Source organism: Lactuca sativa, chromosome 7 (assembly GCF_002870075.4).
Source record: "Lactuca sativa cultivar Salinas chromosome 7, Lsat_Salinas_v11, whole genome shotgun sequence".
In the NCBI taxonomy this organism is placed as follows: Eukaryota; Viridiplantae; Streptophyta; class Magnoliopsida; order Asterales; family Asteraceae; genus Lactuca; species Lactuca sativa.
The window spans coordinates 94,677,184-94,749,272 of record NC_056629.2 but is presented as its reverse complement, the minus strand read 5'-3'; the positions used below and the strand labels follow the sequence as shown (position 1 = coordinate 94,749,272).

Sequence of the window (72,089 nt, the reverse complement as noted above, 5' to 3'; positions counted from 1 at the left end):
CGGCTAATCACATGTATTCTAACCCGAGGATCCTTCGCGTCCGAACTAGCACACATATTCGAGGTGAGTTCATACCCCCATATTATTCAAACTTTTTCAATGTTTTTTTTTTTGGGAGGGGGGGGGGGGGTAAAAGTAAAGCACAAGAAATATTGTGTTTAAAAATATAATTTACTGATTATGTTTTCTTACCATTAATATGTATTTAAACGTCAAATTTATTAAATACGCCAGACCTCCTTAATGTTAAATTTACAAACAATTACAAAACATGTTAAGACACAACGGTTTTTACATCAATGGAAACAAACTTATAAACTATAATAGGTATACTCGATGGAACAAAAAAAACTATTTTTACAAAGTTACATGTTATTGACTAAAAGGTTTTTCACTTTATTTCTAGTCAATTCGTTGAAGCATTTTGTGACACGTCTCCACGTACTTATCTAAGTACCAACCAAGTCCTGACTTATAACCAGAGTCTCTTGTAGGGAGAGCGAGATATCTATGTATAGATATATACGGGACTGGCAATCTCGCACCTTAATTGTTAGCTACAATTAGGCCGGCGGGCTTGGTGTGACAAATGGTGTTAACATTCCGACACCCGAAGAACGTCGCGATCAGGCCATCTTAGGTTACAGTATAGTTATATGAACTCACATGGAAAAAACAATGACACATTTACGTAGTAATATACTTTTTAAACAGTCTCAAGGGGTTTAACTATGTGATTACTTAGCATATACATCAGGGTTATATACAATTAATATCCGATAGGCATGGAATGTGTGATTTCCGCCTTATTTCTTGTTCCTTGTTTGGTGTTGGGCTTAGGGCGGAATCACCCATTCGACTGTCTGTTCGATCTTGATTATATACAACTTGTATGTACTAAGTGATCATAGGAGGGTATTAACATCACATCTAGTTTACAGGGAAAACACATCTTTAGCTAGTTTTACTTATGAATAAAACTATGTATCATCAAATTAAGTATGGCAATTATACTTGTGCTTTTCGTTCTTGGAATGTTTAATACTACAATTCGGTTTTATGGAAAATATAGGATTTTCCACGATAAACATCGTTATTTTACAAGGAAATAGTTTACAATTCAACCTTCTCGAAACAAATACGATTACATATTGAAAACAATATTTTATAGTAGAGCGGGTGGAACTAGGAACATATTTACAAAAAGTTCAACACTTATTTACAAACTATATAACATAAAGGACCCTTGATTGTTAATTTTATGTTTCCTTAGCTTGTACATCAGAATTATATATAAATAATATCTGATATGTAGTGGAATGTGTGATTTCTGCCTTACTTTTTGTTCCTTTTTTGGTTGTGGGCTTAGGGTAGATCCATGCATTGAACTCTCCGTTCGATATTAGTTTATATATAGCTAGTATAAACTAATTGATCATAGAAGGAACTAGTGTGGTCACATTTCTTACTAAGAAAATATAGGATTTTCTGGAGGAACATATGGACATTTTCAAAGAACAAAGAATATACTTTCTATAACAAAAATGCTTACAAACTCACCAAGACATTTTCAGGAAAATTAGTAGACAGGTACCCTCTCAGGCATTACGAAGATAGAGCATAGTAGTATTACGTCTTATCTTTTGTTATAGTTTTAATGTTAAACAGACAATGTTTTGAACACAATGTAAATTATATATTATCAATACAATGGTTGTTGTTGCTTTGATTACTATTATACAATTGTTGTGATACTGTACATGACGTCCTCCACCCCTAACGTTTCTGTCGTTCCTGTTTGGGGTGTGACAAATGCTACGATTGGAAAGAGAACTTGGAACACCTCAAAATTACTATCCAAGTCCTTAGAATAAAATCTTTGTTCGTAAAATTTTCCAAATATACGTTCGGTATCAACCAATTAGATTACCTTGCTAGGCATGTGATCAGTAGAGAAAGAGCTATGGTAGACCCTAAAAAAAATTGGAGATATGGTTAAGCGTTTTCGACAAAAAACCCAAAAGGGCATTCGATGATTCTTAGGTATCACGGGCTATTAACAGAGGTTCATCAGGGATAATGGGAAAATTTTCGAACCTTTAACCGACTTACTCAAGAAAAGAGGCTTACATTGGAAATATGAAGCTGATGTCTTTTTTGAAAAGCTAAAGGTGGCCATTAAAAAAAAACCCCAGCTCTAGGGCTGATTGTTTTCAGAAAACCTTCATTATTGAAATCCGTACATCAGGGGTAGGTGCTAGAGCTATCCAGATTCAAGAAAAACACCTACACCTTTTTTAGCAGGTCATTAGGCCTAAACATTTGGAATAAGCTACTTATGAGAGAGAGTTATTATACATTGTAGCAACCGTTCAATGATGGAAATGGTACTTATTAGGAAGGCCTTAGATAATTAAAAATGGCAATCAAGCTCTTAATCATGTCCAGCAGCAGAAGTAGTGCAATCTCACTCTTAAAAACTATTTAAGTAAGTTGTTCGGGCTGCAGTATACATTTGCTTATAATAAGGGAAGTGAAAGCCAAGTGGTAAATGCATGTTATAGAAGGTGAAATGATACTACTACCTCATCATGATTTAAAATTTGTAGCATACTTTCCGTATAGAAACACTGAATAGCACTTAAAGGGTGTACATGATAGCTTATAAAGGTATCAACAAGAAGTTTCTAAAAAACGTTTTTCGCAAACTTTTGATATGTTATAGAGGATTGACTTATAAAAAATGACTTTTCTCTGGTTTAGAACCGCTATACGCTATTTTTCTAAAAAAAACCTCTATCCAAACCTTAGTTTTGGCTTATATCGGTGTGGAACCGATAATAAGTTAAAAATATCCTTAAATAACCTTAGCCAAACACCCTCGTAGTGTCATTAACATAGGAACCTTCAAGCTCTTGTAGATTTTATAAAAGAAAATTTGACTATTTCTGAATAGAACCACCTAAAAGATGGAATTTTGTTGAGAAATAGAAGGATGACTATGGGAAATGATTATGAACTTAAGCTTGATCTCATCAAACGCTTCAATGAAAGTGAAATCGGGAGCTACTCGGATATACATGCTACAAATCAGAGGTTGTCCATAGTAGTTTATTGGAAGGGAATGCAAAGCTCAATTCATAGATTTTTGCGAAGTTTACATGTATGTTGTGACAACCCGAAGTTATTCCGTCGCCGTAACCCGTTCCGCCCATAAAATCCGTCTTTAGCAATCCGTTCAGATTTCGTTTTTGGGCTAAGTTATTTAAATTTATATGTTTATTACAATCTCATGAGTGTCCAAACTCCTTAGAGGTTGTCCATACTAGTTTATTGGAAGGGAATGCAAAGCTCAATTCATAGATTTTTGCGAAGTTTACATGTATGCTGTGACAACCCGAAGTTATTCCGTCGCTGTAACCTGTTCCGCCCGTAAAACCCGTCTTTAGCAATCTGTTCTGATTTCTTTTTTGGGGTAAGTTATTTAAATTTATATGTTTATTATAATCTCATGAGTGTCCAAACTCCTTAGAAACTCATGTAAACGGACCAAATTATTAATTTGAAATTTTTTAGAATCGGTCCCGCCGGGTTACGACAACTTAATCGGGTGCAACCAAAAGCCCCTTTTAACGTCGGTATCGGGTAGAATTCCACCGTGTCCCAAACCCGAACCATATATAAAGTTGATTAAGCCTCATTTGAAGCTTTTTCACTCTCTCTATAAGCTCTCTCCTCAAATCCAAACTCTAACTCTAAAATCATCAAATTAAGGTTCCAAATCATCAAGGTAACTACCCTAACTCTTAGATTAGCATCTTTAACCTTCAATCTCATGTTCAAATCATGATTTAGGACCATAAACATGTGGTTACAGCCCTGGAACATTCTTGGGCCGTGAACACATATAAGTGGGGTTTTTGAGCCTTAAAACCCTTCCAAACCACCTTTGGAGCTTAGATATGGCTTATGGACTTATGGGATTGGACTTAGAACACTTTAAAATCATCATTAGAGGAGTAAACATGATTTTACTTCCCAAGAACATGCTTGGGCCTTAAACACCCATTCATGGGTAGTAAACTCCTTCTAAGGTATTAAGTTGCCACTTACACACCTCCTAAGCCTTGAACTAAAATCTAGAAGCAACCACAAACGATTTAGAAGCCTTAAACTTAATGAAAACCCTTCCCTTAGGAGTTCACAACTGTAAACCCCCCAAGAATGGGTTCCTGGGCCGTAAACTCCTATAAATGGGTTAAATGGTGCCCTAAATTCACCCCTTGGCTTGTAAAATGACTTGAAATCATATGTGATTGACTTAGGACCACCAAAACACATTGTGAATGGGTACATAAGAGCTTATGGCTTTAAACTCATAGTTTACTTTCGTAAACTCCTCAAATGGTCCTGAAAATGCCCAAACTACTTTCCAATGGCTTAAAACCAAACCTAGAATTAACCCTCAAATGATATAAGGCCATTTAGCACCCTAGAACACCCCACCATGAGTTTACAGCCGTAAAATCTTGAAGAGTAAACTCCATATCCAAGCTATATGTGTCCATAGATGTCACCCGGGTCCCTCCAAACACTTGTAATGAAGTGTTTTCGCATCTAGAAGTGTATGTCCTTAACTAATTATTAGTTCAAGTCCTAATTAGATACAAATGTGTATCTTTTCATATTACATAGGAATCTTGTGCGTTTGCAAACCCCGAATTGACGTTTAGGATCCAAACCGACGTGTTCCTCAACCGGTGAGTTCATACCCCTACCCTTTTTCCGTGTTTTTCAGATGTTTTCAGGGGGGGAATACAAGCAAAAGTACAAGGAAATCTTGTACTTAAACTTATTATTTTTCAGTTCAAATGTTTCATAAATTGTATGCTTTATTTTCGAAAATCGTATTAACCAATGGTTCGAATTGCAGAGTAAACTTTCACACTAAATGTAGATTCCTTTATAAAGTGTTATAATCTATATTACATATTATAATTTGCAAAGGAATCATACTAATCATAAACTAGGATTAATACTAATAAGATACGCCCTCAGATAGTAACAGAACGAATACGAAAGTATAGTTAGAACAGAACAAATACGAAAGTACAGTTAGGACCGAACGAATACGAAAGTACAGTTAGGATAGAACGAATACGAAAGTACAGTTAGAACAGAACGAATATGAAAGTACATTTAGGACCGAACGAATACGAAAGTACAGTTAGGATAGAACAAATACGAGAGTACAGTTAGGAATAGAACGAATATGAATACGAAAGACGAATACGAAAGAACGCCTTTGCGTGACGCCAAGACTTCGAAAATACAGTTAGTGTACGCCTTGAGTGTCACCAGAGTTTCGGAAATAATTTTGAAAGTACGCCTCTGGACATGGACTGAGTTTCGAAAACACACGCCTTTGGATGTCAACAGAGTTTCGGAGATACGTCTAATGTACTCTTTTGGAAGACACCAGAACATCGAATATACAGTTAATAAACGTTTCTGAGTGTATCCAAATATTCAAAACTACAACTAAGTATAGTAGATAATCGACATTTGAGTGTCGGATAACTAAGATATCAGAATACCTAACTAATACTATAAGTATGGTAGATACTAGTACATCAAAATCCGAACTAAGAACTAACCGCAACGTTTAGGAAAATATGGGATTTTCTTGGGATAACATAACAACTCGTAATCGAATTAAGTAACGAATGGATAACTAAACTAATAAGAATATATGGGATTTTCCTAGGATAACATAACAACTCGTAAACGAATGGTGTAACGAATGGATAACTAAACTAATAGGAAAATATGGGATTTTCCTGGGATAACATAACAACTCGTAAACGAATGGTGTAACGAATGGATAACTAAACTAATAGGAAAATATGGGACTTTCATGGGATAACATAACTACTCATAATCGAATCGTGTAACAAATAATAACTAAACTGTTTTTATATAAGAAAATATGGGATTTTCTTGAATAACATCTTTTTCAGAAAACCAAAGGAAACTCATTCTTTTCAAAACTAAACCGCTTATGAAATCACCAGCTTTATGCTGATTTTCAAACTGCTTGTATTCTCATGTCAGCATTAGACAGGTACACCGCCATCTTTTGGAGAAGACCGAGTATTAGAAGACTCGTCTTTGCTTTTGTTCATATGATATATGTGTATAACAATTGTATAACTTTACTTTCAAACAAATGTAAATGATTCTATGTAATGTAATGTTTTGTTTTTACTGTGCTTACTATGTACATTGGTTATGATATTCAACATGAAGTCACCTCCGCCTCGGAACGTTTCCACCCTTGGTTTCGGGGTGTAACAGATTGGTATTAGAGACTTTGTTTATTGTGAACTAGTATACCAAAGCTTACATGGTATAAGACTATAAACATTAAGGGGGCCTAAGTGCTCTGAACTAAAAGTATACCTTAAAATATAAGTATTTTCAAAAATATACAAGTATACCTAACCGTCGAAATCCGTAACTACAAGTAGAACAAAACATAAGTAAATGGGTGTTGTACGCTGCGGTTAAACCTGGGCAGTTATGTAGTCGTGTCTAGGATCAATATAGCCTGGCCAACTATATTCATTTGAGACACGGCCAACATGTGTTTGGGAGTGACTGTGGTATGCAACATGCCTAAAACTTACCCAATACCCAAACAACAACTCGTCGTTGCAGCAAATCATGAAATACTATGGGAGTATTACTCGAGCCAATCCGTTGTAGAAATCCTCATTCAAGCATTGTTTCTTGATTATTCCTTTAGCAATAATTTATCTGCTTTGATAACTCTTTCCTATTTTATCGCTTAATAGAATATATGTCTTAATGAGATATCCTTTGTTCCATATCTCTTGATTCAATTCAGAGGACTTATGATCCTCTCTTTCCTGTCTATTTTAGATCAAGATGCCTCCGAGGAAAAGACCCAGCTCACAGAATAACCCACCACCTCCTCCTCAATTTGATCATGTCGTGTTCGAGGCAGCTATTGCTGCCACAGTGGCAGCTGCTATGTCTCACAAAAACCCCGGTGGTTCAGGGGGTGGTACCCAAACCCAAAACCCGGAAGGTAATCAGGGACACCGGAAGGAGTGTTCCTATAAAGACTTTATGAACGCAAAACCCACATTCTTCGATGGCATAGGGGGTGTCATTGCTCTAACTCGGTGGTTAGAGAAAATCGAATCTATCTTCGAGACCTGTGCCTGTTCAGAATCTGACAGGGTGAAATTTGCCGCCTGCACATTCACCGATAAAGCTCTGACTTGGTGGAACGGCCGAGTCAAATCCTGAACTTTACCTGTAGTAAATGCTATGGGTTGGGAAGTTATGAAGGAACTTCTGTTCGCGGAATACTGCCCTCGGGGCGAAGTGCAGAAACTGGATCATGAACTCTGGAACCTGAAGATGAAGGGTTCCGACATCGCCGCCTACACATCCAGATTTGATGACTTGGCGCTTCTCTGTCCGGTATTGGTTAACCCGGAGAGTAAAAAGATTGAGAGGTTCATCTGGGGATTGACCCATCCAACCAAAGGGAACATTTTAAATGCGAAGCCGGATACCTACGACAGTGCCAAATGTCTAGCGCAAACCTTGATCGACCATAGCGATGACCCAGAGGAAGCGACCACCACTCCTGAGCCGACAGAGAAGAGTGGTGAGAAAAGAAAGTTTTGGAAGAAGAAGAAGAAGTGTCAGTCTTCCTCGGAGTCCTCGAAGAAACAACAGATAGTGGCAGTCCACGCTGCCACTACCCCTGCTGTTGTTTCTGTTATCGATTCCTCACCCCAAGCACCTATCACCGGATATGCCAGTATCCTTCCGTGGTGCAATGGGTGCAGTTACCACCATCGTATCCCTGGCCCTTGTCATGAAATTTTTTGTAAAAACTGTGGCCAAGAAGGGCACCTCACACGAAGCTGCAAAGCACCAACCCAATCAACTAGTCAAGCTTCCGGAGCAGGTATCGGTCAGGCCTGCTACAGTTGCAGAGAAGTCAGACATTACAAGCGAAACTGCCCTAAGGCAGCAACATCTGGCAACACCGGGAGAGTCCTAGCCATAGGACAAAATGAGGCCGCCGCCGACCCCACCGTTGCCACAGGTATATTCCTCCTCGATAAATCGTATGCCTTTGATCCTTTTCGATTCTAATGCCGAAAGAAATTTGCTAACTATCCATTAAAACACCTTTCTAAACTTAATCCTTCGTTAGTAACCGAAATGTGTACCGTCAAGATGGCTAACCAGTGAGAAAGAGAACGCTAATGTCATACCCATAGGTTGTAACCTTAATCTGGACGATTATTCTTTTCCATTCGATCTAATGGCAGACTTTTCGTGAAATGCTTTGATGCTATCATTGGAATGTAATGACCGGGTCTCATTCATGTTGTTATTCTTGGTTTCGAAAAGGTCGTCCGTCTAAATCTTTCCTCTGACCCAATTCTCATGATCTTCGGAAACAAACCTAAATCCAACCTTCGCATCATTTCGTGCATCAAAGCTTAATAAGTTTCCCTAATGGGAGTGCCATGCATTCCTTGTCCGTGTGATCATCGGAAAACCAGAAGTCTGCAACTCTTTCCCTGATGTCCTTCCCAAAGATTTCCCGAGAATTCCTTCCAAACGTCTAGTCGAGTATCGCATCGACCTAATCCATGGAACTACCTCGTAGCCAAACCTCCGTGAGGATGATGTGTCAAAGACAGTGGTCAGGGCTCGATATGGTCAGTACGAGTTAGTAGTGGTGCCCTTCGGTCAAACTACTTTCCCTGGTCATGTAGTAAGCAAAGTAGTCATACCCGTGGACCTTTCCAAAAATTAAGGCGATAGAGAATTAGTCGGCACCGGAGATACCCATAGAAACCCGTCAATTCTTGGGTTCCGCCGGCTATTATCGCAGACCCACCCAGAAAATTTTTCCAAAATCATCAAACCCATAACTATCTTGCCGCATGAAGATGTACCCTCTTGTTGGAGCTTATGTCCTGTTGAAGGTCCTATCCCAGAAAGGCATGATATGCTTTGGGAAGCGCGGAAAACTTCACCCATGATACAACGGACTTTTCGAAATCCCTGCCAGAATCGAAACCGTGAACTACAAACTTCGACTATCCCGAGGACTTAGTAGTGTCCATCCTGTCTTCCACGTCTCGAATCTTTAGAAGCTCCTGCCCAACGAAACCCTAGTAATCCCTTTGATGATACTGAAATCAATGAAAGTCTGAACCCCCATGGAAGAACAAATTGAGATCATGGATCGAGAGATCAAACGTACGAAACAAAGCCGCATCCTGATAGTGAGGCTTCGCTAGAATGTCAAGCGGTGACCTGATTCCACTTGGGAGCGTGAAGACCCGAAGCAGTAGATTCACCCATATCTCATTTCAATTCATGAACTGTATCTTAATCTTTGAATTTCGAGAGGAAATTCCCTCTAACGGGGGGATTATGTGACAACCCGAAGTTATTCCGTCGCCGTAACCCGTTCCGCCCGTAAAACCCGTCTTTAGCAATCCGTTCCGATTTTGTTTTTGGGCTAAGTTATTTAAATTTATATGTTTATTATAATCTCATGAGTGTCAAAACTCCTTAGAAACTCATGTAAACGGCCCAAATTATTAATTTGAAATTTTTAGAATCGGTCTCGCCGGGTTACGACAACTTAATCGGGTGCGACCAAAAGCCCCGCTTAACGTCGGTATTGGGTAGAATTCCACCGTGTCCCAAACCCGAACCATATATAAAGTTGATTAAGCCTCATTTGAAGCTTTTTCACTCTCTCTCTCTAACCTCTCTCCTCAAATCCAAACTCTAAGTCCAAAATCATCAAATTAAGGCTCCAAATCATCAAGGTAACTACCCTAACTCTTAGATTAGCATCTTTAACCTTCAATCTCGTGTTCAAATCATGATTTAGGACCATAAACATGTGTTTACAGCCCTGGAACATTCTTGGGCCGTGAACACATATAAGTGGGGTTTTTGAGCCTTAAAACCCTTCCAAACCACCTTTGGAGGTTAGATATGGCTTATGGACTTATGGGATTGGACTTAGAACACTTTAAACTCATCATTAGAGGAGTAAACATGATTTTACTGCCCAAGAACATGCTTGGGCCGTAAACACCCATTCATGGGTAGTAAACTCCTTCTAAGGTGTTAAATTCTCACTTACATACCTCCTAAGCCTTGAACTAAAATCTATAAGCAACCACAAACGAATTAGAACCCTTAAACTTAACGAAAACCCTTCCCTTAGGAGTTCACAGCCGTAAACCCCCCAAGAATGGGTTCCTGGGCCGTAAACTCCTATAAATGGGTTAAATGGTGCCCTAAATTCACCCCTTGGCTTGTAAAATGACTTGAAATCATATGTGATTGACTTCGGACCACCAAAACACAGTGTGAATGGGTACATAAGAGCTTACGGCCGTAAACTCATAGTTTACTGCCATAAACTCCTCAAATGGTCCTTAAAATGCCCAAACTACTTTCCAATGCCTTAAAACCAAACCTATAATTAAACCTCAAATGATATAAGGCCATTTAGCACCCTAGAACACCCCACCGTGAGTTTATGGCCGTAAACTCATGGGGAGTGGGTCATTAAGGCTGAAAACTCTCTTGAGAGTTTACTCTTGAAGAGTAAACTCCATATCCAAGCTATATGTGTCCATAGATATCACTCGGGTCCCTCCAAACACTTGTAATGAAGTGTTTTCGCATCTACAAGTGTATGTCCTCAACTAATTAGTAGTTCAATTCCTAATTAGATACAAATGTGTATCTTTTCATATTACATAGGAATCTTGTGCGTTTGCAAACCCCGAACTGACGTTTAGGATCCAAACCGATGCGTTCCTTAACCGGTGAGTTCATACCCCTACCCTTTTTTCGTGTTTTTCAAATGTTTTCAGGGGGAATACAAGCAAAAGTACAAGGAAATCTTGTACTTAAACTTATTATCTTCAGTTCAAATGTTTCATAAATTGTATGCTTTGTTTTCGAAATTCGTATTAACCAATGGTTCGAATTGCGAGTAAACTTTCAGACTAAATGTAGATTCCTTTATAACGTGTTATAATCTATATTACATATTATAATTTGCAAAGGAATCATACTAATCATAAAATAGGATTAAGACTAATAAGATACACCCACAGATAGTAACAGAACGAATACGAAAGTCCAGTTAGAACAGAACGAATACGAAAGTACAGTTAGGACCGAACGAATACAAAAGTACAGTTAGGATAGAACGAATACGAAAGTACAGTTAGAACAGAACGAATACAAAAGTACAGTTAGGACTGAACGAATACGAAAGTACAGTTAGGATAGAACGAATACAAAAGTACAGTTAGGAATAGAACGAGTACGAATACGAAAGACGAATACGAAAGAACGCCTTTGGATGACGCCAAGACTTTGGAAATACAGTTAGTGTACGCGTTGAGTGTCACCCGAGTTTCGGAAATAATTTTGAAAGTACACCTCTGGAAATCGACTGAGTTTCGAAAACACACGCCTTTGGATGTCGACAGAGTTTCAGAGATACGTCTAATGTACTTTTTTGGAAGACACCAGAACATCAAATATACAGTTAATAAACGTTTCTGAGTGTATCCAAATATTCGAAAATACAACTAAGTATAGTAGATAATCGACATTCGTGTGTAGGATAACTAAGATATCAGAATACCTAACCAATACTATAAATATGGTAGATACTAGTACATCGAAATCCGAACTAAGAACTAACCGCAACGTTTAGGAAAATATGGGATTTTCCTAGGATAACATAACAACTCGTAATCGAATTAAGTAACGAATGGATAACTAAACTAATAAGAAAATATGGGATTTTCCTGGGATAGCATAACAACTCGTAAATGAATGGTGTAATGAATGGATAACTAAACTAATAAGAAAATATGGGATTTTCCTGGGATAACATAACAACTCGTAAACGAATGGTGTAATGAATGGATACTAAACTAATAGGAAAATATGGGACTTTCCTGGGATAACATAACTACTCATAATCGAATCGTGTAACAAATAATAACTAAACTGTTTTTATACAAGAAAATATGGGATTTTCTTGAATAATGTCTTTTTCAAAAAACCAAAGGAAACTCATTCTTCTCAAAACTAAACCGCTTATGAACTCACCAGCTTTATGTTGATTTTCAAACTACTTGTATTCTCATGTCAGAGTTAGACAGGTACACCACCATCTTTTGGAGAAGACGGAGCATTAGAAGACTCGTCTTTGCTTTTGTTCATATGATATATGTGTATAACAATTGTATAACTTTACTTTCAAACAAATGTAAATGATTCTATATAATATAATGTTTTGTTTTTACTGTGCTTACTATGTACATTGGTTATGATATTCAACATGAAGTCACCTCCGCCCCGGAACGTTTCCGCCCTGGGTTTCGGGGTGTGACATATGCCAATAATGTAAGTATGAAACTATAGTTTATCCCAGTTTATTATGGCCTATTGAAACTTTAGGATGGTTTTGTAATGTGATTTATATGGACTTCGTTGAAGGTCTGCCAAACTAAAATTTTAAGTATATGCCTTGAAAAATGTGTGAGATGTTTTACCTTGGTGGGTACTACTTCATAGGCTAAATGGCTTCCATTGGATCAATATTGGTAAAACCTGGCTCACCATTCTAGTCTAGGTGTGTCTCTTATGAAGTAGTTTTTTGTCAATACCCCCTAATTATATTCATTCTCACCCTAAAGACTCGTGTATTCAAGTGATCGATTGAATATTAAGAGAAGGTACACTACTATTGAACTCCTCAAAACCAATATAGCCAAAGCTTAACAGAAAACAAGTTAAGAAAACAAAGGTGTACCTGACAAGCATCAAAGTGAAAGGATACTTGTTACGAGGGATTAGGTCTACTTAAAAGTATAGCCCAATATGCAACATTTAGTGAATAGGAGGGCCTTCCACAAGCTCGCTTCAAGAAATGATAGGTTTTTTGAGATAATACAATGGTGGGTGATGTCGCTTATAAGTTGGATCTTCCATTTAATTCAAGGATCCATAATGTGTTACATGTTTCTATTTTAAAAAAGAAGGTAGGGACTCACCCTATCTCGAACACATTACCACCGGTGACCAAAATAGGGGGAATTTGTTCAGTTATCATTAAAGATACTAGATAAGCAAATGGTGATGAAGAAAAAGAGGGCAGTTTCGAAAGTATTGGTTCAGTAGAGCAACTTCGAACCAGAAGATAGCACATGAGAAGATGTTGTTGTGTTAGACCGGAGGTTTTAGAAGTTTAATATTTCGTCTCACTATCATCCTTGAGGTCAAGGAAAAGTTGATGATGAGGGTATTATGACATTATCTTGTATATCATTTAGTCTTTCTACTTTTTGGACCCCTAATCTAGTGGGGTGTTTTTCGGATTTCTTTTCTTCAGTTTTTATTTTTTATCTTCTTGTATTTATGATTTGAAGGTCTAGACTCTTCCTCGAGTGCTATTATTTAAAGCCTTGTGCTGGGAATGTAAGCATCTGGAAATATAATCAAGCAAACACTTGGTCACCTAAGCTGTTCTATGTATGAATTAGGGATAATTGTTGTTGTTAGTATCTTGAAGTATCAATGAAAATTAGGTTCACAATTTATCTGTTATGATATGGTGAGACTTTTTAAGAAAAGGTATGGAATTCTAACTTGGGGAAAGGTTATCTATATATCAGGTTGCTGTTAAAAGAAAAAGTAAGAGATCATATATGAAAATTGTAGTAATACTTGTGTGAAACACACCCCAAGAATCTGAGTAATTTAGAATAATATTAGTTTGACCCGGAATGAAATTAAAATATTAAGTGTAACTGACCACCAATAAAATACCAATGAAAACGATAAATAAAAGAGACACAAGGATTTACATGGAAAACTTAAATCAGAATAAACCACGGTGCAGGAATCCGAGAAACAATCCGCTATAATTTTGTAGTATTACAGAGTTTGGATAAAATGATAAATACAGAGAGCTAGAGTGGTGATATTTATCATGTGATGTGTTTTTGGATGTGATATCTTATTTTTATCTTCAAACCATGTTGGTTATGTATACATGCATAGAAAGAAGAATGCATCTTTACCAAGTACTATTCACATGTATGTAATAAATGCCATGTGCGCATAACTTGACAAAAGAACTATCATGAAGTCCAAATGTTCACTTGTGTCGCTGAAAGTTATGTTGAACTTTGCGCCTATTTTTATTCTTCGCATTCTTCATGATAAAAACGTTACATTTAAAATTTAAGTTACAACTTTGGCCTTTCAGTTTTAAAAGAATTGTCACTTTAGGAGGCATATACTCCACAATCTCCAACTTGACTTCAAAAGAGAAAAAAAATGAAAACTACAACTTTCATAAACATGGGTGAAAAGCAAACAGTTCATTAAAATTTGGAACAATGTAAGAATCTGTAATCACCATATAAAGAAATTTTGATTCCGAAAAGATAAAATACTTCCTCCCTTATGAGCCTATCAGGCTTAATTGTGATTAGAAACACCCACCAAGTCTAAACATAATTTAAACTTGGATATATGAAGATTCTTAGTGAACAAATTAGAGGGATCATAATCTATATGAATCTTTTCCACAACAAAATCACCTTTTTAAATGATATGCCGCACAAAATGAAAACAAATATTAATGATCTTTTGTTTGGTCACGAAACATTTAATCTTTACTCAAGCAGATAACACTTTGATTGTCACATAATATTGTGTTAACCTTTAATATATCATCATGTTCATTAAATAAACCCCACAAACAAATATCTTCCTTAACTACTTTTGTAATTGTCATATACTCAAACTAAACACATACCCTATAATCACTCTTTATATATCTAAGTCTTTGTTATAATTTGAATCAACATATCAAAGTATCCTAGTGTTAGATTTACCAATGTATTGACACATAGAAGACCTACGATGTAGATAACGGAAGATACACTTCATTTCTTTCCAATTTTCTTTCCCTAGGCTCACCATATACATCTACTAACCATGTTAATAGCATAAGCTATATCAGGGCACTTGTAAATCATAAAATACATTAAGGATCCAACAACACTAGACTATAGAACATGTGTCATGTAATCCATATCAGTCTCAGTAGTAGGACTCAAACTCAAACGAGATGATAATTTGAAATGAGCTACAAAAGGAATTTCTAATTGTAATTTTTCTAAGAAAGATGTAAGACCCTAGACTTCTTGTCATGAGCAACTTCCAAACCCAAAATCTTTTTGGAAGCTCCTATGTCCTTCATTTCAAAGTCATCTTTGAATTGTTCTTTGAATATTTTGAATCTTCTTCATATCGTTCAATGTGATCACTGTGTCATCCACGTATCAGAGTAAGTAGATCATCGAACCATTGTCATTGTTTTTGTAATAAAAGCAACTATCACGAGTGCACCCCTTGAATTCGTGAGTGATGATGAGTAAATTAAACCACTTAGACAACCCCCATTGGGGGTTTCCTGCGAGCCAATCCTTAAAAAAATAATATTAAAAAATTAAAATTTATGCAATCCTTCGTGAACCAGCTTGCACCCACGACCTCCGCTCATCTTAGATTGCTTAGGACACTATACCCACGTGTCCATATTTACTATAGGAAACCAAGTCCATTTTATATTAAAAACTAAATTTTGGTAATAAATAAACTTTATTTTAAAAAAAATAAAATAAAATATATCAAAATATTTCATTAATTTTTGTGTACAAAATAAGCCCAATATTGATATAGTTTTATAAATATAAAATTTTAATATAAAATAGATTTCTAGTATAGTTTTTATTTTTAATATTTATTTTTAGCAAAACAAAAACAAAAATAAATATTTTTTAAACAAAAATAAGCTTGGGTTGGGTTGCTAATGGGGGTAAAAAATTGGCTTGGGTTGGGTTGTATAGGTGTAAGAGAGAAAAATTAATTTTTTATAGAATAGTTGAGTTGGGTTGGGTTGGTAATCGGGATAATCTTATACCTTTGTCTAGGAGATTGCTTGAGGCCATAAAGATATTTATTCAATTTACACACATAGTCCTCCTTACCAAGAGCTACAAAACTCACAATTTGTTGCAAAAAAATCTCTTCCTCAAGCGCAAAATTTAAGAAAGCTATAGTAACATTAAGTTGCTCTATTTCATAATCATTAGAAGAAAGTAATCCTAACAATGCGCGGATAGAAGTATGTTTGATAACTAGGGAATAAATGTGAGAGTAATCAATACCAACAATTTGACTATAGGCTTTAGCTACTAACCAACCTTTGTACATTGGATTCTCACCCTAGTTGACCGGTTCCTTGAGCATATATACCCACAGTTGTCAATAGCGACCATAGTGGTCGCTATAGCGAATAGCGAGGCGTAGCGGCCAAAGACCGCTATAGAGCAAATAGCGACAGAAAGCGGCCAAAATAGCGATAGGGTTTTTTTTTAAAGTTGAATAAACGTATTAGGGTTGAGTTGACGACTTATGCTAACTTAAAATCAATAGTCGTTCGCTACTTCGCCTCCCCCCTCTATGCTTTGGACTTCCGCTGCCTCCAAATCCATGCAACCACCTCCAACAAACCCCACCAGCGAACCCCTTCATTATTCCGGCGAGTCGGCGACTTCTCTAGCTTCGAGCAACGTTTTCTCTGATGACTTGAGGTCCGATTGGAAGATTTTTCAATTTTTTTTCTTTTCTGTTTTCTGTTTTCAATTGGTTTTGCGGTTAGACTTAGTATTACTTTGTATTACTTTGGTTTGATGATTAGGCTTAGTATTACACTTCTAATTCATGTTTTATGATCACTGCTACTTTCTTAGAAATGGCTAATAAAAGAGAAACTGATCCTGGATGGGCTTATGGGAGAAAGGTTGAAGGAAATAGCCAATGGGTGCAATATAATTTCTGTTCTTTTGTCTCAAGAGGGCGGACTAAAAGGCACAAGCACCACCTTGCTGGTGACACCGCTCAAGTAGCAAAGTGTTCAAAAGTCCCAGCTGAGATAAAAGCTTTCCTTAAAGAAGCTTTTGATAAGAAGAAACAAGCAAAAGAGGCAATGAATACCATACCACACTTTGATGATGTTGTGGATCTAGATGAAGAAGTAGATGATGACGAATTGAACACTCAAAAGAGGCGTTGCCCTGTTTCATCTTCCGGATCAACCACAACTAATAAAAACACTAAAGGGCCTATGCATGCGTATTACAACCAATCTGAAACAGGGGGTAAGAAAAATGGGCATTTGGTTGGCACTCCACAACATAAAGATGTCCAAAAAAGTTTAAGAGCAGATGCGGTCCAAAAGTTTTCACGTTGGATGTATGATGCTGGTGTGGCATTCAATGCTGTGAAATACGACAGACTAGGGCCCGCAATTGAAGAGATAGCTAGACATGGTTGCGGTATGAAACCACCTAGCTATCATGAGGTCCGAGTCCCGATGTTGAAGCTTGAAAAGATGCACACTAAGAAAATTAAGAGTGAAAATGAGGCTGAGAAGACAACATATGGATATTCCTTAATGGCAGATGGATGGAGGGACAGAAAATGAAGGGCACTCATAAATTTCTTAGTGAATACTCCCGGAGGAAGTATGTTCCTTGAATCGGTTGATGCATCTAGTTATTCACATACCGGTGATAATATGTTCATTTTATTTGACCGTTTCATAAAACAAGTCGGCCCGCGTGACGTTGTTCAAGTTGTCACAGATAGTGCTAGCAACAATGTTTTTGCTGGCAAGCTTTTGGAAGAGAAATACCCGCACATCTATTGGACTCCTTGTGCAGCGCATTGCATAGATTTGATATTTGAAGACATCTTCAAATTGCCACATTTAAAAAGGACACTTGATAAGGCAATCGCGGTGAACACGTATATTTACAATCGTACTTTGCTACTTAATATGATGAGAGAGTTCATTGGGCAAAAGGACATGGTGAGGCCCGCAAAGACCCGATTTGCCACAACTTTCATCACTCTAAATTGTTTTAAGGCTAACAAGAGGAATTTAAAAAAAATGTTCACTTCTGAACAATGGAACAGAAGCAAGTTTTCAAAGTTGGATGGAGGCATGCACACGAAAAATATTATATTGACGCCTAACTTTTGGAACAATATAGATATTGCAGTGAACATTGGTTGTCCGTTGTTAAGTGTGCTTCGGTTAGTTGATGGAGAGAGAAAGCCTCCAATGGGTTACATATATGAGGCGATGGATAGAGAAAAAGAGGCGATTGCTCAAGCTTTCAAAAACAAAGAAGATAAGTATGCAGAAGTCTTCAAAATCATTTATAGGAGGTGGAATTGCCAATTTGTCACATCCCCAAACCAGATGGCGGAAACGTCTGAGGGCTATTGTGACTCAATTGAATACCATCACAATGAATATACATGAATCATAACATCATTCATCACCATGCATTGAAATATTACAACCAGTATTGTTTACATTTAGTACATTCTTTGAAAACATTACATTTCCAAAACGTAAACTGTTCGATACTAATTAAACAAACATCATGACATTACTGGATACATTTTTCCTTCGATTTACTTATTACCTAAGAATACAAGTATTTTGGAAAAACGTCAACATATGAAATGTTGGTGAGTTCATAAATAAGGTTTGAAAAGAAATGATTTGTATAGTTTTGAAAACCATAGAAAATCTGATATTTTCTAAAAAAAAGGGTTGTATATAAGAAAAAGTGTGAAGATCCCTAAGTATGTTTGTTGATTATTGTAAACGTGAATTGTTAGGCTTTGTATATATATCACATAGTTAAGAGTGTTGAATTCCCCAGGAAAACCCAATGTTTTCCCAATACATTAAATTACGTGGCTTAGTTAGTATTATTTTGATACGATGTTGTTTTCGATAATTCCAGGTGACATTGGATTAATTATGGGCTGTGAGTCGTTATAATCACGCATTAATGAAATGACTAGTTTACAACTAACAAATACAAACGATCCCTTAGGCGTCGTCCGTACTACTCACTTAATCCAACCACCCTGACTTCTCATAGCCCCACAACCGAGGAGAAAAGAGGGTACGAAGCCCCCGTTATTTCCATAAGCCGTTCAAGGCTATCGTGAATGCAAAAGGCCCTTGGCCCAACTCGCATTTGACTTCTCGACTTTGCTAGCAGTACCAAAGGACCCTTGGGGCCCAACAGCAGAAAAAGCTATTGAAAGTCCTTTTACACGGAATTAGGTCATACAAGGCCCAATAACATGTAAGCGCGTTCCCTTCGGGCCTAAAGATCATGTCATTGGGCTAGCTAGGCCCAACAAGCACGATTTGAAACTTTCGAGCCCAAAGATGGTGTATTGACTTCTCATAAATTTCCGTGTGTGTATTGAAGTACCATTGTTTATTGATTTTTGATTCGTTATTGATTCGAGACCGAATCAATTCGTTTGGTAACGATTTTGGTGTTGAAGGTGTATTTATTATTACGTTTCGCTGGTAGACGTAGTACTCATATTTTTATCTTAAGGGATTTGTCGTCTTAAGAATTAGAGTTTATCTTTTTAAGCCCTTTCTTGGATAAAATTTACACTTTTAACCCTTTGTGTATAAAAGAATTTCCATTTTAGTCCTTCAACTCTTTTTCTTGACACTTTAGTATCAAAACTATTGGAAAGACATTTTTAGCACAAATTTACTTGATAAACAGCTTAAGTCCTTCAAAAATGAAATTTTTTTAGTTGAAACCTCCATTTTTGCAACTTTTACAATTTTGGCCCATGAAATTTTTGCATCTTTGGTCCCGTTTTAATTTGAAAAGCATTTTTGACCCTTGATATATATTAGGTACACTAATAATCCCCTGTTTTACAGAAATGTGCACTTTCAGCCCCTATAATTCAAAAATCTTGCAATTTGGGGCTTTATTGGGCTGAAAAGCCCATTTTGGCCCATTATGTTTAAAATTCACATTTTTAACCCTTCAAAAGTGTTGATATTCAGAAAATAAATATTAGAAACTGTTTAGACTCATCTCAACCTTCAGAATTTGTATATTGTTTTTTTGAGCCCCTTAGTTTTGTGTTTTTAGCATTTTGACCCCAAAAATGGGTTTTAAGTCCAAAAATGTTCATATTAACCAACTTGGTTATTTTTCTAGACTTGATTAGTGTGAAATGATATAAGTTATACTTATTTCATACTTCATATTGTAGATCTCGGTTTTTAAGTTCTTTTTGGCTAGTATAAACATCACAATCACATGAGATCATACATATAAGCATAAGAAAAATCACACAAAGCATACATATACTCATAAATCTACAAATTTGCTTGTATTCTCCCCCACGAAACTTATGTAAACCGAAAAAGAGGGGGTATGAAGCTCACCTTTGGGTGTGGTTTCGGTTTTTGGAAGAAAATGTGAAAAAATTTGGCCTTAGCAACATTCCTTGGAAGATTTCGAACTTGAATGCTTCTTAGGTAGATCATGAGTTTGAATGAATTAAGAGGTGAATTTTGGATGAAATGAAGTAGCTAACTTAATGATCTAAGAGATTTCTTACCTTAGATGATGATTTTTGTGTAAAAATCCCCTTGATTCCTTCTTAGATCTCGAAATATGGATGAGTTATGAGAGTGTTTCCTTGAGAGAAAAGTGAGTGAAATGTGTGTGTGTGTGTGCTTGAACTCGGCCGAGAGCAAGAGAGAGAGGGAGAAAAAGAGTTAGCTAGTCATGGAAGTATGTGAGTGCATGGATGTTTGGGTCTTCATGCATGGATGTCCTTTGAACAAGTGTGAGGTGTCACTCACAAAGTCAACTCTCCTCTTCTTTTGGGCTTGGGCCGAGAATGGGGAGGGTGAGAGGAGGTTTTTGGGCTTTTTGCCCTTAAGTCCATGTTATAGCTAGGTTGGATGATTTTTGGCCCTAAAAAAATATAATTATGATTTTTATGACCTATTGGGTTAGATTAGGTTAATTATAGTCCAAAATGGTTTATATAATTAATCTATCTCATTCTAGGCCCAATATGGCCCAAAATATTTGATTAAATGGAAGTGGGTCCAATTAGAGCCCATTTAATAGTTCTAAGCCCAAGATAGCCAAATTGGAAGCTTATTGGTCCATTGGGCCCAATAAGGAAGTCCTAGTCCAAAATGGACTTAAACAAGAACTTCTAGGGTTTCCAATTGCTTAATGACTATTTGAATTGCTTGCATGGGGTGTTTGATTGAGATTTTGCTGACATAGAGTATGCATCACACATGCTCTTATGTTTTTGATTCATAAATTGGTTTAAGTGTTGGTTACAAGGCACAAAAAATCCTAATTGTGACATCATCCCCCCTTTAGAGGGAATTTCGTCCCGAAATTCTTTTGAAAGCTAGATTTGAGAATACTAGAATAGGTGAGGGTACGTTTGCTTCATTTGGTCTTCGCGTTCCCACGTGAATTCTGGCCCACGCTTTGCGTTCCACCGTACTTTCATGATCGGGATGCGGCTTTTCTTAGTACGCTTCACCTCCCTGTCCATGATTTCAACCGGTTCTTCAACGAACAGGAGATTCTCATTGATTTCAATCTCGTCAAGGGGAATGACGAGTGTTTCATCTTATAGGCACTTCTTTAGATTGGAGACATGGAACACGGGGTGTACATTGTTTAGCTCCGCGGGTAGCTGCAATTTGTATGCCACTGGACCTATTCGGGCAACGATCTCAAAAGGTCCAATGTATCGTGGGTTCAGTTTTCCCCGTTTTCCGAAACAAATGACTCCTTTCCAAGGTGAGACTTTTAACAACACTCGATCCCCGACCTGAAACTCTAAGGGCTTTCGCCGTTTATCAGCGTAGCTCTTCTGTCGGTCGCGTGATGCTTGTAATCGAGCTCTGATTTGAACTATCTTTTTTGTGGTTTCGCGAATGATCTCCTGTCCCGTTAGCACCTTGTCCGATGCTAGTGTCTTTGCTAGCTGGGTGTCACCCACCTCAGTCCAACACAACGATGATCTACACTTACGTCCATATAGTGCTTCGAAAGGAGCGACTTTGATGCTCGAATGGTAACTGTTGTTATAAGAGAATTCAACTAAGGGTAGGTGGATGTCCCAAGACTTCCCAAAGTCTATCACACATGCGTGAAGCATGTCTTCGAGCGTCTGAATGGTTCGTTAGCTTTGATCGTCCGTTTGTGGGTGATAAGCGGTGCTCATGTCGAGATGGGTTCCGAGTGCTTTCTGAAGTGATTGCCAAAAACGTGAAGTGAATCTACTGTCTCTATCTGAGATGATAGACACTGGTATTCCATGAAGTCTCACGATTTCTCGAATGTATAAACGCGTCAGTCTCTCCATCTTGTAGGATTCTTTTATTGGCAGGAAATGGGCAGATTTCGTCAGTCGGTCAACTATTACCCATATAGTGTCTAATCCGTCCGACGTCTAGGGTAGCTTGGTCACAAAACCCATAGAAATCCCTTCCCATTTCCACTCAGGAATCACCGGTTGTTGTAATAATCCCGAGGGCTTCTGGTACGCCACATTTACCTTGGCACAAGTAAGACACATACCGACATAGGTGGCAATTTATGCCTTCATGTTAGGCCACCAATAGTGTTGTTTAATATCCAAATACATCTTGTCCGAACCGGGATGGATGGAGTATCGCGTCTTGTGGGCTTCCTTCATGACTACCTCCCTAAATCCTTCGAGTTTAGGGACCCAAATACGGTTCATAAAATGGTATACTCCGTCCTCTCTCACCTCTAGGTTCTTTTCCATTCCGCGTAATGCTTCGCTTGCTCTGTTTTCCGTCTTCATGGCATCTGATTGGGCTACCCCAATCTGAGTGGTTAGGTGAGATTGGATGGTTATTGAGAGAGTCTTCGCACGACGATTAGAGTACTCTTTCCGGCTTAATGCATCAGCTACCACGTTGGCCTTGCCCGGGTGGTACTTGATTTCACACTCATAATCGTTTAATAATTCAACCCATCTTCGTTGCCTCATATTCAACTCTTTCTGGTTCAAGATATGCTGGAGACTTTTGTGGTCCGTGAAGATGGTGCACTTTGTACCATAAAGGTAATGCCTCCAAATCTTCAGAGCAAAGACCACGGCTCCCAATTCTAGGTCATGGGTCGTACAATTCACTTCGTGCGTCTTTAGTTGGCGGGATGCGTAAGCTATCACTCTTCCATGCTGCATGAGAACGCAACCTAAACCCTGATTTGACGCGTCACAGTAGACCACGAAGTCTTCCGTTCCCTCTGGTAGAGATAGTACTGGGGCGCTGCAAAGCATCTGCTTCAGGGTTCGGAATGCAACTTCTTGTTTGTCCGTCCATTTGAATGGTATGCCCTTTTGTGTAAGCGAGGTAAGTGGTCTTGCGATCCTAGAGAAGTTTTGAATGAACCTCCTATAGTAGCCCACTAAGCCTAAGAATTGACAAATTTATGTGGTTGTTGTCGGGACTGCCCATCCTTTTACGGCTTTTACCTTAGAGGGATCCACATGAATTCCATCTTGGCTAACAACATGACCTAGGAAGTTCACGCTGCGGAGCCAGAAATCACACTTGGAGAGTTTTGCGTATAGCTTTTCCGATCGCAGAGTTTCTAGGATTTGTCGGAGATGTTGGCCATGCTCTTCCTCGCTTCGGGAATAAACGAGAATGTCCTCAATGAAGACGATGACAAAGTTGTCGAGGAATGGTCGACAGATTCGGTTCATCAGATCCATAAATGCGGCAGGGGCATTTGTTAGACCGAAGGGCATTACGACAAATTCATAATGTTCGTAACGAGTTCGGAAAGCGGTTTTAGGAATATCCTCTTCCCGTACTTTGAGTTGATGGTACCCGGACCGTAGATTTATCTTAGAGAAGTAACTAGCTCCTTGGAGCTGGTCAAATAGATCGTCGATTCGTGGGAGTGGATAGCGATTTTTGACAGTGAGTTTATTTAACTCCCTGTAATCAATGCACATTCTAAATGATCTGTCCATCTTTTTGACAAAGAGGACTGGAGCTCCCCACGGCGAGTAACTAGGTCGGATGAATCCCTTGCCCAGGAGTTCGCTGAGTTGGCTAGACAATTCCTGCATTTCAACAGGAGCTAGCCGATAGGGCGATTTAGCGAGAGGAGTTTCTCCTGGAACGAGGTCACTTCGGAACTCAACTTGTCTCTCTGGGGGTACTCCAGGAAGATCTTCAGGAAATACGTCTGGGAATTCACGTGCTACGGGAATGTCTTGAATGTTAACCTCTTCCTTGGTTTTATCCACTATGTGAGTCAGGAACGTCAAATCGTTCTTCTGTAGATGCTTCTGTGTCTGGATGCACGAGATGTGGCGAAGGTTCGTGATAGGTTTGTCTCCGTAAATAACTAGGGTTTCGTGATGGGGAAGGTGAAGGCGAACGGCCTTCTCGTGACACATAATTTCAGCATGGTGGGGGCTTAACCAGTCCATGACAACAATCACATCGAAACTTCTAATGGAAACAGGCATTAAGTCTATTCGAAAGACGTGTTGATTTAAGTTTAGGGTACATCCGGTGTAGATTTCCCCAGTGGATTCGGTTTTCCCATTGGCTATTTCCACCGTAAAGGTTTCATTGAGCTTCTGGGGTTGTTGTTTTAATAAATGTTTAAACTTATTGCTCACAAAACTTCGCTCGGCTCCGGTGTCAAATAGGATGCATGCATAAGTTTGGTTTAGGGGAAACATATCGGTAACAACAGCAGGATCCTGAATCGCCTCCCCCTGACCCATGGTCAGCATCCTTCCTGTTCATCCATTTCCTGGATTGTTGTTGTTAGGGCAATCTCGGCGGAAATGCCCAGTCCCCCCACACCCATAGCTGGTGTGGCTAGGCCCTGCATTGTTCCCGCCGGTGTTGATGTTGTTGTTGTTGCGGTTGTTGTTGTTGTTGCTGTTTCCCTGTTGTTGATTCTTAGGAGGGTAAGTCCTGCAATACCTTGCCGTGTGCCCCTTCCGATTGCAACTAGTTCACTGCAGCTCCTTGCACTCTCCATTGTGATGGAAACCACACTTGTTGCACTTGGGAAGATTACCGGAATAAGGTCTAGGAGCATTCGAAGCAGCTGAGGCTGGAGCATGTGGTGTGGCCGGAACTTGTGTGGTGGCAGCATTAACTGCCACTGTCTGCTGCTTCTTAGAAGTCTCGAGGCCTTGACGCCTCTTCCTCTTGTTGTTCTTACCCTTCTTGCCATCACCTTCCTTCTTGCCTTCAGCCTCCGCTGGCTTCTCACCCTTCTTGTTGTTGTGGTCATACAGCTTCTTCGCCAATCTCTTAGCACTGTCGAAAGTTTCGGGATTTGCAGCTATCACGTTTCCTTGGATCGGAGAGGTTAGTCCTCAGATGAATCGCTCGATCTTCTTTCCTTCCGAGGTGATCATGCCCGGACATAACAGAGATAGTTCGCTAAATCTTGATATGTAGGCATCGATATCAGCATTCCATACAGTGAGGTTCCACAGCTCTTGCTCCTTTTTCTGAATCTCACCACGAGGGCAGTATTCAGCCATCAGCATTTCCTTCATTTCTGTCCATGGCATGGAATTGGCTACGGGGAGTGTCATGGCTTCCATGTGCCCGTTCCACCAAGTGAGTGCTTGGTCGACAAATGTGCATGCAGCAAACTTTACTTTCATCTCTTCAGGGCAATCGCATATCTCGAACACCGATTCCACCTTTTCGATCCATCGTTTCAGGGTGATCACTCCTCCAATGTCGTTAAAGGTTCGTGGTTTAGCGTTTGTGAAGTCCTTGTAGGTACATGTTTTGGTGGGTCCTTGATTCATTCCGTTGTTCGAACTCTCGGCTCCTTGCCCGTTGCCTCCTCCGTTGTTCCCTTGGTGAATTTGTGCCATTGTCGCGGTGACCGCAGCAGATACAGCTGCCTGGAATGCAACTGAGTCGACTTCGGGTGGGGTTGGTCCAGGGTTTCCGCGAGTAGGTCGATGAGGCATCTTTCTGTCACAAAACGGAAAGATGTTGAGTGTTTGTGGGTTCTGGGAGGTTGTGATCCTACTGACTAGATGCATGGTACGAACTTAAGTACTTCTACAAATTAGCATACAATCATGGATTCGCAACACATAGCAATTTGTAATGTCATAATAAAACACATAAAAGTTCACTAATATTATCCGCATTTGATACATGAAAATTTTTCTCGAAAGAGCATACATAAGTGATATTAGTTTGACAGCATAACGGCTCTATGAGTAGTGTAGTCACTTAAACATAGAGTCGGGGTACATAGCATAGATCCTAATGGCCTAGTCAGATAAGCCTATCCCTAACACTCCGTGGTGCGTCCTATATAGTGGCGGGGTCATATGTCGAAGTGTTGAGCCAGCAACTGAGCCATCTCAGTCATGTCTCCAATAACCTCATCCCTCTCATGCTCAGCTTGCACTGCACGTGCTTCCATGGCGAACAGCTGTTGCCGCAGGGCGGCGATCTCAGCTTCGGGAGAGCGGTTCTTCCTTGGGGGGTTCACTGGTGGGGCGGGGTGGTCCGGTTGCGCCTCGTCTACAGGTGGTGTGGTGTTATCCCTGCCCGAGTTTTGCCCTTCTTCCATGTCATCATCAATCTCCTCAAACTCGTAGTCGGTGTCTGTGTATTCGTCAGGTCCGATGTCCTGTGCTCCCTTTTGATTCCCTTCTGGTTCCTCTTTAAGCATTCCGTGAGCCACTAGGACTTGATGAAACTGGATACCCTGCTGCTCTCCCTCCATGAAGACTGGGGGGAAGGTATAAACTATCGTTACTCCTATGACTCTACAACTATGGTATAGACTAAACAGACGTTCTCTTTTTGGTGATAAAGGGGTATGCTTTTAGGTTCCCTAGCTATCACGATCTCCTCAGGACGTGTGGTAGTGATACCTTGGAGGGAATGTAGTTGATCAGGCTACATCCGCTCCTTGATACAACTAAGAACAGTCCTGGATTAACCGAGATACTAGCATTATCTTTTTTGATTCAGTGTTAGATTCTCATTCCTAATACAAGCAAGGGTATTTTATTGTTATGTTTTACTTATTTTGTTTAGAGTTGTGTTAGTCCCGCTTTTGGTTTATAGTTGCATATCAATGTGTGGCTAGATATGCTAGTTCACTATAAACAGAGCTCTGATACCAACCTGTCACACCCCTGAGCCAAACGGCGGAAACGTCCGAGGGCTATTGTGACTCAATTCAATACCATCACAATGAATATACATGAATCATAACATCATTCATCACCATGCATTGAAATATTACAACCGGTATTGTTTACATTTAGTACATTGTTTCAAAACATTACATTTCCAAAACGTAAATTGTTCGATACTAATTAAACAAACATCATGACATTACTGGATACATTTTTCCTTCGATTTACCTGTTACCTGAGAATACAAGTATTTTGGAAAAACGTCAACATATGAAATGTTGGTGAGTTCATAAGTAAGGTTTGAAAAGAAATGATTTGTATAGTTTAAAAAACCACAGAAAATCCGATATTTTCTAAAAAAAGGGTTGTATATAAGAAAAAGTGTGAAGATCCGTAAGTATGCTTGTTGAGTATTGTAAACGAGAATTGTTAGGCTTTGTATATATATCACATAGTTAAGAGTGTTGAATTCCCCAGGAAAACCCAATGTTTTCCCAATACATTAAATTACATGGCTTAGTTAGAATTATTCCGATACGACGTTGTTTTCGATAATTCCAGGTGACATTGGATTAATTATGGACTGTGAGTCGTTATAATCACGCATTAATGAAATGACTAGTTTACAACTAACAAATACAAACGATCCCTTAGGCGTCGTCCGTACTACTCACTTAATCCAACCACCCTGACTTCTCATAGCCCCACAACCGAGGAGAAAAGAGGGTACGAAGCCCCCGTTATTTCCATAAGCCGTTCAAGGCTATCGTGAATGCAAAAGGCCCTTGGCCCAACTCGCATTTGACTTCTCGACTTTGCTAGCAGTACCAAAGGACCCTTGGGGCCCAACAGCAGAAAAAGCTATTGAAAGTCCTTTTACACGGAATTAGGTCATACAAGGCCCAATAACATGTAAGCGCGTTCCCTTCGGGCCTAAAGATCATGTCATTGGGCTAGCTAGGCCCAACAAGCACGATTTGAAACTTTCGAGCCCAAAGATGGTGTATTGACTTCTCATAAATTTCCGTGTGTGTATTGAAGTACCATTGTTTATTGATTTTTGATTCGTTATTGATTCGAGACCGAATCAATTCGTTTGGTAACGATTTTGGTGTTGAAGGTGTATTTATTATTACGTTTCGCTGGTAGACGTAGTACTCATATTTTTATCTTAAGGGATTTGTCGTCTTAAGAATTAGAGTTTATCTTTTTAAGCCCTTTCTTGGATAAAATTTACACTTTTAACCCTTTGTGTATAAAAGAATTTCCATTTTAGTCCTTCAACTCTTTTTCTTGACACTTTAGTATCAAAACTATTGGAAAGACATTTTTAGCACAAATTTACTTGATAAACAGCTTAAGTCCTTCAAAAATGAAATTTTTTTAGTTGAAACCTCCATTTTTGCAACTTTTACAATTTTGGCCCAAGATGGAAAATTTTTGCATCTTTGGTCCCGTTTTAATTTGAAAAGCATTTTTGACCCTTGAAATATATTTGGTACACTAATAATCCCCTGTTTTACAGAAATGTGCAGTTTCAGCCCCTATAATTCAAAAATCTCGCAATTTGGGGCTTTATTGGGCCGAAAAGCCCATTTTGGCCCATTATGTTTAAAATTCACATTTTTAACCCTTTAAAAGTGTTGATATTCAGAAAATAAATATTAGAAACTGTTTAGACTCATCTCAACCTTCAGAATTTGTATATTGTCGTTTTGAGCCCCTTAGTTTTGTGTTTTGAGCATTTTGAGCCCAAAAATGGGTTTTAAGTCCAAAAATGTTCATATTAACCAACATGGTTATTTTTCTATACTTGATTAGTGTGAAATAATATAAGTTATACTTATTTCATACTTCATATTGTAGATCTCGGTTTTTAAGTTCTTTTTGGCTAGTATAAACATCACAATCACATGAGATCATACATATAAGCATAAAAAAATCACACAAAGCATACATATACTCCTAGATCTACACATTTGCTTGTATTCTCCCCCACAAAACTTATAAAAACCGAAAAAGAGGGGGTATGAAGCTCACCTTTGGGTGTGGTTTCGGTTTTTGGAAGAAAATGAGAAGAAATTTGGCCTTAGCAACCTTCCTTGGAAGATTTCGAACTTGAATGCTTCTTAGATGCTAGATCATGAGTTTGAATGAATTAAGAGGTGAATTTTGGATGAAATGAAGTAGCTAACTTAATGATCTAAGAGATTTCTTACCTTAGATGATGATTTTTGTGTAAAAATCCCCTTGATTCCTTCTTAGATCTCGAAATATGGATGAGTTATGAGAGTGTTTCCTTGAGAGAAAAGTGAGTGAAATGTGTGTGTGTGCTTGAACTCGGCCGAGAGCAAGAGAGAGAGGGAGAAAAAGAGTTAGCTAGTCATGGAAGTATGTGAGTGCATGGATGTTTGGGTCTTCATGCATGGATGTCCTTTGAACAAGTGTGAGGTGTCACTCACAAAGTCAACTCTCCTCTTCTTTTGGGCTTGGGCCGAGAATGGGGAGGGTGAGAGGAGGTTTTTGGGCTTTTTGCCCTTAAGTCCATGTTATAGCTAGGTTGGATGATTTTTGGCCCTAAAAAAATATAATTATGATTTTTATGACCTATTGGGTTAGATTAGGTTAATGATAGTCCAAAATGGTTCATATAATTAATCTATCTCATTCTAGGCCCAATATGGCCCAAAATATTGAATTAAATGGAAGTGGGTCCAATTAGAGCCCATTTAAGAGTTCTAAGCCCAAGATAGCCAAATTGGAAGCTTATTGGTCCATTAGGCCCAATAAGGAAGTCCTAGTCCAAAATGGACTTAAACAAGAACTTCTAGGGTTTCCATTTGCTTAATGACTATTTGAATTGCTTGCATGGGGTGTTTGATTGAAATTTTGCTGACATAGAGTATGCATCATACATGGTCTTATGTTTTTGATTCATAAATTGGTTTAAGTGTTGGTTACAAGGCACAAAAATACCTAATTGTGACACAATTGGATCAACCTTTGCATGTTGTTGGGTATTACTTGAATCCGGCCCTGTATTATGAAAATCTGAATGTGGAAAATGATGATGAAGTGATGAGTGGATTAATGTCGTGTATTCATAAATTAGCATTGAATGAGGACGAGGAGATGAAGATTCATGCCAAGCTCCCAATATACCGAAGTGCACAAGGGATCTTCGGGAACCCGATAGCGAAGAAAATGAGAGTAAAAATTGCACCAGGTAAGTAATATAAAAATAATATACTTCGTATAATTATAGATTTTAACATATCTTTAATTCTATATATTATTTTGTTACTAAATTAGTGGAGTGGTGGATGCAATATGGAGCATCAGCCCCGACATTAAAAAATTTTGCGGTCAAGGCGCTAAGTCTTACTTGTAGCTCGTCAGGTTGTGAGAGGAATTGGAGCGTATTTGAACATGTAAGTAACTCGGTTTTTGTGAGTTTAAGTATACATATACTTTGTATTGTATAATTATAATTTTTAACTTATTTTTATGTAGTTACATTCTAAGATGAGAAACCGGCTAGAGCAACAAAAGTTAAATGACCTTGTTTATATCAAGTATAATCGGGCTTTAAGAAGGAGGTACAATATGCGTGATACGATTGACCCAATTATATTAGATTATGGAAATGTTCTAGATCCGACTGAGTGGTTGATGGGAGGCGAAGAAGAGGAGGAAGATGCCCCGGTCTTCGAGGGTGAGAATTTAACATGGGGTCAAGTTGCAGATGCTGTTGGGGCATGTGAGCCACCTTATTCTACAACAAGCAGGAATAGGGGGGCTATTGACAAGTCTGCATCGAGCTCCAGAGGAAGATGTTTAATAGATGAGGATGATGACAATAACTTGGGTGAAGAAGAAAATGATGTAGCTGCTTATAAAGATTTTGAGCCATCGCCTATTCAAGATGATGATGATGAGCCTGTCTATGAAGATCTAGATGATCTTTGATTAGGGTTTTTGAGTTTAGACTTTAGACTTGTCTTTTGTTATTTATGTTTAAAAACTAACTTGGTTAAGTTATTTAGCTGGTTTAATGGTTTGTTTGCTTATTTATTGGTTATAATACCTATAATACTTACATAATATATATATATATATATATATATATATATATATATATATATATATATATATATATATATATTAATATTTGTATAGGTGGCCCATCGCTATTTACCGCTATTCGCTATCGATAACTATGTATATACCTACTTGCATTCAATTGTTCTTTTGCCTTTCGGAATAAGTATTAAATCCTAAGTACCATTTCTTTGCAAGGACTCCATCTCACTATGCATTTCAATCATGCAATCACTTGAGTCTTTAGACTTAACAGCCTCTTTATAAGTCACATGCTCCATCTAGACTCAATATCATCAGCAGTAATAAAGTCATAAGAAACAAGATCAACTTCAACATACCTCTTTAGAGCTGCAACTTCACTTTTTGTTTGATCTCTTACAGTGCATAGATTACTAGCACGTCATGGTGAAGATGTTGACTCTTCAACAATAATGGGCTCATCAACTGAGGAACACTCTTGATTTTCTACTAAACTTTGAATAGAAGTGGAAGGTGAAATAATAAGCTCCACCTCCATTTGAGTTTTCTATTTACTTGCCTCAGATGATGCATCTATACGTTTTGAAGAATCTAGAACTTCTTGAATCATATCAAATTCATTAAAAGTAACATCTCGTGACATAATGACTTTCTTTGAATCAAAGCTTCATAATTTGTACCCTTTAATACCTAGATTGTAACTAATAAAAAAACTGATTGCACTCAGTTCTAACCTCTCGTTGTCAAATCTTCCATAAGCTGGACATCCAAAAGGTTTTAAATTTGTATAATTGGTAGGTATCTTGTACCATAACTCAACCAGAGTTTTCTTCACAATTTCTCATGATGATGATCGGTTAATAAGATAGCAAGCAGTCAAGGCAACGTATCCCCAAAAGGACTTCAGCAATATAGAAGTAGAAAGCATACACCGTACCTTCTCTATGATGGTCTGATTCATCATTTCCACTACACGATTTTGTTAAGGCGTATGGACTATTATGCGGTATCAAAGGATGCCTCCCTTAAAACAATAGGCATTAAACTCTTTTGGGCAAAGCTCAAGTCCATTATTCATGCGAAGATACTTTACCACCGATCCTAATTTCTTTTTGACTTGTACTTTCTAATTTCTGATGGTAGAAAATTTTTCTCCTTTGTGTTTCAAGAAGAAAGACCACACATTACTAGAGAAATAATCAATGATAGTGAGCATATAAACTCCACCTTTTGATGCAACACAAGTTTGTCCCTATAAATATGAGTAAAAATAAAGTGGTCCTTCTGTAATATAAATACCAGTCATAAATCTCACCTTTTTTTCCTTGCCATATACACAGTCTTCATATAACTATAAACCAACAATCTTTCGATCAGCAAGTAATCCTTTTCGACTAAATTCAGACATGACTTGAAAACTGATACGGATGAGTCGAAGGTGCCAAAGATGGGACTGGTCTGGATTAAAAAGAGATATCAGAAAACAACAACATCACTTGGAATCGTTTTCAAGTCAAGAAAATAGAGGTATGAGGTTTTTCTCTTAGCTCTTAGTTTTTCATAACCATCTTTAAACACCTTGAGAACTCTGCCATTACCAGCAAACATGTATCCCTTTTTATCATAGGAGATGAGAGATAACAAGTTTCTTCTACGGTTAGGAACATATCTAACATTCCTGATGGTTTGGATAACCCTGTCTAACATACGGATTCTGATGGATCCATGTATAACAACTAGACATGTAGAATTGTTACCATCAGAACATTCCCTTGGTTAACCTTTTCAAATGTGTAAAACCAACTTTTGTTGTGACACATAAGAAAAAGTACAATCAAAATTGAATATTTATTCACTCTAAGTGCGAGCTTGTTTACCATTTGTTGTTTCTTTCTTTTTATTCATCAACTTGAAGCATTCACTAGTCATATGTCCCTTCTTATGATAGTAATTTCAAAACGTTTTCCTGCCTTTAGACATGGATTTGGCCCTGTTGGAAGATGAGGATATTTACCCCTATCTGTTGTTCTTCCTCGGGAATTTAAACCTTCGACTTTTGCATCAATTGAACTACCACCAGTAATATGCTTCATCTTTACTTTTGAATCCAAAGTTGTAAAAACTTCATCTAAGACAAGAGTGTCACAACTATAAATGATAGTAACACGAAAATGGTTATAGGATTCAGGGAACGACAACAACAAGAATAAGCCAAATCATTATCTTCATACTGAACATCCATATTATCTAAGTTATTCACTAACTATTTGAATGTGGATATTTGATCAAATAAATAACATCATTTAATTATTTTATGATTTAACACCCACTACTTTAAATGCAACTTGTTTTGTAGGCTCTTCGTCATCAAAATTGCTCCAACTTTACCCATAAAGCAGCCGCTAAAGTTTCTTTCAAAAAAATCCTGCAAAACATCATTTGACAAATGCTAGCGAATCTGGGATTGAGATTTTAAACATTTCGTCTCTTTATCTTCTACCGTCCATGAAATGGACATCTTCTCGGAACCCAAAAGCGTCATGTGTAAATCCATCTGAATAAGAACATCTTTCATCTTTAATTTCCACAATTCAATCCAACAAAAAATATCGTACTTCATCTTAAACATATTCAAATGACTTGATAAAATGATCCTACTAAACTAATATTAAAAGCTGGAAGATTTGACACCAATTGTAGTAATATGTGTGTGAAACACATCCCAACTACCCAAGTAATTTAGAATAATATTATTTCGATGTGAAATATAATTAAAGTATCAACCGTAATCAACAACCAATAAAATATGAATGAAAATGACAAAGAAAGGACACATAAGGATTTACGTGGACAACATAAATCGCAAAAAATCACGGGCGAAGGAAGCCGAGCCACAATCCACTATAATTTTGTAGTATTACAGATTTTTCGATAAAAAGATAAATACAGAGAACTGGGGTGCTGGTATTTATCGTGTGATATGTTTTTATATGTGATATCATTTTTTAACCTTCAAATCATGTTGATTATATATATATATATATACACACACACACACACACACACACTAGGTATAAGACCCATGTATTACATCGGTTAATTAATATATATATATATATATATATATATATATATATATATATATATATATATATATATATGTCTAAATATTTAAGAACTTTGGATTTACAAAAAAAAATAAGAGAAATAATGAATTATTAAATTGATTTTTTTATCTTTTAAATTTAAATAAATAAATAAATTAAAATAATGAGCTTTAATTTTAGAATTTTAAAATAAAAAAGGAAGTCCATTAATGAAACTGATATTCATTTATTACTATACTTATTGTAATTATTACATTAAAGTATTATGTTGAATTTATTAAAATAGAAAAACTCATAGAATGACATTTGGAAAAGAAATTAATTCAAAATAACCACAAAATGACATTTGTCAAATTGAATGAGAGTGTGACATGTGGCAAAAAAAAAACCTTTATTTATTAGAGTATATATATATATATATATATATATATATATATATATATATATATATATATATATACACATACACACACACATGCGTAGAGAGAAGAATGCATCTTACGTTGAAATAAACATGCCTTTTTAATAGCATGCAACACATTAGAAACAAGAATGACTTAAGAAATTAGCTCAAGCCAAATTACAAAAATAAGTTTGAAATAGGAGACAAACACCAAACCGACCAAACAAAAAGACGATGTTTGGATCTATTTTTAACCTAATTAAAAGTAGTAATGAAAATGTCATCCGCAATAAGCATCACTACTCTCCTCTCATTCTGGTACACTAAAGCATTCTGAGCCTTCCAAATCATCCGGAGGATAGAATAAATGAGAGTTAAATGCAGATTTATAACATTTTTATCACATATGTTCGCCTTCTACAACTCCACTTGAATATAGGAAGAAGGAAGACCTTGCAACGAGGAAGACTAACCAATTATCCAACTCCATAGCTTTGAATCATTGAAATAGGTAAAGAAAACGTGATCAAAAGCCTCATCTGAGAACTTGTAGAATGGCCATGTTGCAGGAGAAACACTCGCTCCTCTCTTCGAAATATCGGCAAAAGTGGGAATGCTGTCTTTAATCAATCTCCAAACAAAGCAATTAACTTTGATAAGAATCAAGTTAACCCACTTAAAAGAGTTGTAGCTGCTATCCAGTTCTATATCGAAGAGGCGTCTCACTTGTTTCACATCAAACTCTCCATTGTCTTCATTTCTCGCCACTTCTATTTCAATAGATGTCTCAGTTGAAATAAACATGCATAGCTTGACAAAAGAACTAAAATGAAGTCCAAATGTTCACATCTCTCACCCAAAGTTAGTTTGAACTTTTCTCCCAATTTAATTCTTGACATTCTTCACGAAACAAACTTGACATTTAAATTTGAAGTTACAATTTTGGCCCTTCAATTTTAAAAGACTTGTCACCTTGGCAGGCATAAATTCCACAAAAATGCTTGGTTGAACAATACTAACACTAATTTTAACAGAGGGAACCCTACCCTTACTCCTAACTTCAATTGTCATAATATCACTATGTACCGAAAGGCTATCACAAGAACTCTAAAATTTCAAGGTCCTTAATAATTATGCCACTTCAATAGAGACTAACTTTTACCTCTCCTGAATGACTTCCCTGGTAGATTTGTTGGAGTTGAATTCAAACTCATAAGCAAAATGAGTAGTTGGAAACATAGAAAAACAGGTCATAATAGCTAGAACCATAGCAACTAGAAACAGAACAAAAAACGTAACATTTAACTAATGAAAAATTAGTAGGTACAACTCGTTTATCTTGTATTAAATTTCTTAGTATGTTGTAGTTTTTATTCCTTTGAAGCGACTCCTTGTTTTTTCTGTTGGAACTTTGATTAATAATTTGCATTGTGGGACTTGCCCCACATTGGAAGCAAGAAAGGAAAAGTTTATCCTTATAAGTCTAAGCCTCATTAATTTATCAATAAGATAAAGCGTTGGGATAAGATTGATAGGCTCAGGATGTGGTGTTAGACTAGCTTAATTGGACTTAAATTAGGCTAATATCAAAAGAATAGTTAATGGTCAAAAGATGGGCCTTAGGCCTTAGGGCTCTTAGGGTCTTCCAGATTAATTAAATAGTTTTAACTACAAAATTAATTTTTATTTTTATTAAATTCATAATTACTAAATTTATAGGTATTATGGTAGTTACTTTCGGCATTTGACAGTTTCCAACTGTCAATATCAAAAAATTATAAATACTTGGTTTTAGTTATTTGTTGAGTGTTACAGAAATCATATCACACCACAAAAACTCTGGCAAATTCATTTTTCTGAAGATAAAGAGAACATATAAATTTTCGACAGATTGATCGTTTCTTGAATTGATTGTTGTATCCTCAAGACAGATCCATACCCTGAAATCTCGATCTTAGGACACTACTTGCAGGCCTCAATCTTCAACAATTTTGAGTTTGTATTATGTTATGTATAACACATTCAAGTATGTTTTTCTTGTGAATTACTTCTTGTATTTATATTTTGAATTATGTTTGTTATATATTTGTTATTTTGTTGATTATTTACTTTTGTCAAAATATTTTTCATATGTTAACTAGTTATGATGAAGCACTAGAAGGTTACTTCAAAAAAGGTGTTGTCTGCATCAGATTCTTCCTCTCCCATATAGATATCTAATGGAGAGTAAGTACATAAATTTGCACTTGAATTCTCAACAATACATAGGCAGAGACGCCTCACGGACATAAACCATGAAAGTGGGGAGAGTATACGTTAGAGCATCCATAATGATGAGTTTAATGGAAGAGTTGAATGAGTTGTCATGCCTACTTGTCATTCAATGGATACAACTCCACCATTATGAAATGCCACATTGGCATTCAATGTATTTGCAGTTCAATGGGAAAAAAGAAAGTCATTAAATCTTTAAATAAATATTTTTTAATATGTTCCATTGAACTTGTAGAGTTTAACGCATTATAGGATAAAAATGAATAGAGTTGTATGGAATAGTGAATGATGATGTGGCACTCCATTGAACTTTATAGAGTTCAATGCATTGTGGATACTCTTAGTAATGTGTTGGCTTTATCACATATTTTAGATGGTGTATGCATAAATATGAATATCCTTTTAGATTAAATACAAATCATCTATGATGATTTTTTTGTTCTAAGCAAATTTATAAAGTTCATTTTGATCATTTTAAAAGAAGCACATGAGACTTGAGTGGGGTTGTGATCGAAATATAATTTTATAATCACATATGTATTAACCGATCGGATGTTGAGAACAAAAGACGTCTAATGTTGTATAATATAGGAGAAGTAGAAGTAGAAAAAAGAACCTGGGTTTTCTTTGACACGTCCTTTCATTGATATCAAGAAAATGTCCAAACTAAGTGTATAACATTAAATAGATTAGATCATGTGAAACAAGGCAACAAAGAAACAACAAACAAAACATATTTAGTACACAAGTCTAAGCATAACTACATACCTTCTATGCATTAGCTTTTGACAACATGCAATTGTTCTAAGCTTTGCAAAACTTCCTCACTTGAAGGCCTATCCTTGGGATCCATAGCAACACATCTTAATGCAAGCATAACACAACTGAAAGCATCTTCTAGGGGATAATTATGCCTAAGATGTGGATCAATTATTTTCTTTACCTTGTCTCTATCTACTAAATTAAACTCAGATATAGGCCACTCTATACTCCATGCTCGATGGCCTATTAAGGTTTCCAACAACACCACTCCAAAGCTATAAATGTCACTCTTCACAGTCAAGTGGCCTGAAACACTAAAAGTTAATTATCTCTAATCACAATATATATATATATATATATATATATATATATATATATATATATATATATATATATATATATATATATATATATATATAAATGAGAGAGAGAGAGAGATAAACTTTTTGAACCACTCCACATGGGTCTAATTGTTCAAAACCAACCATTGTTCTTAAGTTTCCACAGTTATCTAAAAAGGCAACTTCCTACGCTTTTCTAGAACGGTTTGTTTTGAAACATAAACCAAAAACAATTATTGTCAATATCACATATTCAAGTATCACTAGGATGCAGTAATTTACCTGTGCTTAGATATTGTGAGTCGAAATAACCTAAGCTACACATAACTCCTGTAGTAATACTGTCCAACTTCTGGATTTCTGGGCCAAATTTTGCCAACACAAAATCCCCTAGTTTTGCATTAAAATTCTGGAATAAGGTATTCAAAATAAATATTTCTCTTTAATGGCATAAACAAAAAGCATGGAAGTGGTTCCATCACCAAAAAAAATCTTAAGTGGCTTAAGACTACCTGATCCAAATATATATTAGATGGTTCAACATGACCGTGTATGACTTGATTTTTTGACGAATGCATAAAAGCAAGCCCACGAGCTACTCCTATCATTATCATAAGTCGTGTTCCCCATGAAAGTGGTTCAACAAAATCATGTTCATCTGAAAAATTATTCATGTCACATTAGTTAACAATTCAACCTTTTGGGTAATGTTAACCCAAATTAACAATAGGTTGAGAGAGACCCGTATATTACCTTGAAATAAGAAGCGCCCAAGATTTCGGTTGTGTATATACTCATAAACAAGCAAGCATTGGTGTTTTTTATCATCGGAATATCCCAAGACACTAACAATGTTTGGATGAGACAACTCCCCCAAGCCAGTCACCACCGTCTAATCACACAAAATTGTATATTACTTTCAGCAAAAGCATTAATAAGAAAACTCTAGCATTGTTTTATTTCAAGAATCATCCGTTGTATTCACAATATAAAACATAGATTTAGAAAACAACATTTTCATATATCTTGATATCACCTCTTAACAACAACACCACATAACTTTCCTTTTCTCAAGTTCAAATGCCATGTTTTTCTCCATCTATTGTTAATAAGGATGTGTTCTCGAGCCACTTTTTGAACAGAAACATATTGATTTTGAAAGAAACCAAGAAAAGAGAAAATTTGTGTCTTCTCCAGCCACTTTTGTGGAGAAGGAAAGGAACCATTCAAACTGAATTAAAACATTTTCATTGTCCTATTACTTTTTTTTATATATAAATCTACCATATATGCAGCTACATCTCCCCTAATTAAAAAGCCTTTACCTAGTTAATCAACTCTTTATTATAGATGTAAGTTTATGTATATTTATTGATACTTACCTCCCATTCTGGAAGATCTTCAGAGTACCTTTTAACAGCAACAGCAATTCCAACACCCTCTCTTGAAGGGGCCAATGTGTTCTTGTCAACCCAACCTAAGAACACCTCTCCCAAACCTCCCCTGCCCAAGAGAAAATGTTGACTGAAGTTTCTTGTAGCTTTTTTTAGATCAACAAACTTAAATACTTTCAAACTTGGCATAGGAATTGTGAAATCTTCGTTATCAACCACAGTATCACCAACATTTCTATTGTCCCCTTTGTTGTTAGTTGATAGATCTGAACCACCATGGGCTGAAATAGATGAAAACAATCATATTTAGTTTGTTCCACCACCATCCGGTAGTGGTTCTTCTGATTTATGTCATATAATACCCAATAAATTCTTTTTCCACTAGGAACTGATATGACTAATAAGAATAGTACTCCTGCTAACAAAAATTTAGCATTCATAACTGTATAGGTAATTATAAACTATATCCTACAGGATTTAATAAGCATCCAGAAGAATGTATTGCTACTGCAAGTGTAATATGAACCAGCTTCAAGTCTAACTAATTTAGGTAATATGCTGCCTCTCTTCACATATTGAGTTTGCATAATCTTGGTATGGATATGAAAGTCATAAACAATGATTCAACATCAATGCTCCTCAATGCATGAGTACTGTTGTGTATGTGTAAATATATACACACAATTTAAAATTTTTGTATACTGACTTTAATAGGAGCTTAAAATACCAGAGTTCTCTCTGCTAGACAAGGAGGGGAACCTATCAACCATTCGACCAAATATGGTTCTTCCAGCAGGTTGCAACAAACTATTCCTTTTCTCTTGTAAGTTCAGTACAGACTCAAGACCAACCACAACCTCAGCCATGGTAGGACGCCGCTTTGGATTACTAAGCAAACATCTCTCTACAATTCTAACAAACTCCTTCAAACATTTTGAGGATATCTGACACCTTATAGAAGAATCAATAATATGTTTTAAATTTCCTTCTTTGATAGAATCTTGAGCCCATGTTGCCAGGCCCACATCAAGACTATTATCAACTGCACGCTTCCGACACAGCACTTCCAACAGTACCACACCAAAAGCATACACATCGGACTTCCTTGTTAGCTTTCCGGTTGTGAAATAATTTGGATCGAAATACCCAAAAGTTCCTTTAACAAGTGTGTTTATATAAGTACACGGCTGATTTGTTGGCCCTATTTTCGACAATCCAAAATCTGATATTTTTGCTGACCAGCTTTCATGTAACAAAATATTTGAGGGCTTGACATCACGATGTATAACACCCAAATCAATCCCTGTACCGGTGTGGAGATAGTCTAACCCACGAGCAGCACCTATGCAGATCTTGAGTCGTTGAAGCCAAGAAAGAGGGGTACCAAGCTTATGGAGGTGGTCTTCAAGTGTTCCATTGGGCATATATTCGTAGATGAGAATCATCTCTTTTTCATAATTACAATAGCCAAATAAAGATACAAGGTGACAGTGACGCAAGTTTGAAAGCATCTCAACTTCTGCCCAGAACTCTGAGGCCCCTTGAGAGGACACTAAATCTAACCGTTTGATGGCAGCAACCGCAACACTTGATCCATTGATAATGTTACCTTTGTAAACTTTTCCAAAACCCCCTTTCCCAATTACTAATGCATCGTCAAAGTTAGCGGTTGCTAAGAGAATCTCACAAAAGTCAAAGTGACGGCATGTTTGTACTGACGATTCCATGGAGGATTGAGTTTCCATACCATCAGCGGTAGCAGCGAATATTATTATTGAAGAAGTAGGTTTACAAGCTGAATTACAAGCACACTTTGAAGAAAAAGAATTACAGCGAAGATGATTATTGAAGTTGATAATACTTTTGAATATTATAAACTTGTTGTTGGAATAGATGTTGCCAAGCGTAAATAGGGGATCTCTTTTCATTTTCATTAGTCGACAAAAAGCAAAAGTTTTGCTTGGTTAATCTAATAAAATAAAGACAACATTACATAAAATAATACATGTGCTTTATGGAAAGAACGACACGTGGTCCTTATGATAAACTAGACCATGTAATCACGTTGCACGATAAAAAAAAATATTAACAAATCACATCCACTTTAGAGATTTAAATTAAAAAACAAATAATACATATTATATATTAATAAAAATATCTTCAACCAAAAAAATATGATAAGCTATAATAATCTTTTTTTTTTAATATAACAATCTTTTATATATATATATATATATATATATATATATATATATATATATATATATATATATATATATATATATATATATATATATATATATATATATATGGGAAAATGACTTATATGGGTAACTATGTTTCAAAATCGTTCAAAATATACCATTCAAGTTTGGTGTGTCCAAAAAATATCATCCAAGTAAAGCATTTGTACAAAAAACACCAACGAAGTACATTCTTTGTTCAAATTTGACCTTTGATAGCCAGCAATTACCGGTAAAAAATAAGTAAAGGAAAAAAAATAGGAAATGACTCAAAAAGATAACTATGTTTCAAAATCGTTCAAAAAACACCATCCAAATTTGGTATGTTCAAAAAACACCATCCAAGTAAACTTTTTGTACAAAAAACACCAACAAACTATATTTTTTGTTCAAATAATACCCACCGATAACTGGTTCTTACAGGTTAAATAATAACTTGGCTTAACTATTATGAAATGGCATAATATTGATTGACAAAACAATAAATGATATATTCCTCCATTAAAAACCGATTTAGGGTTTCTTCATGAACGAATTACTTATTCTTCTCCTATGATTGCTCTTCTTCTTCTAAAGTGATGATCTTGAACTCAAGTCCAAAATCCTAACTCTTAACTTAAGGCAAAAAGGGCTCCTTTACCCTTGCCTCAATGGGCCTCCATCCCCCTAAGGCCCAATCCATAAAAGCCCAAAAAGCCATCCAAGCCTAACTACAAGGCATCTAAGGCCTAATATGGCATAAGAACCCCCAACATGGCCTTAAGCCCAAAAAATGACCTGCTACAATCAGGTGGGCCCAATGCCTAACTTAAACAAGTCTGTGCATAGTCCCATCATATGTTGGGATCACACAGACTTGTTTAAGTTAGGCATCGGGCCCACCTGATTGTAACAAGTCATTTTTTGGGCTTACGGCCATGTTGGGGGTTCTTGGGCCATATTAGGCCTTAGATGCCTCGTAGTTGGGCTTGGATGCCTTTTTGGGCTTTTTATGGATTTGGGCCTTAGGGGAGGGAGGCCCATTGATGTAGGGGTAAAGGAGCCATTTTTGCCTTAAATTAAGAGTTAGGGTTTTGGACTTGAGTTCAAGATCATCACTTTAGAAGAAGAAGAGCAATCATAGGAGAAGAAGAAGTCATTCGTTCATGAAGAAACCCTGAATTGGTTTTTAAAGGAGGAATATATCATTTATTGTTTTGTCAATCATTATTATGCCATGTCATAATAGTTAAGCCAAGTTATCATTTAACCTGTAAGAACCAGTTACCGGTGGGTATTATTTGAACAAAACGTATAGTTTGTTGGTGTTTTTTGTACAAAAAGTTTACTTGGATGGTGTTTTTTGAACGATTTTGAAACATAGTTACCTTTTTGAGTCATTTCCTATTGTTTTTTTCCTTTACTTATTTTTTACCGGTAATAGCCGGTTACCAAAGGTCAAATTTGAACAAAGAATGTACTTCGTTGGTGTTTTTTGTACAAATGTTTTACTTGGATGGTGTTTTTTAGACACACCAAACTTGAATGGTATTTTTTAAACGATTTTGAAACATAGTTACTCATATAAGTCATTTTCCGTATATATATATATATATATATATATATATATATATATATATATATATATATATATATATAGAGAGAGAGAGAGAGAGAGAGGTGGGTTCAATTGAGAAATATAAAAAAGGTTGAGAATTGGGGAATCATTCTCAGCCATTCATTTTATCTAAGTATAAAAAGACACGGTGGCAAACTTGTAAATATGATAACAAACTTCAATCTCAAATACGTATCTGTAGAGAATTAGATTACAGTTCAAACTCATTCATCGTTCATCATCCAAATTTATTCTCCAACTTTCAACAATCATCCAGATTTCTTCAATTACACCATCATCAACATCATCCAGTGCTAATCAATCATCGATCTTCGTCAATAATCAACACGATTCAACAATTAACAACAAAAATTTGTTTTTGGTTCTTTTAATTCAACCTTCAATTGTGCTTGAATATGATCAGATCTTCAACATCTATGATTAATTATACTCTCAGCGTTATTAGATAAATATCATCGATAATCAACAAAAATCCACTTCATATCATTCATTCAACATCGATTATCAAATAAAATTTCAAAATTGAGGTTAGAAAAAGATCAAATCATTTTTTTTTTTTGAAAAATTTCATATAATTCTCTATCAATCTACTCTTTTGTAAGATTTAAATAGTCAAAATATCATGTTTTTAACATTTTTAAAAAAAGTTAAATTGTATGCATTCCAACTGTTTGATGAAATGCATAAACTAAATCACCACGTTATATTCATATATGAATATGTTTTCTCAGTATATGATTATTAAAACAAAAAAACAAATATGCAAGTCTGTATATTATTCATATGTGAATAACATATAAAAATTATATATATATTTGTGAAAATACATTGTAATATTCAAATGTGAATATACTGTGTAATATTCATATGTGAATATACTGTGTAATATTCATAAGTGAATATATCATCTAATATTTACAAATGAATATACTATGTAATATTCACATGTGATATACCATGTAATACTATGTAATATTCAGATATGAAAATATTATCTAATATTCATAACTGAATATACCATCTAATATTCACAAGTGAATATACTATGTAATATTCATAAGTGAATGCATCGTCTAATATTTAAATATTTTAAGTCCGCAAAATTGCTTGTGTATCAATCAGATCCAATTGATGGTGCGGAATCCCGATCAATTGGATGATGTCAGATCAAAATAGAAGAGAATGAGAAGAAGATGATGATGAATCTATGATGTATTCAATAAGAATGATGCTCCATATACATAGATTCTCTCACACACACACACTCTTCTCTCTAACTTTCTATCTCTTCTCTATCCTCTAGCCTCACACTCACATGCACTCTTCATCCCATATATATGGACCTCCAGCCATACACATGTGTACAGCCGCACACCCTGTGTACGGCCATACACAGGGTGTGCGGCCGTACACACATGTACGGCCGTACACACAAACCGCAAACACATACAACATTACATAAAAAAATATATTTTCCTAGAAAAGCAAAGTATAAACCATATTTTTGACCCAACAATCTCCCCCTTGGTTTATAGCTTTCTTTTCTAAATGACCTAATAAGCTCCCCTTAAAAAGTAGCTGGCTTTTCTTGTCAATCTTCAATGGGAGTTTTGGCTTCAGCTTTAATCTTTGATTTCTTCACAGCTTCAAGATGAACTTGATGAATCTTCATGAATCACTTCATCTCGAGCGGTTGGGATTTTCTTCAAGATTTGACTCTGAACACACATTAGGTGAGAAGGCTTGATGTACTGATTCTTGAAAGATAGCGCATTCAGCTTGAGAATCTTCAGAGAGAACAAATCTTCTGGATCACTTCAGCAGATTCATAGATAGCAGCAAATTGATTGAGGAAGCTTCAATGCAATCTGTCACATAATCTTCAAGTACAGCTTCACCATGCTTTTGGGGTTGACAGATTGTATGTTGAAAGAATAATCTTCATTTCTTGCTCCTTTGAATGAAAATTCTTCGATGCTCATGGATAATGCTTCGGCTCAGAAAATCTTCAATATAGTCTCCACGAGTCTCATCTACGCCTGAAATTACTTTTCAAGACAAAAACAAAAAAAAAACTAAAAGAAAATTTAACTTTTCAAGACAAAAAAAAATAAAAAATAAAAAATAAAAAATAAAATAAACTTAAAAAATTATGCATAGAGGAAAACTATGAACAAATTTAACAAAAATAAAATGATATCTAACTTTAAGAATGATTTGGGATCAAAGTTTTTAGACAGCCTTTATCCGCTTGTCGGTACCTTCTATCTTTCACGTCTTTGTCTGGTCGATCGCCGGTATTGTTGTCCACTTAAATACGAAAAATTGTGACAAAATTAGGACATACTATAAGTGACAAGACAATGTGATCCTAAGTTTCTAGATATTATATCTGATCCTAAGTTTCTAGATACTGTATCTTAAGGACCATTCAGCTGATGACGACCAGGGATATTGTTGTCCACCTAAATTGAGCAGCGAGATCTATAGATAATCTTTGAGTGTTCAATTTTAATTATACTAGAACATGTTTCCCGCTTCCAGATATGCCCTAATAATCAAGGACTTCCAGAGTACTCCTTACATCGGGTCAGCAGACAATCATTAAGAGAGAAAATAGATTTAGATTATTATCACTTATAGTTTTTAGAGGGATAGAGAAGTAGAAGGTTGCATATGCTGTGTACTAGGTCGGAATGTTAATCACGCAAAGGAGACAACATATGGCTAACAGATAAGAAGAATTTCATAGATATAATATGTAGAGAAATAGATTTGGATATGTTGCAGTCCAGGTCGGATCTCTTCCAATCACGCAGAGGAGGCAACATATGACTAATAGTAAGAAAGAAAGAAAATAATTTTCTACAGACCTAATTCATTGGAATTTACCAGTCGCCACATCAATACCGGAATTAAGGACAGAATCCACACATCGAGGAAAAGTTAAACCACGGTTCCAGATACGGGTTCATTTAATGTGACGAGTAGATTTATATATATATATATATATATATATATATATATATATATATATATATATATATATATATATATATCTCCCTGCTCAACCTATCCAAGCATTGTATTGTTAGGCTAAACGCATCTAACTAGGTCAAGATTTGTCAGGTCTATAGATTTCCTAAGTTCAGCTCTGCCTAGTCATGTCCATTTAGAATCTTTCATGCCTACCGACGCATCAAACCAGAGCATAGACCCTTCAACTTTGGGTACATTACGCAGACTTAGATTGCCTGTTATCACTTGATAATATCACTTCCCAAAACATCTCCCTCAAGTACATTCCATAACCAACATAATTTCTTTTTGTTTTTCTGGTTTTCTAATGTTTTTGGATTTTTTTTAAATTTTATAATTTTTGTTTTGTTTTTATTTCTCCCCTTAAATTTGTGCATAGGAGAAAAACGAAAGTAAAATGCGCAAATTTAAACTATCCTAAAACAAAAATTAGTCTTTAAAGCGAATCAGCTTAAGAAAAACTCAGGAGTATAGAGAGAAAACTCAAACCGTAAGTCACCGATTGAATTTGCATCCAGAAGGTCTGAGAATAACACGCCTAATCTCATAACAGATCCGAAAATTCTTCATGTCATTAAGCACAAACCCTATGAGTGATCTCTTCCTTTATTCCTTTCCCGCAAAGGACACATGCTCTCAAACAAATGTCTGAATGTTGTACAGTTGAGAGATGTCCCCTACCAAGTGCTAGGAACAGCCACTACCAACAAACCGAAGTCTGATGATATGCCTCCATAGTTGCTCCGTCACAGAGCGGGATCAGTTGGTCTTTGGAACCCAGTCCATTTTGAAAATGGGTCGACCTTTGTCATCTTTGCATGGTACTCTCTCCCATGACATGTCCTGCTTATCATAAACAGAAAATGTAGAAATATTTGAAGCATTAGATGATTTGGGAGATTACACCTTCGGTACCCATTTGTAGTTGGGTTTAAACCATTTCTTTTTCGAGCTGATGGGTGCCTCGACACTTAATTTTGAATTTGCATCTGGCCGTTGAGATGTCTTTGGATTTGGATTCACGGGAGCATCTCTTGGATTTGGCTTCTTGGCCGACATTCCCTTCTTGCCCTTGGGATTTTGATTCTTGGCCTTGTGGCTTTGATTGTTAGCCTTCTGAGCATTCCAGTCGCTATTGTATGAATGTGGCCTCGAAGGGTTTCTTTTGGGGTATCTCCCTCTTGGTGCGTTCTGCCACCCTTGTGCATAGTAGGGAACGTATGCACGATTTGGACAGTTTCAGGCAATGTGTCTAGGTGTTCCATAGTGAAAACAAGACTTTTTCTTCACTGGGAAGTTGTTTCTTCCTGCCCCTGGTGGCGTGTCCATGCCTTGTCTCTTGTTGTTCCCACATGCACACTTGCAACAAGAACTCTGTTGCGTTGGAATTGGTGGCCTGTATTTCTCAACCGCAGGTTGATCAGAAGCAGTTGAGTTCAAAGCAACAGATTCAGAGTTCAAGGAGATGTTGGTTTGTTCAATGGTGTTCTCCTTGTTCTCATCCTCTGCTACTTTACCTGCACATAAAGTAGAAGCATTAGTATCTTCAACTTGAATACCTCCTGACACAAATCCAGCTGGTTTGCCATATCGAAGATGTGCCTCCCTGTCGATTTCGTCCTGTGTCATAGGGATGGATGTGTAGTTATGATTGAAAGCTGGAGGAACACTATCATACCCTAGACCCTTGTTTTGATTTTCTTTGAATTTTAATTGGTTTTCATATAAGGACTTGACTGTCTTACTTGACGCAGTGTAATTTTTGAAAGTAACATCTGTTTTTCCACACTTTATTTTCAAAGCGTCAAGTTCTTCAGTTACAGCATCAAGTTTTTTCTTAATGTGATCATAATTCTCACACTTGTTGCTATAATCTTCTTGTAATTTCCGGAAATCCTTGATTTTGGTTTCTAATTGAGCTTTTAACGGTTTCTGTCCTTTCCTAAGAGTATAGCCTTCGTATTTGAGGTCCTCATTTTCTCTTTTTAATAAATCAATTTGATCTTGGAGAAATTTAATAGTAGTTTCACAAGATGGATTACATGAAACTTTATTTACCGGAATTGATGTGGAAATCATTTATTTTTTTTATTATTTATTAATATTTTTTAAATTTTTTTTATTTTTAATTGCCCTTTGACTTAAAAGTCGAGAAAGTCAACCTTAAAAGTCAAACTTAAAAGTCAAACTCAAAAGTCAAACTTGAAAAATTAAAAGTCAAACGAGAAAGTCAAATTTTAAAGTCAAAGTCAAAATTTTAAGGTTAAAAGGAAAAAATAAAAAATAAAAATTAAAAACTAAAACTTTTGTTTGAAAATGGAATTTAAAATTTAAAGAAATTGAAATTTTGGGCTAAAAGAGTCAATTTTCGAAATTTGGAACCGAGAGAGAGACTATATGAATTAAATTTCGAAGGAGGGAACCAAGGTGTCCGCTAGCTGAGTTGCTAAAGCGTTGTGCCAATGACCTAGAGGTCCCGGGTTCGATCTCCGGCACCCCGCAATCCGTTTCAATATTTTTAATGCGAAGCTGCTGTGCTACGACGACTGTTGCGAAGCTTGCTGAACGCGATGCGAGACCGAGCCGCACACCGAGCTGTATACTCCGAGCCGCACACACCGAGCCGTATACTCCGAGCCGCACACCTTCAACCAGCAGCACTCCTTCAACCAGGCCGCACACCTTCAACAGATTCCGAGCCGCACACACCGAGCCGTATACTCCGAGTCGCACACCTTCAACCAGCAGCACTCCTTCAACCGGGCCGCACACCTTCAACAGATTCGCAAAAAAAAACGACGCTTTTCACCATTTTTTGCTCTAAAACTCGATCAAAAACTCGTCTTTATGAAAAATGCAAAGAAGCAACCCCCCCCCCCCCCCCTAATTTTCCGAGATCTATCCAAAAATGCTATTATCTTTTCAAAATAAGATCAAATAAGCTCTAGATCTGAAAAAATTTATTGATACAACCAATCTCTGATACCACTTGTAAGTCCCCAAAATTGCTTGTGTATCAATCAGATCCAATTGATAGTGTGGAATCCCGATCAATTGGATGATGTCAGATCAAAATAGAAGAGAATGAGAAGAAGAAGAAGAAGATGATGATGAATCAATGATGTATTCAATAAGAATGATGCTCCATATACATAGATTCTCTCACACACACTCTTCTCTCTAACTTTCTCTCTCTTCTCTAGCCTCTAGCCGCACACTCACATGCACTCCTCATCCCATATATATATATATATATATATATATATATATATATATATATATATATATATATATATATATATATATATATATATATATATATATATATATATATATATGGACCTCCAGCCATACACACGTGTACAGCCACACACCCTGTGTACGGCCGTACATAGGGTGTGCGGCCGTACACACATGTCCGGCCGTACACACAAACCGCAAACACATACAACATTACATGAAAAATATATTTTCCTAGAAAAGGAAAGTATAAACCATATTTTTGACCCAACAAATATGAATATCCTATGTTTATTATATGTTATATTCATATATGAATGATAGTTAAATTTTAAAATAATAATAAATAAAATTAATCATAGTTTTTATTCATAACTGAATAACGAATGTACTATAGTAAAAACCTGATTCATTTTTACTCACTTATAAATAACGATAGATGAAAATATAAAAAAAAATAATTTTTTTATTTTATTTTAAAACTATATCAATATGAATGTCTATTTGTAGAGAATAAAAAATCATGAATTTTGATATATTTAAAATCATTTTTCGATAAAAATAGTTTCTTAAAAATTAAAAAAAAAAACAAAAAAACTATGTTTTTGTATATATTAAAGTAATGATTAGCATAATTTAAGGAAACATGTTTCATTGGAAAACACATGTCTATTCCTTTCCTTCCCATTTCTGTTGGTATGACGGATGCTTTTGCGGCAAGAATAAATGAGTGGCTGAGAATAATTCCCCCATTCTCACCTTTTTTTATTTCTCAATTGAACCCTCCTCTATATATATATATATATATATATATATATATATATATATATATATATATATATATATATATATATATATATATATATATATATATATAGGGTTCTTGTGAGACGATCTAATTTTGTGAGACTGAAACCATTTTTTTCTAGTAAAATATTTTAATATTCTATTTTTTAGAAAATTAAATATGTGTAATATTTTAATATTTTAAGCCAATAATTTTAACATATTTTACATTGAAATTTTTTAAAAGATATAATGCTAGAATGTAGTGCATGTTTTATTTTTACGAATAATAGAATAATAGAATGTTTCACTAAAAAATTTAGTCTTACAGTCTCATAAAATTATGTTCGTCTCAAATGAACTCTTATATATATATATATATATATATATATATATATATATATATATATATATATATATATATATATATAAACATGATTAATATATATTTATTTGATTGAATATCTTAAACTTAAAAAAGACATATTAATAATAATATATAAAGCTTTCATGTAAACTTTATATTGTGGATTTTTTTTATGAGACCATTACACAACAAGAAATTCTCCCGACCGTATTAGCGGCGACAAAGGCATTATCGACGTCATTTTTGATATGTCATCGGTAATGTCTTTGTCGCCGTTAATACAGTCACAATATTAATAGAAAAACCTGGATCCATGTCAAATGTCCAAAGTCGTCGATCTTAACTCTAATCCAATGGTTAAATATGCGCATCATACAAAATTATTACAGGCGACTCTGTCACTACTAATACCCTAAAAATGTTGACCAAAAATCCTTCCCTCCATTTAATTTTTTGTTTCGTCGCTATTACCGTTGTCGGTAATAGCTTACATTGATTTCAACCCCCTGTCAACGTTATGATTTCTCGCTAACAGACTAACACTCCCACTTCTCGTCTCCGGTGATTACGACTTCACTCCATCCTTTGGAAAGCTTAAGGCCCTTTACCAACCGATTACCACCTCCGACCGACAGGAACACCACCGTGGTGTTTAAATTGGCTATTTGGGGCGTTTATCGACGATTAGTTGTGTTTCCGACGACCCTTCGACCACAAAACCACCGACGGTAAGTTATTTTATCGTCTCTCCTATCGGTTTTCTCCTCTGAAGTGTGTCCACTCTAAAATTTTTTTTGTGATCAGGAAATCCACAAAAAGCCGTTGTTAATGCTACTTCGGCGAGGCCACCGCCATTGCATATTTTTTCGGCAAAAACACCACTACATGTGCTTCTGCTTTCGATTTCAGATTAGGGATTCTCTTTAGTATGCAAATAGATGGTATTTGTTGGGGTCGAAATAATTGTAAGGTGTCGAAGTTTCTTATGTCCTTAGCTTGTAACAACGTAAATTTTCAAAACAAATTTTCATTTTTAAAACATACTTCCATTCCTAAAATATCATAAAAATCTTTTGTATCACATGTTATCATAAATAAACAAATCCCAAGATCTCAAATACATAAATCCCCTCAGTGTGTACGGATCATGTCGGCGCCTTTCCACGATCCTCACTAGCACCTGAAACACATATCACATAAAACGGTAAGCATAAATGTTTAGTGAGTTCCCCAAAATACCATATACACACATACACCACTAAAGGCCATAGCTCTATGGGACCTTCCGGCCCATGTGTCTCAGGGGACTTCCGTCCCAATCCTGGTAGACCTTCCAGTCCTACCCATAATGACCTTCCGGTCCATACCCTTTTGACCTTCCGGTCCATATACTGTTGAGCTTCCGGTCCATAACATGATGACCTTCCGGTCCATAACATACTTCTCATAACATAATATAACACATACATATCACATATCATCTATCAACATATATCACATACTCTTCATAGCACATAAGACCTTCCGGTCACACATATCTACCACTCTAGGTAACGTATAGTGAGAAGAGTCACCTCGTACGATATCGGATAGCCTCCTGTGCTCGAATACCTGATCTAGCCTCCTCCTATCATCAAGATAACATCCCTAATCAATACTTACTCTTGTCCTCAGTTCTAAGGAGTGGGTAGAAGACCATCCTACCCCTTCCTGACCTCTCTTCTAGAATCAGTTGACCAGAACCCTAAGGTCAACTCAAGTCAACTCAAGTGAATGGTAAAACTTTGACCAGACTCGTCGAGTGCACTCGTGTGACTCGGCGAGTCCAAGCGTCCCCTGAATTGTAACGTCCCAAAAACACGTCCCAAATTTTTTTTATATAATATTAGAATTATGACACTTAATACCATACTGATAAACATATGACATAAATCTCAAAACATAATAAAGTGTATCTTATCAAAATGTATCAAACATGTGAAAATATCCAATCAAACTCCCAGGAAAAGAAACTGTCGAAGCTGTGGCGTGTGTGATGTTATCAATCCGAGCTCTTCCCTTTTCTTGCGGAAGTACCTGAAACCAAAACTGAAACTGTAAGCAAGAAGCTTAGTGAGCTCCCCCAAACTACCACATACCATACAATACATATAAATCACATACTGGGCCTCGCCCACTGCATCGGACCGAAGTTCGGAAGCTGCATCGGACCGAAATCCAGAACTGACTGGGACTTCGTCCCCTGCATCGGACCGAAGTCCGGAACTGGCTCCATCAGACGGAAGTCCGGAACTGAATGCATCAGACCGAAGTCCGGAACTAACTGCATCAGACCGAAATCCGGAACTAACTGAGCATAGCATAGCATAAACACATATCAACTAGCACATAAACATACCAACCAGCATGAACACATATACTGCATACTACATCAGGCCGTAACCCGGAACACATATCACATAAATCCTGTCTGAACCATGAAGGCATCAAACACACTAACTGCTACATTGGATCGAAGCCCGGAACTACTGCTAACTAATCGGGCCAACATTGTGGTCGTAGACCTGTTCCTATTGGAAGGAAACTCACCTCGTACATTGGCTGCAAAATGAACTGCTTTGGAAACTGACTACTGCTGCTCTGGTACCTGCCCTGCTACAATTTCCATAAATACACTCAATTAATTACTGATAACTGTACTGAGGGTAAAATGACTATTTTACCCCTGGTCAAAGTCAACCTCATGGTCAAAGTCAACTTCCATTTGACCGGACTCGCCCTGCAGGGCGCAGACTCGCCGAGTCCTTCCTTTACTGACTTTAATTTATACTCACAGAGTCCCTCTTTCACTTACTGATTCAGTCCGAACTCTCGACTCAAAGAAAAACGGGGACTCGCGACTCGACTCACCGAGTCCAAAGAACTACTCGCCGAGTCTGACGAACTACTCGCCGAGTTCTACCGTGCAGACTCCATATACTGCTTTTGAATCCGCTCTATGGTTTCCAACTCGTAGATCTGAATTCTTGGACCCATTTGAACACGTAAAGTTGCTAACTTTATGTGTAACTACAAAGGAATGAAGGCATTGATCTTTGACACACTTTATACGGGAAAACTCATCCAACTCGCCGAGTTTCTCATGCAATTCGTCGAGTTCTAAGGCAAACTTCATCAGACTCGCCGAGTTGTTCTTCCAACTCACCGAGTCAATGGCTATCTTCATACAACTCGCCGAGTCAGCCTGGGGACTTGCCGAGTTCTTTCAGTCCTTTTTCCATACAGCTCCGACCTGAGCCATGCAACTGATTCCTATCATGGATCTGAACTTCTAGGGCATGCTTTTCACGTAAAGTTGCTAACTTTACGTGCATGCATGCCTTTAAAGGCTTCATATGACCAAAATAAGCTCTTAATGGGGTTCTAGGCTCAATAGGGACTTCAATGACAATCACAACCAAAACTTTATGCTTCTAGCATGCCATGAGTGTCCAGATCTGAAGTATAACCCGACCTTAAGGCCTAATCATAGAAAATTTGGGGTTTTAGAGCTTAGAACCCACAAATTAGGGACAACATAGATCTATATGATCAAAAGCCACGGTATAGAATTTAATACCAGAAAATATGACCAATAGAGTGTATATTCCAGATCTACTTCCTCTTTCTTGGACTCTCCAACTTCCACCTTCTCCTTCTTACTCCAAAGATGCCTTCACAAGCAATAAACACACACGCATTCACTAAGAACGGATAGGGTTTTGTTAGCAGATGCTCTGGGGTGAAAAGGGACGACTTAGGGCGCATAAGGGAGTTTAAATAGGTCCAAAACCCTCAAATTAGGGTTTCATCCAGACAGGCAAACTCGCCGAGTCCAGCGTATGGACTCGCCGAGTAGCCAGCTAAATGCGCGCACTCATCCCGTCTCTACTTGGCGAGTCGGGCAACGGACTCGCCGAGTTCTCCTCAAAAATGGAAAAACTTATATAAATACATACCAGGAATGACGCGTTACAACTCTCCCCCACTTGTCTCAGACTTCGTCCTCGAAGTCCACTGCTGCTAAATCTTGGATCAACTCTGGATAGTGCTTGCTCATCTCTTCTTCTGCCTCCCATGTCCACTCAGACCCCTTCTGGTGCTGCCACTGCACCTTCACCAACGGAACCACCTTGTTCCTCAAGGTCTTTTTCTTCCGGTCCAAAATCGCAACTGGTCTCTCAATGTAATTCAGGATGCTATCAACCTGAGTATCCTCCAAGGGAACTACTATTGTCTCGTCCACCAAGCACTTCCTCAACTGAGAAACATGGAAAGTGTTGTGGATCTGGTTGAGCTCTGCCGGAAGATCCAACCGATAAGCAACTCGACCCACCTGGGCCAAAACCCTAAAAGGACCGATGAACCTGGGGCCCAGCTTGCCCCTCTTCCGAAACCTGATAACACCCTTCCAGGGTGACACCTTCAGGAGGACTATATCGCCCACCTGAAACTCCAAGTCTGAACGCCTCCTATCGGCGTAACTCTTCTGCCGACTCTACGCAGTCTGCAGCCTGCTACGAACCTACTGGATCAACTTTGTCATCTTGAGCACCACTTCGGTTCTCCCAATGACTTGCTGACCGACCTCGCCCCAACAAATTGGGGTCCTGCACTTCCTCCCATAGAGGATCTCGAAGGGAGGCCGATCAATACTCGCATGGTAACTGTTGTTATACGAAAATTCTGCTAACGGAAGATACGTATCCCAACTTCCACTAAGTGTAGAACACATGCCTGCAGCATGTCTTCGAGAGTCTGAATCGTCCTCTCGCTCTACCCGTCCGTTTGAGGATGGAAGGCGGTGCTGAAATGGAGACGAGTACCCATCTCGTCGTGAAACTGCTTTCAGAATCTGGAGGTAAAACGGACATCTCGGTCTGACACCACTGAAACAGGCACTCCGTGCCATGCCACCACCTCTCTCACGTAAATATCGGCTAGCTTCTCGGTCGATATACTCTCCTGGATTGGTATGAAATGAGCACTCTTCGTCAACCAATCCACTACAACCCATATGGAATCCACCCCACGCATTGTCCTGGGAAGCTTAGTGATGAAATCCATGGTGATATCCTCCCATTTCCATACTGGAATGTCTAGCGGCTGCATCTTGCCGTGAGGCCTCTGGTGCTCTGCCTTGACCTTCTTGCAGGTCAGGCATCTTTCTACGTACCAGGCAACATCTCGCTTCATGCAGGGCTACCAGTAGTCGGGTCAAAGATCTCTATACATCTTCGTTGCCCATGGATGGATGGAAAACCGAGACTTATGAGCCTCATCCATCAACACTTGCCGTACTCCGCCCTAGTACGGCACCCAAACTCTCCCATGAAGGGTTAACAATCCTCTACTATCATAGTCAAAAGAAGCTACTCGGCCCACGATCCTCTCACACTTCTGCCTCTCCTCCTTGAGGCCCTCCACCTGTGCCTCCTTGATTTGCTCCAATAATGGAGTAATCACTGTCATCCTCAAACAAATGTCTCTGATCGGGGCCGCAACTACCTTGCGGCTCAGGGCGTCGGCCACTACGTTGGCCTTCCGAGGGTGATAAAGGATCTCACAATCATAATCCTTCAACACGTCTAGCCACCTTCTCTGCCTCATGTTCAGATTCGGCTGATCCATGAGGTACCTCAAGCTCTTGTGATCCGTGTAAATGGTACACCGGACCCCATAGAGGTAATGTCTCCAAATCTTGAGAGCAAACACCACTGCTCCCAACTCCAAATCATGCATAGGATAGTTAGCCTCATGGGGCTTCAACTGTCTCAAGGCGTAAGCTATCACACGGCCTCTCTGCATCAGCATTGCTCCCATACCTGTGATCGAGGCATCACAGTAGACTACAAAATCCTCTACTCCCTCTGGCAGGGTAAGGATCGGTGCCTCGCACAATCTCTGCCTGAGGGTCTCAAACGCTACCTGCTGCTAAGGCCCCCAACGAAACGTCACCGACTTCTTGGTCAGTCGAGTGAGCGGTACTGCTACCTTGGAAAAATCCTGTATGAATCTCCTGTAATACCCCGCCAAGCCTAGGAAGCTCCGAATCTCGGATGGAGATTTCGGGACCTCCCACTGCATTACGGCCTCTATCTTGGCCGAATCTACCAAAATACCCTTCTAGTTGACGAGGTGACCGAGGAACTGCACCTCACGCAACCAGAACTCGCACTTGGAGAATTTCGCAAAAAGCCTCTCCCTCCTCAAAACTTCTAGCACCTCCCTCAGGTGTTCCTCATGCTGCCCCTGAGTCTTGGAATACACCAAGATTTCATCTATGAATACTATCACATACCGATCCAGCATCGGCCTGCATACGCGATTCATGAGATCCATGAACGCGACTGGAGCGTTGGTGAGCCCGAACGACATCACCACAAACTCATAATGACCATACCTGGTCCTAAAAGCAGTCTTCTGTACATCCTCGCCTCTGACCCTCATCTGGTGATATCCGGAGCGTAAATCGATCTTGGAGAACCAAGATGGCCCCTGAAGCTGATCAAACAAATCATCTATCCTCGGAAGTGGGTAACGGTTCTTCACCATTACCTTATTCAGCTCCCGATAATCTATACACATACGGTGCAACCCGTCCTTTTTCTTCACAAACAAAATCGGTGCACCCCAGGTTGAACTGCTCAGCCTGATAAAACCTTTGTCTAATAGCTCTTGCAACTGTATAGACAACTCCTGCATCTCTGACGGTGCCAACCGATATGGTGCCTTCGCTATCGGAGCCGCACCAGGAATTAGGTCGATCCCAAACTCGACCTGCCTCTCAGGAGGTATTCCCGGCAAATCCTCTGGAAATACATCCGGATAGTCTCGCACCACCGGAACATCGTCAACTGTCGTCTTGCCCTTCTCCCAGGCATCCAAGACATACGCTAGATAGCCGGTGCAACCCTGCTGAAAATAGAGCCTCGCTCTCGCCGTTGAGCACAGAACTTGTCCGCATTGTGGCCTCTCGCCCTGGATTACTAACTCTCCCCCACTGGGAGTGCGAACCCTCACTAATTGTAGCTCACAATCTATCACCGCCCTATTAGGGCTCAACCAATCCATGCCTACGATGACCTTATTCCCTCGTAGGGGAATAGGGACCAAATCCACTGGAAACTGCTCGTCGAATAACTGCAGAGAACACCCTTTGTGTACCCTTGCAACCCTAACGATCCTATCAACTGCTATCTCGACCTCAAGTGGACAATCTAGCTCCCCTGGAGCTCTGCTAAACCTCTTGCTAAGTGCAAGAGAGTCAAATGACCGGGTAGCCCCCGAATCAAACAACACTGTAGCTGAAATGCCGTTCACTGAGAACGACCCTATACAAAACATACACCCATAAGAAAATAAACGATAAAAACATGCAGAGATAAAAGAGAATCACATACCCGTCACCACATCGGGAGATGCCTTTGCCTCCTCTGCTGTCAGCTGGAAAGCCCTACTCTTTGCCACTGGCGTCTCAGCTCGGCCCTGACGGCCATCTGTAATCCTCAAAGTAGTAGGGGCAGGTGCTGACACCTTCCCTGCGGCCGCTAAACTCGGACAGTGGGACTTTTTATGTCCCCTCTGGTTGCACTGAAAGCAAATCAAATCTGACATTGCAATGGCGGTGGTAGTGGCCGTACAATCTCTGCTCATATGCCCAGTGCGGCCGCATTTAAAGCAGCCGGAGCTCCCTGCCTTGCACACCCCGTCATGCAATCTCCAACACTTGCCACATCGACTGTGGCTTTGCTGACTCCTATATCTATGATCAGAAACTTTGGGCTTTTTGTCCGAACCCCCTGGAACCGAAGCCACCTCCGGCTTCCTCTTCCTCTCCAACTCAAGGTCAATCTCTCGTTCCCGAGCTCTAGCAATCATGTCATCCAGCGTTTTACAGCTAGACCGGCTCACAAACTGGCGGATATCACTCCGCAGCATCTCATGATAACGGGCCTTCTTCATTTCCTCATCAGCTGCGTACTGAGGAACGAGAAGTGCCCTTTCCCTGAACTTGGCGGTAATTTCCGCCACTATCTCTGTGGTCTGGGTCAAATCCTGAAACTCACGTGCTAACTGTTGCACCTCAATAACCGGTGCAAAATCGGCTCTGAATCTGGTAGAAAAGTATGCCCAAGTCATGGCGTCCAAAGCCGCGTCATTCCCGATGGCATGACCAACCTCCTCCCACCAATCCCGTGTCCTGTCCTTCAAAAGACAGGACGCCAATCTGACCTTGTCCCCCTCGGGACACCTGCTCGAGCGGAAAGCATTGGCCACGTCCGCCAACCATCTAGTACTCGCTATGGGGTCTCGCGCCCCATGGTAGTCTGGAGCTCCACATGCCCAGAACTCCCTAAAAGTAAGCGTGAGCGAACCCATCATGGTCGCCACTTCAGCATGAAAGGTGCCTAGCTTCTCCTCCATCAACTCTAGTATACCCTCCTTGATCGAACCAAAGATCACTGGAGTCTGCTCAAGAATGATACGAGTGACTTCTGAAGTGAAGAACTCTCTAGTCTGCTCATCCAACTGTTCAGCTCTTGAACCTGATCCCGATCCTTCTTCGGCACCTGAACTGCCGCCTGCTGGTCTAGAGCGTAGAACCACCATTCTGAAAACACATTACGATAAATGTCAGAAACACTGATATATCTCAAGGGATCACTACTACTACAGACCCTCCGGTCTCATCTCAGCCTTCCTTGATTCGAGTACAGATCCTCTACGTCCAGTAGTATAGGCCCCTACTACCGTCCACATCTATCCGTACTTTCCTCAAGGACTGCCTCGACTCCACCCGACCACTACTACTGCTGCTGATCTCTACTACACTCATCCTAGGCTTGTCCTAGGGAAATATCTGGCTCAACCCTTATCGGTCCTCAGCTGCTAAAGGCCTCCTTGTGATGCTAATTAGTCACTACATGAATACCATCACATGTGGTGAGGCTCAGATAATCCTTCGAGTACAGGACTCGTCCCCACAACGGTTAGACTCAAACAAGAGTTGCACAGCAGGGCCAAATCCAACACTCTGAGATTATTCAACCCTGTTCTCATGTGCTATGACACATTCACCTAACGGCTAACTCCCATCACTCAGAATCCCACAAAGCACAAAGCAAGTAGCATTCGGACACGGAAACTACTCAAACAATTTTATCCTCGCGATGAGGAACTGTACAAGCATACAATGCTAAGCTCGTGCTATAAGGCATAACCTAAACAGGCTATCCTACTGCTGTCTACTTGATGCTAACATGCAATTCTCATAAAGCTGGAATACACAAAGCAGGCACATAAGGCATCCTCCCAGATCCTTAGTCCTATACTAGCATACTGTTCTACTGAAACAATTAATCATAATATAAACTTGTATGGGTAATTTGGGAGTACTTACTTGAGCTCGGATGATCGCATGCACCACACCCTTTTCTCTTTATCAAAACTCTTTTCTTTCTAAGTTCTTAACAAAATGCTTTTCTTTTGAAAAACCTTTTCCATTTTCCTTAGTTTGAGTTCAGATGCACCCGAGAGTGTATCGAATCCCTCAAACCAAGGCACTGATACCAACTTGTAACGTCCCAAAAACACGACCGAATTTTTTTTTTATATAATATTAGAATTATGATACTGAATACCATACTGATAAACATATGTCATAAATCTCAAAACATCATAAAGTGTATCTTATCAAACTGTATCAAACATGTGAAAATATCCAATCAAACTCCCAAGAAAAGAAATTGTCGTAGTTGTGGTGTGTGCGATGCTATCAATACGAGCTCTTCCCTTTTCTTGCGGAAGTACAAGAAACCAAAACTAAAACTGTAAGCACGAAGCTTAGTGAGCTCCCCCAAACTACCACATACCATACAATACATATAAATCACATACTGGGCCTCGCCCATTGCATCAGACCGAAGTCCGGAAGCTGCATCGGACCGAAGTCCGGAACTGACTGGGACCTCGTCCCCTGCATCGGACCGAAGTCCGGAACTGGCTGCATCGGATCGAAGTCCGGAACTGACTGCATCGGACCGAAGTCCGGAACTAACTGAGCATAGCATAGCATAAACACATATCAACTAGCACATAAACATACCAACCAGCATGAACACATTTACTGCATAGTGCATCAAGTCGTAACCCGGAACACATAACACATAAATCTTGTCTGAGCCACGAAGGCATCAAACACACTAACTGCCACATCGGACCGAAGCCTGGAACTACTGCTAACTAATCGGGCCGGCATTATGGCCATAGACCCGTTCCTACTGGAAGGAAACTCACCTCGTGCACTGGCTGCTAAATGAACTGCTCTGGAAACTGACTGCTGCTGCTCCGGTACCTCCCCGGCTACAATTTCCATAAATACACTCAATTAATTACTGATAACTGTACTGAGAGTAAAATGACTATTTTACCCCTGGTCAAAGTCAACCTCCTGGTCAAAGTCAACTTCCAATTGACCGGACTTGCCGAGTCAGGGCGCAGATTCGCCGAGTCATTCCTTTACTGACTCTAATTTTTACTCACCAAGTCCCCCTTTCACTCACTGATTCACTCCGAACTCTTGACTCAAAGAAAGACGGGGACTCGCGACTCGACTCGCCGAGTCCAAAGAACTACTCGCCGAGTGTGACGAACTACTCGCCGAGTCTAAAGAACTACTCACTGAGTTCTACCGTGCAGACTCCATATACTGCTTTTGAATCCGATCTATGGTTCCTAACTCGTAGATCTGAATTCTTGGACCCATTTGAACATGTAAAGTTGCTAACTTTACATGTAACTACGAAGGAATGAAGCCATTTCTCTTTGACACACTTTATACGGGAAAACTCATCCAACTCGCCGAGTTGCTCATGCAACTCGTCGAGTTCTAAGGCAAACTTCATCAGACTCACCGAGTTGTTCTTCCAACTTGCCGAGTCAACGGCTATCTTCGTACAACTCGCCGAGTTAGCCTGGGGACTCGTCGAGTTCTTTCAGTCCTTTTTCCATACTGCTCCGATCTGAGCCATGCAGCTGATTCCAATCATGGATCTGAACTTCTAGGGCACGCTTTTCACGTAAAGTTGCTAACTTTACGTGCATGCATGCCTTTAAAGGCTTCATATGACCAAAATAAGCTCTTAATGGGGTTCTAGGCTCAATAGGGACTTCAATGACAATCACAACCAAAACTTTATACTTCTAGCATGCCATGAGTGTCCAGATCTAAAGTATAACCTGGCCTTAAGGCCTAATCATAGAGAATTTGGGGTTTTAGAGCTTAGAACCCACAAATTAGGGACAACATAGATCTATATGATCAAAAGCCAAGGTATAGAATTTAATACCAGAAATGATGACCAATAGAGTTTATATTCCGGATCTACTTCCTCTTTCTTGGACTCTCCAACTTCCACCTTCTCCTTCTTACTCCAAAGATGCCTTTACAAGCAATAAACACACACACACTCACTAAGAACGACTAGGGTTTTGTTAGCAAATGCTCTGGGGTGAAAAGGGACGAGTTAAGTCGCATAAGGGAGTTTAAATAGGTCCAAAACCCTGAAATTAGGGTTTCATCCAGACATGCAAACTCGCCGAGTCCAACGTATGGACTTGCCGAGTAGCCGGTTAAATGCACGCACTCATCCTGTCTCTACTCGGCGAGTCGGGCAACGGACTTGCCGAGTTCTCCTCAAAAATGGAAAAACTTATATAAATACATACCGAGAATGGGGCGTTACATGAATCTTCATAGATCCTTACTTGGCTCGTCGAGTTAACCCTTCACTCGACGGGGTACCACTGGTCAGGAGTCGCGGGGCAACCCGACTCGACTCGTCGAGTCCCCATATGGACTCCGCGAGTCTCTTCCATGACAACACCCAAACGACCTTCTGAGGTCAAATCTGCTTCTCTAACCTATAGATCTGACTTCCCCATATCCAATAATCACATAAAGGTCAAATCTTGACATTCATGCAACGCACCCAAGGCTTCTTTTCGTTAAATGGCTTCTAAAATGGCATCCTAGGTTCATTTCCTCCATGGAAAAACATAAAGAAAGATAGATAGTTGTCACAACTAGGAATTCTGATGCATTGAAAGCACTTATCGAAGAACAACAATGTGACTAAAACTGAAAAACATGTATGATGCTTAATCAATGATAACAAAATTTCATCAAACACTCTACACAAACATTCAAATAGTCAACAAGGCTTACAAACCCTAAAGTAAATCTCGGTTTAAGTCCATATGGACTAGGATTTCCTTATTGGGCCTAATGTACCAAAAAGCTTCCAACTTGACTTGTAATGCCCCATTTCTGGTATGTAATTTAAATAATGTATTTTCATTTCTTGAGGGGTACTAGACAAGTCTGTAGCCCGATTCGTCGAGTAGGGACGGGTTGATCACGCGATTTGAGTTGGCTACTCAACGACTCCATACGTTGGGACTCGGCAAGTCCGTCTATCAGGATGAAGCCCTAATTTTAAGGGTTTGCACCCTATTTAAACGCACTTATACACCCCCAACCTCGCCTCAATCACTCTCAGAACATTTCCCGTATAAATCCTAGCCCCATTGTTGAGTTTGAGTGGGTTTGTGCTAGCTTGGAGGATTTGGGAAGATAAAGAAGGAAAGATGGTCTATAGATGAGAAAGGAGATCCAGGAGTTAGCTTCGATCTATTTCTCATTCAGGTAATGAAGTTATGACCTTGTGCATTCCTCCATTAAAACCTCCTTTATGCTTGTTATGCCTTCTTTGGAGCCTTTTATGATTCAAACTTGAGATATGGACTCTCCTTTGGAGGGAAACTTCATATCTGGACCCTCATTGCATTCTAGAAGTGTAAAGTCTCTGTTATTGTCGTGATTGAGGTCCCTCTTGAGCTTGGAACCCCATTAAGAGCTTAGGGTTAGCATTTGAAGCCTTTAAAGCCATGCATGCACGTAAAGTTTGCAACTTTACGTGATAAGCATGCCCTAGAAGCTTGGATCAGTGATTTGGAGCCGCTGCATGCCTCAAATCAGGTCTGTATGGAAAAAGAACTGAATGGACTCGGTGAGTCGCAAGGTTGACTCGACGAGTCATATGAAGATAGGCGTGGACTCAACGAGTTGGATGTGCAACTCAGCGAGTCCGATGAATATTGCCTTAGACTCGACGAGTTGTTTGAACAACTCGGCGAGTCGGATGAGTTTTCCTGAGTAAAGTAGTGTTTGAGTGAAATAGCTTCATTCCTTCTTAGTTATACGTAAAGTTAGCAACTTTACGTGTTCAGATGGCCCTAGGAGCTCAGATGTATGAGTTAGATGCTCTAGATTGGTTAGAATCAACTGTTTAGAATCTGCACATTTGGACTTGACGAGTCGAGTCGCGAGTCCCCTGTCTTTCTTGGATTTGTGAGTTCAAGGTGAATTAGTGAGTGGGAAAGGGACTCGATGAGTTAAATTCAGAGTTAGTAAAGGAGGGCCTCGGCGAGTCTGTGCCCTGACTCGGTAAGTCCGGTCAACTCGAAGTTGACTTTGACCAAGGAGTTGACTTTGACTAGGGGTAAAATAGTCATCTTACCCTGAGGGTATTTACAAGTAACTGATCTAGTGTTTTTGGGATTTGTATCCGGAGCAGCAGTCAGCCACTTTTAGAGTTAGCATCTCAGAAGCCAGCATTACAAGGTGAGTTTTACTTCAAGTAGGAACGGGTCTACGACCACAATGCCGACCCATTTAGTTAGCAGAATTTCCGAACTTCGGTCTGATGCAGTAGTAGTGTGCTTGATGTTTTTGTGATTCAAGCATGTTTGTGTTATGAGTTCCAGACCCTGGTCCGATGCAGTATGCAGTATATGTGTTCATGCTAGTTGATATGTTTATGCTATGTTATGTGCAGTCAGTTCCGGACTTCGGTCCGATGCAGTTAGTTCCGGACTTCGGTGCGATGTAGGGGACAAGGTCCCAGTTAGTTTCGGACTTCGATCCGACGCAGTTTCCAGACATCGGTCCGATGTAGAGGGCAAGGCCCTGGTTAGTTTCAACACTTCGGTCCGATGCAGTTTCCGGACTTTGGTCCGATGCAGTTTCCGGACTTCGGTCCAATGCAGAGGGAAAGGCCCTGGTTAGTCTCCAGACTTCGGTCTATTGCAGTGGGCAAGGCCCAATATCTGCTTTATATGTTGTTGTATGGTATGTGGTAGTTTGGAGAGCTCACTAAGCTTTGTGCTTATAGTTTCAGTTTTGGTTTCAGGTACTTCCGCAAGCAAAGGGAACATCTCGGGATGATGGCATTGCACACACCACAGCTTCAGCTTTTATCCTAGGAGTTTATTTTAGACACTATGATATGTTGAATGATTGGTAACTTTAGTACAATTTATTATATATTATGAATGATTGGTAACTTTAGTACTATTTAAACAAAAAAATTGGGGTCGTTACATGACTACTTTGGGCTTAGGACCCTTAAGTGGACCCTAATTGGACCTATTTGCATGAAACTTAACATTTTGGGCCTCACAAGCCTAGAATGAACTGGTTACCTTTGATGGGCCTTATTGGACCATAATAGACTTAATTAGCCCTAATGAGGCATAAAACTCATTCTTTGAATTATATTGGGCCGTGAATCCCCTCCAAAGACCATTTGGGCCGAAAATCATCAAAGTGGGCCCCTAATATGGACTTAAGCACAAAAGGGCCCAAAATCTTTCCTTCTTCTCTCTTTCTCGGCCCAAGAAGAAAACAAAAAAAGGTGGAAATTGGCTAATTATCCAAGCCATGCCACCTCACTAATACATGGAGGTAATCCATGCAAACTAACCACTAAACAATACTCAATCCCATACATCCATGCAACTCTCTCTCTTCACCCCCTCCATTTTTCTTCTTTGGCCGAAAGCAAGAGGAAAAACACACACACATACACCTTCAAACTTCTTTCAAACTCTCTCTAAGTCTTCAAGAACATCTTCTTACCCTCTATCAAAATTTTTGAGATCTAGGGCATTTCAAGGAGGATCTTCCACTAAAATCATCATTCTAGGTAAGTTAATTCTTAGTTCCATGGTTTAGCTTCTTGAAATTTGTTATAAATCTCCTTCTAACTCATTAAAGTTCATAATCATGCTTCTTAGAACCCATCTAAGCCAAAGATCTTCCAAGAAGCTTGCTAGGCCGAAAAATCTCACCATTTTCTTTCATTTCATCTTCAAAACTGAGATCAACAAGCAAAGGTGAGTTCATACCCCTCTCTTTTCGGGTTTCATAAGTTTTATGGGGGAGAATACAAGTAAAATGTGTAGATATATGTGTATGTGTAGGTTATGTGTGATTTCATGTGTTTATTTGATAAATATGTGAAAAACAGAATATAAATCTAGAGATCTATGGCTCTAGGAGGAAGATAAACATGATCTAAAATATACTACACTAAACAAGTCAAGAAAAATTACCCTTTAAGATTAAAATAAACATATTTTAACATAAAACTCATTTTGGGCTATATTTGTCAAACAAATAAAAATTGAGTTGAAAATTACTATTCACTGGTTTCTCAAGGACTAAAAGAGTCAAAACAGTGAAAATAAATGTTTTTATGAATATCATACTCTTTTAAGGGCTAGAAATGAAATTTATAGCTTAATGGGCCAAATTATGGGCTTTCGGCCCATTAACCCAAAAATTGCGAAAAAAAATACAATTTTCATAGAGTTGAAATGGTATATTACTCAAAACAGGGGAAAAAGGGGTAAACAAAACTATTTCAGGGGTTAAAATGATTTATTTTCCAAACAATGATAAAAAATGTAAACTTTTTGGATTTCTGGCCAAAATTGTAAAAGTTGCGAAAAGTTTGGGCTTAAACTGAGAAAAAATTTACTAGAACGGTTGAAACTGCCAAGGAGTAAATTTTGAGCTAAAATCATCATTTAAACAAGTCTATGGGTCAAAAATGACAAAAAATGGTTTAATGGCCTAAAATGTCTTTTTTTATATAAGGGACTAAAATTGTCATTTTTATTAAAGAAGGACAGAAAAGGTCAAACAAATGTTTTGAGTCAATTATTTTACTATTAAGATATATGTGTCAAAAATACCAAACTACAACTAACGAAAATAGAAGGATGAATATACATAAAATTCCAAATATCGTTATGAGCATCCGACCGGCCGTGTGCCAATACGACAATAACAATTGTTCAATCAAACCTTCCAACGATTAAACAATACCTAAAACAAGTAAACATTCAAATCTTTGTGCTTGAAAGTCTCAAATCATGCTATTGGGCCTCCGTGACCCATTAACATAACTTTTTAGCCCAAAGATAAAAACAAATGTTTATTGAGCCCAACGATAAAACCAACGTGTATAGATCTATACGGGGGTGACTCCCCCACACCTCAGTTGTTCGCCACGGTTAGACTTGGCCAGTCTAGGGTGACAAATCTTAAGATCAATTATGGCGTTCACCAGAGTGCCAAGACAGACGAACTAGTCATTATCATGCATGGTTATAACGACTCACATAAATAAATCCAATACTATTCGAGTAATCAAGGCAAATCAAAAATCATTCATTGTGATTGAATAACAATTCAAAACAGTTATATGATATTTCGTTATTGGAAAACATCGGGTTTTCCGGGGGAGACCAACAGTATTCACTTTTACTTTAATACAAAACTTCTCATTTATACACGTTTTGAAATCATCATGCATATATTTATATATATGGATCTTCACACTTTTATCTAAACAATTTCCATTTCAGAAAATATTGGATTTTCTGGGTTTCACAAACTACACAAAACATTTTCATATCAAACCTGCTTATGAACTCGCCAACATTCTATATGTTGATGTTTTTTCACAATACCTTGTATTCTCAGGTAACAGGTAAGCTGAGGAGTAATACCAAGTATATGTTACAGTGTTATGCTTTTGAAAACTATCAAACAATTTATGCTATGGATATGTAATGTTTAAACAATGTACTTGATGTGAACAATGCCAGTTGTGATGTATTGATGCATGGTGATGTTTATGTTATGATTCATGTATATTCATTGTAATGATATTCAATTTAAGTCACGCGAGCCCTCGGACGTTTCCGCCGTTTGGTTCGGGAGTGTGACAATAGTGCTCTCTGGACCTCTAAAGGTCCAGATCCAGAGTCTAATACTCAATAGGACAACATATACATCAATTCAAGCGAATAAAAGGGTAGAGAAAACCCTAGATTCAAGGATCTTGTACAAAATAGAAGAAGGGATCGATTTACTACCTCAACAATGAAGACCCAAGCTTAAAAACCACAGAATCGCAATCCCCTTGACCTTCTCTTGATGGAAACACCTTCTACTTTGCAAAGCCACAACCAAAAATGATCAAAATAGCTCTCCCTCTCACATAACTTGCTCAAGCTCTGTAGGGTTTTCTCTCTGGACTGGTAGCCACAAATGGGGGCTATAAGGTCCCTTAAATAGGGCACGATGTGACAACCCCCAAATCTATTGCCGTTACAAATTCTATCTTCACTAACGGAATGTGTCGCTATATACTATTTTCTGTAATAATTGGAGTCGTCAATAAGCAAATATCTAGTTATTTATGTCTTGATATTATCATAAGTAATTATAACTTGTATGTGTTAACCGTTTAACCAAATAGAGTTATATTACTTTTTCAACCACTTCACCCGGGTAAAAAGTTTTAACCCCGTTAAACTTTAGCATCGGATAGCTGTGTATCGGGTGCAATACCCGAGACATATATAAACAAATGGAAACTACATTTAAGCTCTTTTACCACACCTTCACTCTCTCTCACTACTATCTCTCTCTAGACCCGAACCCGACTCCAAAACCGTGAATTCCGGCTTCCAAAACGTAAGGACTTCTTCCCTATCTTGTTCTAAACATACTTCATTGTATTTAGAAGCCAAAAACCATAGGATTTGAATGATTAAAAGGAGTTTACGGCCTAGGAATCCCCTTAGGCCGTAAACACCCAATACTTGGCCAAATACCCCGTTTTGCCTTCCTTTAAGCTCATATACTAATTAAGGGATTTACCTAGCGGAGTTTGGACATTAAAACATAAGAAATTGAGGCCTAAAAAGGAGTTTACGGCCCAAGCTTATGTTTAGGCCGTAAACACCCAAAAACCATTGATAAAAGTCCCAAAAACTCATCTAGGCCGTCTTCTTACCCTCTATCAAAATTTTTGAGATCTAGGGCATTTCAAGGAGGTTCTTCCACTAAAATCATCATTCTAGGTAAGTTAATTCTTAGATCCATGGTTTAGCTTCTTGAAATTTGTTATAAATCTCCTTCTAACTCATTAAAGTTCATAATCATGCTTCTTAGAACCCATCTAAGCCAAAGATCTTCCAAGAAGCTTGCTAGGCCGAAAAATCTCACCATTTTCTTTCATTTCATCTTCAAAACCGAGATCAACAAGCAAAGGTGAGTTCATACCCCTCTCTTTTCGGGTTTCATAAGTTTTATGGGGGAGAATACAAGTAAAATGTGTAGATATATGTGTATGTGTAGGTTATGTGTGATTTCATGTGTTTATTTGATAAATATGTGAAAAACAGAATATAAATCTAGAGATCTATGGCTCTAGGAGGAAGATAAACATGATCTAAAATATACTACACTAAACAAGTCAAGAAAAATTACCCTTTAAGATTAAAATAAACATATTTTAACATAAAACTCATTTTGGGCTATATTTGTCAAACAAATAAAAATTGAGTTGAAAATTACTATTCACTGGTTTCTCAAGGACTAAAAGAGTCAAAACAGTGAAAATAAATGTTTTTATGAATATCATACTCTTTTAAGGGCTACAAATGAAATTTATAGCTTAATGGGCCAAATTATGGGCTTTCGGCCCATTAACCCAAAAATTGCGAAAAAAAATACAATTTTCATAGAGTTGAAATGGTATATTACTCAAAACAGGGGAAAAAGGGGTAAACAAAACTATTTCAGGGGTTAAAATGATTTATTTTCCAAACAATGATAAAAAATGTAAACTTTTTGGATTTCTGGCCAAAATTGTAAAAGTTGCGAAAAGTTTGGGCTTAAACTGAGAAAAAATTTACTAGAACGGTTGAAACTGCCAAGGAGTAAATTTTGAGCTAAAATCATCATTTAAACAAGTCTATGGGTCAAAAATGACAAAAAATGGTTTAATGGCCTAAAATGTCTTTTTTTATATAAGGGACTAAAATTGTCATTTTTATTAAAGAAGGACAGAAAAGGTCAAACAAATGTTTTGAGTCAATTATTTTACTATTAAGATATATGTGTCAAAAATACCAAACTACAACTAACGAAAATAGAAGGATGAATATACATAAAATTCCAAATATCGTTATGAGCATCCGACCGGCCGTGTGCCAATACGACAATAACAATTGTTCAATCAAACCTTCCAACGATTAAACAATACCTAAAACAAGTAAACATTCAAATCTTTGTGCTTGAAAGTCTCAAATCATGCTATTGGGCCTCCGTGACCCATTAACATAACTTTTTAGCCCAAAGATAAAAACAAATGTTTATTGAGCCCAACGATAAAACCAACGTGTATAGATCTATACGGGGGTGACTCCCCCACACCTCAGTTGTTCGCCACGGTTAGACTTGGCCAGTCTAGGGTGACAAATCTTAAGATCAATTATGGCGTTCACCAGAGTGCCAAGACAGACGAACTAGTCATTATCATGCATGGTTATAACGACTCACATAAATAAATCCAATACTATTCGAGTAATCAAGGCAAATCAAAAATCATTCATTGTGATTGAATAACAATTCAAAACAGTTATATGATATTTCGTTATTGGAAAACATCGGGTTTTCCGGGGGAGACCAACAGTATTCACTTTTACTTTAATACAAAACTTCTCATTTATACACGTTTTGAAATCATCATGCATATATTTATATATATGGATCTTCACACTTTTATCTAAACAATTTCCATTTCAGAAAATATTGGATTTTCTGGGTTTCACAAACTACACAAAACATTTTCATATCAAACCTGCTTATGAACTCGCCAACATTCTATATGTTGATGTTTTTTCACAATACCTTGTATTCTCAGGTAACAGGTAAGCTGAGGAGTAATACCAAGTATATGTTACAGTGTTATGCTTTTGAAAACTATCAAACAATTTATGCTATGGATATGTAATGTTTAAACAATGTACTTGATGTGAACAATGCCAGTTGTGATGTATTGATGCATGGTGATGTTTATGTTATGATTCATGTATATTCATTGTAATGATATTCAATTTAAGTCACGCGAGCCCTCGGACGTTTCCGCCGTTTGGTTCGGGAGTGTGACAATAGTGCTCTCTGGACCTCTAAAGGTCCAGATCCAGAGTCTAATACTCAATAGGACAACATATACATCAATTCAAGCGAATAAAAGGGTAGAGAAAACCCTAGATTCAAGGATCTTGTACAAAATAGAAGAAGGGATTGATTTACTACCTCAACAATGAAGACCCAAGCTTAAAAACCACAGAATCGCAATCCCCTTGACCTTCTCTTGATGGAAACACCTTCTACTTTGCAAAGCCACAACCAAAAATGATCAAAATAGCTCTCCCTCTCACATAACTTGCTCAAGCTCTGTAGGGTTTTCTCTCTGGACTGGTAGCCACAAATGGGGGCTATAAGGTCCCTTAAATAGGGCACGATGTGACAACCCCCAAATCTATTGCCGTTACAAATTCTATCTTCACTAACGGAATGTGTCGCTATATACTATTTTCTGTAATAATTGGAGTCGTCAATAAGCAAATATCTAGTTATTTATGTCTTGATATTATCATAAGTAATTATAACTTGTATGTGTTAACCGTTTAACCAAATAGAGTTATATTACTTTTTCAACCACTTCACCCGGGTAAAAAGTTTTAACCCCGTTAAACTTTAGCATCGGATAGCTGTGTATCGGGTGCAATACCCGAGACATATATAAACAAATGGAAACTACATTTAAGCTCTTTTACCACACCTTCACTCTCTCTCACTACTATCTCTCTCTAGACCCGAACCCG

General features: G+C 38.0%; 2 protein-coding genes across 8 annotated transcripts; one reads left to right on the top strand and one right to left on the bottom strand.

Annotated features, from left to right (window-relative positions):
- Positions 1-17,776: 17,776 nt before the first annotated feature.
- Positions 17,777-31,263, top strand: LOC111903637 (uncharacterized). Its single transcript, XM_023899394.1, has 4 exons — positions 17,777-18,409; positions 30,259-30,520; positions 30,607-30,725; positions 30,808-31,263. The coding sequence occupies exons 1-4, from the start codon at positions 17,777-17,779 to the stop codon at positions 31,261-31,263; spliced, it is 1,470 nt and encodes a 489-aa protein (XP_023755162.1).
- A 2,321-nt stretch (positions 31,264-33,584) lies between these two features.
- LOC111903629 (putative receptor-like protein kinase At5g39000) lies at positions 33,585-41,717 on the bottom strand. Of its 7 annotated transcripts, XR_006185016.2 has the most exons (9): positions 40,386-41,717; positions 39,647-39,939; positions 39,018-39,156; positions 38,777-38,922; positions 38,547-38,673; positions 38,105-38,229; positions 37,930-37,997; positions 37,778-37,827; positions 33,585-33,931 (listed from the first exon to the last, which is right to left on the bottom strand). XR_006185016.2 is itself a non-coding variant. In XM_023899390.3 (7 exons), the coding sequence occupies exons 1-6, from the start codon at positions 41,590-41,592 to the stop codon at positions 37,940-37,942; spliced, it is 2,202 nt and encodes a 733-aa protein (XP_023755158.2). In that variant the 5' UTR covers positions 41,593-41,717; the 3' UTR covers positions 34,988-37,827; positions 37,930-37,939. The 7 variants fall into 7 exon arrangements, 5 of the variants coding, with proteins under 5 accessions (XP_023755158.2, XP_042752504.1, XP_042752503.1 ...); XR_002854234.3 differs by having other exon boundaries at positions 37,930-38,229; XM_023899390.3 differs by lacking the exon at positions 33,585-33,931 and having other exon boundaries at positions 34,988-37,827; positions 37,930-38,229.
- Positions 41,718-72,089: the final 30,372 nt, after the last annotated feature.

Coding starts and splice junctions, on each gene's coding strand:
- LOC111903637 (XM_023899394.1), top strand. CDS start 17,777: ATGTTCATTTTATTTGACCGTTTCATAAAACAAGTCGGCCCGCGTGAC. Junction 18,410..30,258: donor AAGAAGATAAGTATGCAGAA/GTCTTCAAAATC, acceptor GTTGGTTACAAG/GCACAAAAATACCTAATTGT. Junction 30,521..30,606: donor GAGAGTAAAAATTGCACCAG/GTAAGTAATATA, acceptor TTACTAAATTAG/TGGAGTGGTGGATGCAATAT.
- LOC111903629 (XM_023899390.3), bottom strand. CDS start 41,592: ATGAAAATGAAAAGAGATCCCCTATTTACGCTTGGCAACATCTATTCC. Junction 39,940..40,385: donor GTCTAGCAGAGAGAACTCTG/GTATTTTAAGCT, acceptor CATCTATTTCAG/CCCATGGTGGTTCAGATCTA. Junction 38,923..39,017: donor TGGGCGCTTCTTATTTCAAG/GTAATATACGGG, acceptor ATAATTTTTCAG/ATGAACATGATTTTGTTGAA.